This window comes from Nuphar pumila, chromosome 5 (genome assembly GCF_984573655.1).
Source record: "Nuphar pumila chromosome 5, dmNupPumi1.hap1.1, whole genome shotgun sequence".
NCBI lineage: Eukaryota > Viridiplantae > Streptophyta > Magnoliopsida > Nymphaeales > Nymphaeaceae > Nuphar > Nuphar pumila.
In genome coordinates this window covers 127,180,514-127,241,461 of record NC_143253.1, presented here as the reverse complement: position 1 = coordinate 127,241,461, position 60,948 = coordinate 127,180,514, and the positions used below count along the sequence as shown (strand labels likewise).

General features: G+C 37.8%; 1 protein-coding gene across 2 annotated transcripts; it reads right to left on the bottom strand.

Annotated features, from left to right (window-relative positions):
* Positions 1–706: 706 nt before the first annotated feature.
* LOC149838610 (homeobox protein knotted-1-like 2) lies at positions 707–14,924 on the bottom strand. Of its 2 annotated transcripts, none has more exons than XM_090006701.1 (6): positions 13,884–14,924; positions 2,602–2,722; positions 1,986–2,179; positions 1,631–1,762; positions 1,418–1,554; positions 707–1,337 (listed from the first exon to the last, which is right to left on the bottom strand). In XM_090006701.1, exons 1-6 carry the CDS (start codon positions 14,613–14,615, stop codon positions 1,301–1,303), a joined length of 1,353 nt encoding a protein of 450 aa, XP_089862827.1. In that variant the 5' UTR covers positions 14,616–14,924; the 3' UTR covers positions 707–1,300. The 2 variants fall into 2 exon arrangements, with proteins under 2 accessions (XP_089862827.1, XP_089862828.1); XM_090006702.1 differs by having other exon boundaries at positions 707–1,329; positions 13,884–14,923.
* Between the last annotated feature and the right edge of the window lie 46,024 nt (positions 14,925–60,948).

The window sequence follows — 60,948 nt, the reverse complement described above, 5'->3', positions numbered from 1 at the left end:
AACAGTGACCCAACATTTCATGGATGATGAACCACAGTAGCTGTAATCGCCAGCCATATCAAAATCCAAATTGTACAAAACCACTCTGTCAGCATGAGATTATACAGAGACAGGCTTCTCTAAGACTCCAACTTCTGGCCTTTATCCGCATATCCAAAGCATGTGGGCTGTTCTTCATGAGTTCACATTGAAGCTGTCAGTTGCAGTAAATGATCTTGTGCACAATCAAAGTGATCCCAATCAGAACTAGACTCTCTCTCTCTCTCACGTTAAAAATGGCAAAATCCCGTTCTTCAAAAACTCGCGAGAATTTGAAAATCTTCATAAATCTCATGTTTATAAGAAAATATTAATAAAAATTATTTAAAAATAAAAATACACGGTTTTTTCATGATAAATAGCAGTCTAAAACATAAATATTGCATTTAGATCACGGTATTTATGTTTTTTCATAAATCTCGTGGTATTTTGAAAATCTTGCGAGAAATTGCCGTTTTAAACTTTCAGGCAATTTCTCCCGAGATTTTCATAAATCTAGCGATATTTGTCACTATGGTGTGCACAAATACACAAACCATGCACCATGGTATCTTCTCTTCACAAAAGAGGTATAAAGAGAAATTGCACATGATATGTTGCATCTGCTAACAACCAGAGGAGATACAAATGGGTAAGATACTAAGATGACTGAAATGTGGAGTAAAGGTAGTAGAGCACAGAGAGCCATTTTTATATAAAAATCAAATGTAAGAAAAACAAAAGTACTGTCATTATAAACTATGGAAACGGCAGGACAGACCTAGCTTCCACTATTCTGTAAACGATAATGCCTACACCATGACTTTGTGACAAATATACAGTAACATACAAGGATGAATCTAATATGCTGTTTCACATTGCAAACAATGCATACTAAGATATTATTGTTACACTCTACACACACAAGCAAGATTTTCTTGGATATATAGAGGAAGTGCAACTTGTAACTAAATCCTGACGTTGAGCTATAATAATTGAATATAATACAGGCTTTTTAGCTCGTCATATTTTAAAATTGGTGCCTGCATACCAATCAAGCTGTATCCCTTCCCATCAACTGCTTGCTTTAGTACACAGATGCCTTCTTGTGACAAGTTTGGCTGATGAAATGATTGATGTTGAAACCATGGGAAGCCGATTGTCCAAGTAGAAGCCATGCAAACCATTATATAGACTTATCTGAACCACGTCCTTAACCAGACTTACATGGAAAAAAGTGCCCTCTTTCAGAGGTCTCTGAATTCAAACGTGTGCCTATTATCTACACGAACTGCTCGGCATCATCATCACCTGCATGGCTTCACTCTCAAAATTAAATTGGCATAAAAGCACAAAATATATACCATCTCTAACATTTCACAAGTTTTGTACAACATACCTCTTGCGCTTGTTCTTTAAAACCGAAGATGATGAAGCGTTACTATGCCAATTTCTCTTCCGCTGGTTTATAAACCAGTTGTTTATCTGCTTCAACTGTAGTCCTGTCTCCTGCACCAATCTTGCCTTTTCATCCTCCTGAAACAAAGCCAAGTGGTATGTGAGGCACTTTATGAACTGACACCAGTGAGAGATCAGAACTCAAAACACTTACAGTTGGATATGGCCACTTGGAATGGGACTGCCACCAATCCTTTAAGAGTGAGGTTGTGTCACCAGGGAGCTTTCCTGCCCGCCTCTTACGCAATATCTCCTCCCTTATGTCACTAATCTTTTCCTTATAACCCTGTGCAAATTAGACCTCATAAATTCAGCATTCGATAGAACACATAAAACAACACTCTACCAGTCACTTTCAACAATTAAACAATCTAAATATTTTAAGCAGAAAAGTTGGTTAGCAGTAAGCTTTATCTTTGTAACCCTGGACTAAGCAGTTTAAGCTGGGAAAAAAATTGCAACTAATGATTGAAAATTGAGAAAATTCAAATCAGTGTGAATGGTTCCACCTGTTTTAGTTCATGCTTTAACTCTTGCCTAACACGCTCCATCAATGACCTTTCACTCTCAGTTGGGATAAGGGGGCCAAATCCCATGCTATCCGGACCATCCAAGCTTTCATTAAAGAAGTCGGTATCACTATCTGCCTGGTCATCATCATCGTCAGACATAGTTGCACCTGTGCCTTCACCTGGAGACACACCTGTTTCATGCCAGCATCCATTAAGACATTTTATCTCCATTCCCAGTATAACAACTGACTTCACTCGGCCATCAGAAAGTACATACAAAGGCACATTTCTTTTTTTGATCTGAATGACAATACTGTCATGTTTTTCCATTTGTCTTATTTTACAGACTAAAGAAAAGAAGGTGAAGAAAATATTTTACCATTTTCAAAGCTTTATGAACTAATTAGGCTCCTAACCATTAGTAACATTTTAAGAAGCCATCCATAAGCAACAAATGCATTCCTTGCTAGTATTGCTATATATATCAAAAGCTAGGTGCAATAATACCCAATCGTGACAATAATTTAAGCAAAAAGAGCTAAATAAAGAATGGTTAGACTATATTTCTTTCACAAGCACTCAAATTTTATTTGCAGAAAAAATCAAAGATCACCTGTTAGACTTTGCAATGACTGTTCCAGTTCCCAACAAGCCATTACTGCTTCCATTGCATGAACACGAACATGTTGTTGAAGTTGCTCTTTGAATAAATAAAGCAACAAAACATAATGCGACTGAGCACCAAGTAAAATACAGGTTTAGACTAGTGCGCCAAACATAACTGACAACAAAAATGATAACTAAAGGAAAGAGAAGCTAAAAGATCAGTGAAAGTCTGTAACAGCAGACATCATATTTAAAAAATGAAGCAGGCAAAATTCAACTGAAAAGAGTGGGTATCAATATCAGAACATATTAAGTATTAGGATTGAGGTGAGGGATCACAGAACAACAGGAAATCATTCCCCAAGCCTTTAATAGCATAATTCATGAAACATGATTAAGAACCATAAATGTTTCAAGATATGTGGACTAGCAGTGGAAAGGTTACAGAATAAATAGCCAATCAAAGGCCCTCTAGAGCAGCCTTTCCTTTAAAAAGATGCTTAGATGAAATCATATTCTCTCTAACTGTGACATGTTAATTCATTCAGAGAAACACTTTAACTTCATCCATTATATATACACCTTCAATGTAAATGCCCAAGCCAAAACCTGTATATTCTATGGATTATTTATTTGTTCACAGAAAACATTTATTAGATTGAACCTACACTCATTAGATGATTCTCTTACTTATTCTAGTTAAATCTGAACCAAATCTTTCATGTGTTTCAGGAATGTCACTTGGAAAAAGTAGAATTATGGATCCAATTATTTTATATGGGTCACCTGTACATGACCACTAATCAAGCCCAGGCCTTCGTGAACCATGCAATTAAGATCCATGGTTTGCTTACATCTATGATGATAAAAACTCTCTCTATATCTATATCTATATCTATATCTATATCTATATCTATATATCTATATATCTATCTCTCTCTCTCTCTCTCTCTCTCTCTATATATATATATATATATATATATATATATATATATATATATATATTTGTGTGTGTGTGTGTTCTACTGTCGGTGAAAGTAACAGCAAAAGATCAATTCAGCTATTATGGGAAATAAAAAAGGCCAAAAAATGTTAAATCGGTCAATAAGTAACGAAAAATAGAGATGGGTTGTATTTAATTCATTAATTATGATTGAATATGTATGTGTATAGATGTGTGTGTTCATGTTCAGCTGCTTGGCAAATTATTAGGAATAGATAATCTATTAAGAAAAATAAAAGGGTTTGGCCAAAAATATGTAATAGTAAATAAGTAGTCAAGAAAATCCTATAATAACTTGGTGACAAATTGGATGTATCACATTAACGTTGGTTGAATATCATCATAAAATTTCTAAAAGATACGTACTTCCGACAACAATTCCACACTTTGAAGTTTTCTACAGATAACTTTTGAATACTAAAGTTATGTTGAGAAAAATTTTGAAGTACAAAGACTTCAATACAAATTTTGGAATATAGGGGCCTTTCATGTAGTTCTGGATCCAAGGATTTAAGAAAATAAATATCAAATTTGAAACTTTCTTGGAAACTGAAGTATAATTTGGGAAATTTCCAATGAGAAGGACAAAAATTTCGAGTAATCCTAAAGCAAACCTTGCATTTTTGCTATGAGAAGCATTATTTCCAAAAAAATCCTGACTGATGCATGGATGTGATATGAGAAATATCCAGCGATAGTACTGTAATGAGATATTGCGGAAATATAAAGAGTGCATACAAGCACATACAACAATGAATAAAAGAGAAAATATCACAAGTCCACGAAGGGACAATACAAGCACAAGCCTTTAAGAAGGCAACAATATACAAAGCCTCTTATTGAAAAGAGAGAGGAGCTCTCAAAGATGAAAATACACAAGGGGATCACCCCTATTTATACAAGAGAAGGAGGAGGAAAAAGGAGGGCCAAAGGGCCTCAAAAGGAGAGCCAAAAGGGGGCTCCCATAGAGTCGTTGGGAGCCCCCAACGGTCACATTTGTGACCGTTGGGGGGCTCCAACGACTTCTATGTTGGAGCCCCTTTTGGTCCTCAAAAATAATAAAAAAAAGAAATAAAAAAATAAATAATAAAAATTACATTTGATCAAAAAGGAAAAAATAGTTGTTTTCTAAAACAACTGTGAAATTACAAAAATACCCCTATCGGGTATTGATGTAATAAACAGAATATATATATATATATATATATATATATATATATGTATATATATATATATATATAATAGGTACATTTTAACACCCCCCTCAAATTTTACGGGGGAAGGACGGAAAGTTTGCCGAGAAGAAACATGAACCGAGGAGCTGGAAGAGCTTTAGTGAAGAAGTCTGCCAACTGATATTCTGAAGTGACATATGGCAGAGCAATAGTTCCTCGTAAAAATTCGTCACGAGCATAGTGGCAATCCATTTCGATATGCTTCGTACGTTCATGAAAAGTATGATTGCTTGCGATATAGATGGCACTCTTATTGTCGCAACACAGCTTGGAGGCTTCAGTAATATCAACTCCCATATCTTTAAGCAAACTGCGAAGCCATACAAGTTCCATTGTTGTGGTTGCCATTGCCCGGTACTCAGCTTCAGTGGATGATAGTGAAACTTTCTGCTGCTTCTTGCATCGCCAGGCAATCAATGAGTCCCCTAAAAAGACACAAAAACCAGTAGTTGAGACTCGATCATTGGGATTATCTCCCCAATCTGCATCAGTATAAGCAAGAAGATTCAAAGGGGAAGAGGAGGATAGAAATAGCCCTTTATTGATGGTATTCCGAATGTAGCGAATGATTCAGAGAACCGCACTCATATGCACGATTGTAGGAGCATGCTGAAATTGACTGACTGAGTGAACCGCATGAGTGATATCTGGTCTGGTGATGGTTAAATATGTAAGAGACCCAATGAGTTGTCGGTACGGTGTAGGATCTTCCAGAAGAACCCCATCTTCTATCCGTAACTTGGCATTAATAACCTCGGGAGTCTCTACCTTCTTATCATCAGAAATCCCAGACTTAGAACATATATCTGCAGCAAGCTTCATCTGTGACAAAATATATCCTCTAGGAGAATATGCAACCTCAATTCCAAGAAAATATCTGAGAAAACCTAAATCAGACATATCAAAATTATCTTTTAACATATTTTTAACATTAATAATACTACTTTGATCATTTCCAGTGATAATCATATCATCAACATAAAGCAACAAAATTACGATACTAGAACCTGCATTTTTAACAAAAAGAGCAGTGTCAGTATAACAAGAATGAAATCCTAATTTTATCATGATATCACTAAAACGATCATACCAAGCCTTAGGAGCATGTTTAAGACCATATAATGCCTTTAAAAGCCGAAGTGTTTGACCTTGCTTAATATTTATTCCGGGTGGTGGATCCATATAAACTTCTTCACTTAAACTTCCATTTAAAAAAGCTTTTTTTACGTCAAGTTGATAAATAGGCCATTTTTTGGTTGATGCGACAGCTATTAAGGTTCTGACACTTGTCATACGAGCTACGGGGGCGAATGTTTCTTCGTAATCAATACCATATTCTTGGGAGTATCCCTTAGCAACCAATCTTGCTTTATATCGTTCCAACGAGCCATCGCTTTTAGTTTTAACTTTGAAGACCCAACGACAACCAATAGGTTTTTTGTGTGAGGGTAGATCAACTACTTCCCAAGTATTGGCCTTTTTTAAAGCATTTAGTTCAACTTGCATTGCTTCAACCCAATGAGGTATAGATTTAGCTTGATTATAGTGGGTTGGTTCAAAATAAGAGTGTAGAGTTATCAAACATGCCCGATAGTTGGGAGTTAAAGAGTCATAGGAGACAAACCTATTTGGGGGTATTGATATTCTAGAAGAATGCCTAACTTGTGGTTCCTCAATGGATTCGGAAATTTGAGAGTATTTTTCGAGGGCACTAATAGGTTTTTCTTGATTTCTTCTTGAGTAAACATTTATATTGGCATTGCTATCATGAACATTTGTATTTGAATTATTATCATATGAGAGTGTTATGTCAAGAGGGGATACCTCGTGAGTGTCATCTATGTTTTCAAGAGAATCTTCTTGTATGTCATCAATAAGATCATATAAGAATACATAATTAATTTCATTTGTCTCTTCTATTTTATCAAAACCGTTTTCTTCTTCGAGAAATGTTACATCTTTTGAAACATATAGTTTATCATTCTTAAAATCATAACATCTATACCCTTTTTGATTTTCACCATATCCAAAAAATACACATTCAATTGCTTTGGAGATAACTTATCCCTTTTATGTAGTAGGACAAAACATTTGCAACCAAAAATACGAAGTCGATTAAAATCGGGTGAAAACTTAAAGAGTTTCTCATAGGGAGAAGCATTTTTTAACTTAGAAGAGGGCATTCTATTGATTAGATAGGTTGAGGTAAGAACGGCTTCCGCCCAAAATTTTTTTGGAATATTTCTAGACACAAGCAATGTTCTAGCGGTTTCTATAATGTGCCTATGTTTCCTTTCCGCTAGGCCATTTTGTTGAGGAGTCCTAAGACATGACTTTTGATGACAAATGCCATTTTGGCTTAAATAGTTTTGGAATTCGTGAGATAAGTATTCACCACCGGAATCGGATCTTAAAATAGATATGTTACTTTGAAATTGATTTTGAACCTTTTTATGAAAGTCTTTAAAGAAAGTAAATACTTCCGACTTATGACTAAGGAAATAAATCCAAACATACCGAGTAAAGTCATCAACAAACGTAACATAATATGAATAACCCCCTTTAGACATAACCGGAGAAGGACCCCAAACATCCGAATGCACCAATTCAAAAGGCCTTGATGAGAAAAAAGATCTAGTTGGAAAAGGAATAGACTTCATTTTTCCAAAAATGCAATCTTTGCAATTAATTTCTTTTTCCTTACAAAATTTGTTTCCAAAAGGAAAGAGATACATTTTGGAATAACTTGGATGACCAAGTCTTTTATGCCAAGTTTCCATATTTTTTTCTTGGACATAAGAACAAAAAAAGTTTGTAGGGAGATCAAGATGGTCCATATAATAGAGGTCTCCCTTTCTATGGCCTTGCCCAATCCGCTTCCCGGACCGAAGATCCTCCTGCACAAAGCAACCATTAGATGAGAAAGATATTTCACATCCATGGTCGGCAATTTGAGAAACCGAAAAAAGGTTTAAATTTAATTTGGGAACAACTCTTACTTTTGGAACACAAAAATTTTGAGAATCTTTAAAAGAGCCAATACTTGAAATTTTCAAAAAAGTTCCATCGGCCGTTGAGACACAAGAGTCCTTTGAATTGATGCAAACATCACTAAGTGCATTCTCATGAGGGGTCATATGAAAAGAAGCTCCGGAATCAAGGATCCAAGAATACGTACCGGGTGATGATGTCGAAGCAATGGCCGCACCCGATGTGGAGGAAGAAACTTTAAGCATTTGTTGGAGAGCCATAGATATTTGTCCAAGAGTTTCTTTAATGTCATTGTTTTTGCCTTCATCTTCTTTGGAGGTGGTTTCTTCAAGAGAGGCTACTTTAGGCTTGAAGGCTCCCATAAGCTTTGGACAAACGGGTCTAATGTGACCCGGCTCATTGCAATAATGACAAACAATCATTTTTCTTCCTCCATTGTAGTTCCCTTGTTTCCCAAAATGAGGAGGCTTATAGGTTCTAACATTGTTACCCGGTTTGGATACGGCAAGGACTTCATCAACATGCTTACTCATGCCAAGCCTTGTCTCCTCTTGAGTGATTTCGGCAATAGCATCCTCAATAGGAGGAAAAATAGATCTATGGAGAAGTGAGGATCTCACTTGCTCAAATTCGGGGCGTAGCCCAAAAAGAAATTGAAACAATCGCTCTTGTTCCATTTGTTTTTGTCTTAAATCAACATCTTCCATAGAAACCCACTTTGGCTCTAAAAGAGTCAATTCATCCCATAGTGGGTTAAGGGCACTATAGTAGTCTTGAATGCTAGAATCACCTTGCTTGGTGGTTCTAACTTTTTCTTGCAAGTATGCTCTTGCAAGATCCTTTTGGGTATACATACCCCTCATAAAGGACCAAGCCTCATTGGCTCGACGAAATTTAGCTATATTAGCACATACCTTAAGCTCCACATTGTTCATAAACCACGCAAGGATTTTTGCGTGATTGCTTTCCCAATCTTCTACTTCCTTTTGATGATTTTCAATGGCCTTGAGACGAGCATCTCCCTCAAGAGCTTTTTCTTGATCTTCTTCCATTTTTGTGAGCATAAGCTTCGGTTCCGAAACGGTCCCCATGACATAACCCCAAAGCTTCTTCCCTTTGAGATTATTCTCCATTGCCAATGCCCACATCATATAGTTCTTTCCATTGAGTTTGAAAGAAAGATCAATCTTTGTCTCCATGATGTTGCCAAGAAGTGAGAAGATGTCCACCAAAATAAGAGATACACGAACCACACCTTTCCTTCAAGAATCGAGTGGCTTTGATACCATGTAATGAGATATTGCGGAAATATAAAGAGTGCATACAAGCATATACAACAATGAATAAAAGAGAAAATATCACAAGTCCACGAAGGGACAATACAAGCACAAGCCTTTAAGAAGGCAACAATATACAAAGCCTCTTATTGAAAAGAGAGAGGAGCTCTCAAAGATGAAAATACACAAGGGGATCACCCCTATTTATACAAGAGAAGGAGGAGGAAAAAGGAGGGCCAAAGGGCCTCAAAAGGAGAGCCAAAAGGGGGCTCCCATAGAGTCGTTGGGAGCCCCCAACGGTCACATTTGTGACCGTTGGGAGGCTCCAACGACTTCTATGTTGGAGCCCCTTTTGGTCCTCAAAAATAATAAAAAAAAGAAATAAAAAAATAAATAATAAAAATTACATTTGATCAAAAAGGAAAAAATAGTTGTTTTCTAAAACAACTGTGAAATTATAAAAATACCCCTATCGGGTATTGATGTAATAAACAGAATATATATATATATATATATATATATATATATATATATATATATAATAGGTACATTTTAACAAGTACAACTAGGTTTCCAAATAATATATGTAGGTTCATTCATTGCCTGTCAGGCAATCATCAGTGAGGGTCTATGTCACAGGGACTCGACAAACTGGGTGCCGCACCCGCGTCGACGCAATGCGACGTGGGTGCGGCACCCGGTGCGGTCAACGGAACCCTGGGTGTGGTTAACGCACCCAAGGTTATTTGTGTCCAATTTTTGGACAAAAAAAAATGCTCCCGAGTCCCGACTTTTCTTTCGGCGAATGCAGAGAGAGAGAGAGAGAGAGAGAGAGAGAGAGGACGCGGCAGAGGGCCGTCGGCCTTCCGGCGAACGCAGAGAAAAAGGGGGAGAGCACGGCAGGGAGCCGCCGGCCCTTCTGCAAACAAAAGAATGAGACAAAGAAGAAGAGAAGAAGGAGATGCGTGTCTGAGAGAGAGCCGTCGTCAGCGTTGGGGTTCAGTCGCACGTCGAGAGCGAGAAAGAGTGCACAATTGAGAGGGAGAGGAGGAGCGAAGGAGTGAGGGCTTCCCCCTCACCCTTGCGTGATTTAAAGGGCACGAAAGGACACAAATCGGGAAACCCCAAAGGGGTTTCCCTTAATAGCATAGGGGGGGGGGATGAAGGCCTGCGGCTGCACGAGCGTTAAAAAGTTTTTTTAAAGGGAAAACCCTTAGGGTTTTACCTGGACTCGGTTCCGGTCCAGGTCCGGGTCCAATTTTTTTTTTTGCAAAATCGTGGGTTGAGACAGCTTAAGCCCTCAGAGAGATGAGACAGCTGACCCTGGGTGTGTTGACCGCACCCAGGGTCATTTATGTTCAACTTTTGGACTATATATATATATATATATATATATATATATATATATATATATATATATATATATATTGCCGCACCCCCGCACCCAAGTTTTTTGAAAGTGCCGCACCCCTGCACCCAAGTTTTTTGAAAGTGCCGCAGCCCCGCACCCGCACCCATGTGACATAGGTGAGGGTCCTACACGCGGCCAAAGTCTTCTCATAGGTTGACATTATCGGGCTATTTCCTTTGCATAATCAGGTGATGCTAAATTCTTCTATGACAATCACGGCCTTCTTTGGCAGTCGTGAAGCAGACTGGGCTTTCTTAAACCATGCAAAGGAATTCATCATCAATAATGCAGTTTGAAGAGCACCACTCATCCCGTCACCTCTAAAAAACTTCAAGCAGTAGCTAGGCAATCCCACAAGTCACTGTAGTAGAGGTTCAATTGTCTTTGCACAGGAAGCTCGATCATGGTTCATGCAAGTGAACTTCCAACATGCTATGGTTTATCTACCATTTTCATCGTGCAGTAATATCTTCAAAATATTCGGTTCTAGCTCCCAAAATTTATTTCAGATGTTCAGCGAACAGCTTGTGCCCATGTAGGATCCTGATAGCTGTCTGTCATTGGAACATGTTGCAAGCAATTTCCTGTGATGAGCTATAGGGAATTATGTTCTAGACCCATCATTTGTTCCCAAGGCATGAATAGGGCATTGATTAATTTGCAATGGTGAGTGCAAGTTCACAAGTTCATTGCAAAGTCATGCTCTTGAAGTAGTTAAATGTAATAGGCATAAATAGGTCATCAGGACTGTAATGCAGATTATGCTTATTTTGGACAACCTATATTTGATTAAAAACAAGCTAATCCACACAACACAATTTATAAAATATAAATGTGGATAGTAGATGTAACATAGCATTCATCTCCAATCCATTCCATGGTTTATTTTCCAGGTTGACATCACAAACTTGAAATACATCAACACACTTAAAACTGCTTCAGATAATAATTTGCAACATAATAGAGCATGCTGTACAATCTATTTTGTAGATTTCATTGACATGAAAGATATCAGCACACGAGGCCCATGAAAAGTCCTACATCTTTTTACAACATTAATGAATTGTCTCCATATAAAATGAAATAAGAATTATCAGAATCAAATAGAAACTATTCTTGATGACAGTTAGGACATGCTAGATATGTGCTGGGTCCACATCACGAGAATAGTGAGTGAGATGGACAGAGAGAATTTATTTTTTCTACAAGTAAAATAATGAGTCCACATTTTGCTTCAGAGACAATCAAAACCATAAGTACCTATGCAAGTATTTTATGATATCTAAAAGCAGAAGTCATTAAATAAGGAATCATGTAAAGAGAGGAATAATAACTTATGAGTGACCAACAACGATTAATTGAAGATACTAGCATCACATAGTAGATAGATTATAGAAGCCAACGATTTTTTTTTGAGTAGAATTGAAAATTAAGGAAAAGGAATCACTTTGAAAGAATCCACGCAACACACTGAAACATGAATGAACAAATAATTCAAAACATTTTGAATAACATTCAGACGCTTAATTGTTTGAGATATAGTTGAATGGAAAATTATATGTGCACCTGCTCAGATGATAACAAAAGTTATTATTATGGATATACCAACCACAAATATCATTTGCGAAAGTAAAAATTCATGGAGGTCAGTTATACCAGAATAACGTGTAAATAAATTTGTGATCAGTAAACGCCTATGAGCAAAAAGCAGACAAGTATATTTCCCTCATGCATGTGTAAATGTACCCTAGTAGATTATTGCTTCCCTCTAAGTGCACATGCTACCTTGCTTAAGACAGCATGTACAGCCTTAATACCCAAAAACTGATTTTGCCCCCAAAATATTGTAATCTGAACTTTTGCCTAGAGAGAAACCACAAACATATGAAGATGTGGAGACATGATATGAGAGCATATTTCTCATGGATCATCTTTTACTTGAAACTTAAAAACCACAAGCCTGTTTTCTAAGAATTCGGACCTGAATCCCACTACCTGATGGTGTAACTGGGCCTTGACTCCCACTAGCTGATAGTGTAGATTAGGCAAAAATCTGTTTTGAACAAAGATTGAAGCAGGTGATTGACATGAATATAACATTTTGGATACTAAGCTAACACGCCAAATGGAAATATCTTTGGGTGTAATAGTTCCTAGGAAGCAAACCCAAGCCTCAGCAAATGGAAGCTGAAGCCTTTGGCTAACTCAAGAAATGAAAAACGTAGCAATAACTATGACTAGATAAGTTGTAGACACAGGATATGCCAGGAAGCAGCACTTTTGCGTACTGCATAGATGTAGACTATAAAGAGTAAATACCATAAAAGATTCAGAAAGAAAATACGAGCTAGTGTTAAATGGGATCTAACATTGGCGTGCAAACATGATGACAAAAATTGGATATTATGATCCATATAATGGGTAGTCTCTTCTCCTTTATTTAATGGGAGCCATACCCTAACCCCCACCACTCCCACCTCCTATCTTGAACTTCTCACAGTTCTGGCAAGCGTGAGCATTACGTCCACCCTCCTTTCAACATCTGCATGCAATCATTGATGAACACAATGGCATCCAAACGAAGAGGTCACTATGTTCTTATCCAATAAATACCCTTCCTTTCTTACTCCACGATTAACCACAAAACCAATCTGATGCAGATCTTTATATTTCTAAGCTCACCAACCTTCAAAGTTCACATAGAAAGAGTCGAGAAATGCATGCCGCTGATTAATAGAAGCTTCCTCTTTCCGACCATGGTGTCGCTAGTTACCTCGGCTTGAATCACTTTTTCGCCACAACACAGTTTCAGAACACAACAATCAGGCCATCATTTTCCTCAACCTAAGCATATGCTTTCATTACACTAACCTGAACCACACGACCCTACAATGGTTAACCAAAGAAACACCCTTTCACCAAACAAGCTGAATTGCGGTCTTTCCCCAAATGCGTCAGAAGCTCTACAACCAGACATCATCTTCGACCAATTCATCCCCACCCTTTTAAAACCTTTCGAAAACCCACCTTGCCACGCACACCATCGAAACATAAAAAGACAACCTCAATTCTGCAGAAAACAACGACCACCATCTACACCACATCCCCAGAAACACGAAAACGAATAGCACACCAAAAATCGAGCCGACAAACAAAAAAATTCAATCCAAAAACGGAAGAAACTCGAAACCATCTCATCCAATTGTCACTTAAAGGCATCAAAAGATCTGCCCTTTGTGTCGAAATCAAAACAAGAAACACCGACCACCAGCACCAGAATTACGCAATACCAACTAAAGAAAATACTCACAAGGAACAGAAACAGAGCAGAACAAAAGAGGAAGAGGAAAAGAAGAAGATGGTGGTACCGACCATGAACTGGTCGAGATCCTTATCGTCGCCGGGCATGATCTGATGGCCGAGCACCGAGTACTTGGAGACGACCTGCTGCGACTGAGCGAGCTGCGCGTCGATCCTGGGCAGCTGGTCCACGGGCGTGGCGATGCGGAGGCAGGCGATGTGGGCCGAGAGCAGCTGCTCATATAAAGGATGCGAGAGGATCTCCGCCTTGCACCTCACGTTCTGCCACTCATCCCCACCTGCCGTCTGCTGCTGCTGCTCCCCGCTGTCGACGAGCTCCCCGCTGGTGGCCGCCTGGTTGGCGGCCGCGTTCACGTCGACGGAGCCGTGCGAAATCCCCGCCATCATCGAGTCGCTCGACCCCGGCACCTCATCCCCGACGTCGCTGGCGTTCCGGGGGAGCCACTGCCCGGCCGCCGCAGCGGAATTCGGGGCGCGGTCGGTTGCGGTCTGCAAGTGGAGGAAGCTGCAGCGGACGCAGCTGGAGCCCGGGGCGCAGCCGCACCACTTCCTGGCGCCCTGCTGTGGTTGCCGCTGGTCGTCGGGGTCGACGAAATGTGGCTGTGGGCGGAGGATGGCGCTGCTGAGCCATGTTGGCTGCTGCTGCTGCTGCTGCTGCTGCTGCTGCTGAGCCTTGGATTCCTTGGCACCGGGCTCCGGCGCAATCAAGTCCGCTCCCAAATGATGCTCCGAGAAATGCGACATCGCCATCTCCTGCTGCGACGACAGGTTGTGGAACGCCATCAGCTCACCAACCTCACTTGTAATCTTCTCTTCTTCTCATCATCTTCGTCAGCAGAAAGGAAGAATAAGAAGAAGACAGAGAAGACGATTCGTTTTTTTTTTTTTTTGGTTTGTGTAAGAACACGTTGGAGAAGGAAGAAACCGCTTCGCAGATGAGACGTGAAACCGCTTACCGGAAGAAGGAAGGGGAGGTATTCCTTTTTCTCTAAAACGATGCCGCCAAGTTTAAAGAGTGGGATGAACGCGGGTTAGGAGGGGGAGGGATCGGACGGGTGAGGGTGCGGTTGGTGGGGAGGTCACGGACGGCGGGGATGGTCGGACAGCGCATAGAGCTCCGGTTTCGATCATCTTGGAGACTTGTGCGGTTTAGTTGGTTGGTTGCACTGCTCAATAGGTGGGACGAGACAGCGACGAGCCAAGGGAGGACAGCGACAGGCGACCCGTCCGGGGGACACGCGGCGGACAATGACAGTCCTGGACCACATGCGGGCCCCGCAGGCGAGCACGCCTAATTTGAAAAACCAAACGAAGGGAACCACGTGCTTGGAGGAGTGGGGCCCGCATCTTTTCTTGTGGGCCATCTCCCCGTTTAACCTGGTGCTGGCTGGAGAGAGAAAAGTATTGTCCCGATTTTCCAGTTCGGGCCCAGCGCCGCATGATCAAACACGCCACTAGTGGTCCCCACGCCGGGAAGGGAGAGTGGTCCCCTTCTTCCTGCCAGCTGGCGCACTGCTCCACGCAGTGGTCCCGCACCTGGCTAACGTCAGTGCTGAAAAAGATCCGCTGCCGTCAGAAACGCCGGCCTTCACTTTAAATGACTGAAACAACCCTGCCTTCATTTTATCGTTCTACGTGATCGTCGAGGGTACTTTGGTAGATTGGCAGGCAAGCGGAGCGGAATCCGTCCACGGTCCACCGCTGTCTTTCTTTTCGAGAGCGGACCACTCTCTTTCTTTTCTTTAACCCTTCTATCATTCACCTGGAGGTGGGCATCGGGCCGGCCCGCTAATGGACGGGGCCGATCTGGTCATTGACAGGACGGGTTAATGTGAAGCGAACCGGGTCCGACCCGGCCTGTCCTAGCTCAATCTTAAAATGCATGACTGAAATTATGAGTTAATGGGAGAAAACAAGTTCCCATGCAAATAATTCTTAATTACTATAACTAATTAGGTAAATAACAATAATTAACAAATAGCAAGTTTGCGTGCAACTAATTAAGTAAATAATAATAGTTATCAAAGTTACTATGTAATATTTAATTTTTAAAATTTTTATATTATTAAAAAATTAATAAATAACTCAAGCCTATCATGTCGGCCCGAGCTTGACCCACGTATATAACAAGCTCAGGCTTAAAATCATGGCCCAAACACTGCCTATGGTCGGCCGGGTCAGCTTGGCTTATCGAGATGTCGGATAGGTTGCCCACCCCTACGTTCACCTAATTGAAAAAAAGGATCCGGATACATTTACACATATTGTTAGGGATGTCAATGGGTCGGGTTTGGTTAACACCCAAGTGAAACTAAACTCAAACCAGATTTGAGATGATGGTAACACGAATCTAATCAAACCACCTAAGAGAAACCATACCTGAATCATATAAGGATTTTATAGATCTTAATCTAAACTCAGATTGGGCCAGGGTTTGGTATAAAATTTCACAAACCATACCCGGATGCAAGTATTAATCGGACCCTTTAGGTCCGACCCAGTTTCCAACCAGGTCTTATTATTTATCACCAAACCTGACCCTATAGGGTTTGGTACGAGTGAGGTCTGGGTCAAACCTAACCGGTGCTAGACACAAAAAATAACGCTTTAAACAATATTCGATATTTTTGCTGATTTTATTGCGATTTACAAATTTACCATGTTATTGTTTCCAGTCCAGGTCTAATTTATGTCAACTTTGTAGGACTCGGGTATGGTTTTGCCTAATAATAGGTCCAGTTGAACCCAAACCCAGACCCGAGACCAGAAATTCAGAGTCCATAATTTACACGTTCGAAGTCCGGACTCGAAAAGATCCGTCCTGTGCGATGGGGCGTGCTGAAACGTGGCGGCAGAGTATGGAGGGACGAATGATTGGTGGATGAACCCTCAGTTAGAGGTCTCGCGAAGGATCCGCTACCGTCGTGCAGGCTGACGTGGACGACTAACTGGCTGGCCAATCAGCTTTCGCTTCGTGTCCACGTATCTCACGCTGAAAGGTATGGAACCGGTGGGGCCCGCCTTCCCCCCTTAACTACGAGTCCAACAAAAAAAAAATAATGCTTTAACCCTCCTCCATGACATCATCGAATCGCTGAATCCGTTTCGGATTCAAAGCTCTCCGATACAATGTGACTCGGGGGTTATTGAGGGCACAAGGGTGCGACTCGTCCGGTTCTGGTCATTCTTGTCCCGGTTCGTGTTTTGCTTAATCTTGTTTTAGTTAATGGGTTTGGTGGTTTGGTTGGTAATAATTAAAGAAATTGGCGGAAAGCCGGTAAGAAACCCTAGAGAGATTCGGTGAGGGTACAGTGATTAGTTGATGATTTCTTAATAGGGTTCGCTGCCTAACTACTTGGATCGAATAATTGAGAGAAAGGTTGATTAGATGCCAAGTCAATGGATTGATTTTCCAACTAAAATTGCGGTCAGAAATTGGGTCATGCTTTCATGGGTGGGGTTGGTTATATTCAAAGTAAATAATGTTTGGTGAATTGCTTAGTGAATAACATTTGAATAGGAAAGAATAGAGGTCGTTTTTGCATTTATACTGTTGGTTGATACTCAAACAGTCACGTGAAAGCTTGGTTCTTGTGAAACTTTCATGGTTAGTTCCTCCTTTTGTTTTTGAAAATTTAGAAATATATATATTTTAAATTTTAATATAAGAATAATCGTATATATTTTCTTTGGGATATCTCAACGAGTTTTGATTTCAATTTTCTTATTTTTTTGTGAAGACTAAAATCAAATCTAAATATGAAGATTTAAATGTTCATGTAACTGAATTTCCGTCCTTTATCATTTTAAACTTTATTCGATGTAATAAACATTAAAGGACAACGGTGAAAAGAAAGGTCTTCATGTTGCAACTTTGAATTTGTTCCACGATAGAAGCAGTAAACGGAGGCCCTCTCATATTGCATTTTTCAACCGTTGCTGACCAAACATTAATAACAAAAAGATTTTCTGAATATTTTTATTCCTATTAAAAATAGTACCATTAATAATACTACCAACTCTTTTGTCTACTCAATGACCTTTCAACCATTTGTCATCAAACAATTGCTGTTTGGACATGACACATCAATGGCAGACCATACAATTTCTAACTAGTATTGCGGTATGAGAGAGAGAGAGAGAGAGAGAGAGAGAGAGAGAGGCATGGCTAAGAAGAGAAAAGGAGGGGGAAGGAGAAGGAGAAGGTGAGGAAGAAAGAGAAGGGACTTGATGCTATTGAAGAGGGTGGTTTGTTGCCAGAAGGTGCATTCACAACTATCGAACGACGGATGACAAGCATTTTTTTGTAGCTTCTTGGTGTATCCTTTCGGCCGAGCTCCTAATCAGGCTAAAAATCGGCCTCAAAGATGACCGTTGTCAAGGTTAGGGAAGATGGATGATGAAAGTGAGCAAAATTTCAGTTGTGCCTGATTGGGTGAAATTTTGGAGAAGGGTAAGGATAGGGTTTTTTTATTGGATGATAGATGCTGATGGTGATCTCCGGCAATTCGGGTTGGGCCCGATGGGCTACAGTGGCAGTTGGCGAACTTGAGGAGGCGGTGGTGCTGATGGTGAGATGGATGGTGGTGGTGGTGCACTACAAGAAAAATGCTAATTAGCAATGGACATTTGCGACAGACAAAATCCGTCGCCAATTGGTGATGAAATATCGAGAGAAAGATATTCCTTGCTAAAATATCGTTTATTTATGATTTTAGCGATAAAAAATATTCTGTCGATAATCCGTCGCTACGTTGCGACAGATTAGCGATAGATTTTATTTTATCACCATATCCGTTGCAACTTAGCTACAGATCAACGACATAACTATTGTGTCGCTAAGTTGTCACCAAATAGTGATCACTTAGCGATGAAATTTGGCCGTCGCGAATCCAGCACTAATTTTTCCTTAAATCCCTAATTTTTTCCCTTTCTTTCTCTTTTCTGTTTTGTCTCTGCCGCGTTTCCCCAGCCCGCCTCCCATCTACCCCCGACTCACCTCCCGTCGCCCCCCAGCCCGCCTCCCGTCGCCCACCTCTCATCTCCCCCGACCCGCCTCCCCTCGATCGTAGCCCGACGCTCCCCCGTTGCTCGATGCCCGACACTCAGGTAACCCCTGACTCCCCTATCTCTTTTCGCCGACCTCCCCCTTCGCCGACGCCTGATGCTCAGGCTGGCCATTACTCGCCCAACTCCCATTTTTTTTGTCAAGGAGGGGTCGAGCCTCCTCCCAGTCTTATGGGAGTCGCGGGAGGGGCTCAACCCCCTCCTTTTTTTTTGCCTTTTTTCAGGATGCTGGGGAGGGGCTCGACCCCCTCCCCTTTTTTTTCTGCCAAGGAGGGCCGAGCTCCCTCCCTGTCTTACGGGATGCCCAGAGGGGCTTTCCCCCCCCCCCCCCCCCCTTTTTTTTCGCCAGGGAGGGGCCGAGCCCCCTCAATATTTTTTTTTGCCCCCTATCTTACGGGATGAGAGGAAGGGGCCGAGCCCCCTCCCTTTTTTTTCGCTAGGGAGGAGTTGAGCCCCCTCCTTGTTTTGTTTTGTATATATGTGTTTCGCATGTACGTTGCTGAGCTGATTGCACGATGCTTAGTGTTAAGCATCACATGTGACAAAAAATGCAATGCAAAAATAAATAAGAAAAAAATGCAAAGGCAAAATCAATTCAAATCGGGTAAATACCCGTGGTGAGTAAGTGATGCAAGCACATCACATGTTATTTAATTTATTAGATGCAACACTTTTTTGTTCACATATTCACTTAGTTGTTGATATCTTGGACTGCTTTGATGAAATTTGAAGATGATGTTGGGCATGATTTTAATGTATGAGAATAAAAGTGTTCTCATTTTTGGAGTACAAATTCCATGCTAGGCATGATAGTAGTTAGCGAGATATTAAAGTGTGTTTGTTGTAAGTACATGTTTGATATTGTTTTAATATGAATTATTTGAATGTATTGCAATGTTTGATGTGTCTGTATCCATGCTCACATGAACTTATTTTTCATTTGATTATGCATTCTATGTGAAATTGTATTATGATTTTTTTGTTCAAATGAATGTATCATTTTATATAATGTGATTTCAAATTTTTAAATATCCTCGTGATGTGTATAAATATGATGTGATGATGTTATACATGAAAATCTACGTATTACTTTAAACAAAAAATTGCTCACAAACAATCACCAAACAAAAATTAATAGATAAATTAGATAATTATTTTATCATAGCATTATTAAGATTCTCTTTTAACTGGTGATGATAATATCTGTAATATTATAGGATAAAATGACTGTAAACCGTGAATGAATGTACAGTAGGATAGTTGATAATGAGGTGTCACATGGATATATGGATGGTGTTGACAATTTTATTGAATTTGCAATGACAAGTATGAGTATAGTGGATCCCACTGATCGAATCAGATGCCCCTGTAGGATGTGTAACAATAATCGATTTGTAGAACCTCATGGCGTTAGATATCACCTATACAGGAAGAGTTTTGTTAGTAGTTATCAGAATTAGACGCTCCATGGTGAAGAATTTAGAATAATTTTGATGCACGGGTAAATATGGTGCATGATAATCCATATGTAGATTTGATATTTGATGTTGTAGGACCATAAATGGTTTCTCCTATAGGACATAGTGATGCACCGACCAGGGTAAAGGAAGAATAAACAAACGATGCATCTAGTACATTTTATAACTTACTTAAAGATGCTGATGAGCCACTGTGTAATGGTTGTGAGAGTCACACTATTTTGTCTGCAGTTCTTCAACTACTGAATTTGAAGTTAGAGTATAATTTGAGCTAATCATATTTTGATCGTCTGTGCTCTATTATGAAGAGTATGTTGCCCAAAGATGAGAAATTGCCACAAAATCTCTACCGTGCAAAAATTATGGTCAATGCTCTAGGTATGGGGTATCAAAAGATAGATGCTTGTCCAAATCATTGCATGTTGTATTTTAAAAATCAAGAAAATTGCAGATCATGTCCATCATGTGGACACCTCAGTTCAAGCCAAAGACAAAGGGAAATAGTAACACAAGGTCAAAAGAAGTGTCATATAAGTTACTCCACTACTTCCCTCTCACCCCTAGATTGCAACACCTTTATATGTCTTCGAGAACGGCTAAACAAATGATATGACATGCAAATAAAGTTTGACATGATGAAGACAAGATCACACATCCTGTAGACGCAGAAGCTTGGAGACACTTTGATCGTACTTATCAGAACTTTGCTTTAGAAGTGAGAAATGTTAGGCTAGGTTTATGTACAGATGGATTTAATCCATTTGGGGGTAGATCAACCTCATACTCTTGTTGGTCGATATTTGTCACCACATACAACATTCCTCTAAGCTTGTGTATGAAGCGTCAAAATCTTTTCTTGTCTCTATTGATCCCTGGTCTGACGTCTTCAAACCAAAATCTTGATGTATATTTAAGGTCATTGATTGATGAACTGAAAATACTGTGGGATGTCGGTGTTCTCACGTACGATGCCCACAAAAAATAAAACTTCAATATAAAGGCTGCTGTTTTATGGACAATCAGTGACTTCTTTGCATATGGTATGTTATCTGGTTGGAGCACACATGGGAGGTTGGCATGTCCGTACTGCATGGAGGATACAAAATCGTTTAGATTAACACATGGAAGGAAGCTGTGCTGGTTTGATTGTCACCGTCAATTTCTACCCAGCGATCATCCATTCTGATGACAAAAGACCGTGTTTCGAGCAGGAACAACTGAAATGAAAGGTTCACCCATAAGGTTGTCTGGCATAAAGATTTTAAGAAGATTGTGATACTTTCCATATGGACAAACAGATGCCCGTAGTGCAAAACCCTTTATTGGATTCAGAAAGGATCACATTTGGACAAAGAAATCTATATTTTGAGAACTACTATATTGGCCGACCTTATTGATACGACATAATTTGGATGTCATGCATATGGAGAAAAATTTCTTTGATAATGTGTTCAATACGGTAATGAATATGAAAGGGAAAACAAATGATAATCCGAAGGCTCGTATGAATTTAAAAGTAATATGTAAAATAGCAGAATTAAAACTGAAAGATTACGTACAATGGCAAAGTGCTGAAACCAAAGACAAGGTACATGCTTAGGCCAGATCAAGTAAAGCAAGTATGTCAATGGTTGAGACAATTGAGATTTTCAGATGGATACGTCTCTAACATTGCTCGGGCTGTGAAGATAGATGACAAACTATTATATGGGTTGAAGAACCATGATTGTCATGTCATTATGCAACAGTTGATACCTCTAGCATTCCATGATATGTTGGACAAACCTATATGAGGAGTATTGTCCGAGTTGAGTAGATTTTTTAGAACATTGTGCACATCAGAAGTCGTAGTATCAGAGGTAAATAATCTTAAGGAATTTATCGTAACTACTATTTGTCAACTAGAAAAGATTTTTTTACCAGCATTTTTGATATTATGGAACATGTGATCATACATTTGCCATATGAACTTAGGGTTGGTGGACCTGTGCAATATCGGTGGATGTACTCATTTGAAAGGTATATGTTAATTTTTTTTTTCAATGCTATTGAGAAATTTATTGTAATCCGAGATGTATATTGTTGACAAATGCATGTTTGACCTCAAAAAAAAAGTTTGGAATATAGAAAGAGTAGATGGCTCTATTTGTGAGGCATACACTTTAGAAGAGATTTCAAATTTCTCATCTATGTACTTTGAAGCTCACAATCCAACACGCTACACATGCCCACCTCGTAATGATGATGAAAAATAATTAACTGTAACTGACAAATTGTCTATATTTCAACCACTTGGGCATGCATTTGATAGTTGTCGGTCAAGACTCTTGGAAGATCGAGAGCAAGATGCCGCACAAATCTATATCCTTTTCAATTGCTCACCAATCGACCCATACATTGAGTAAGTATACTTAGTATGTAACACTAAGTTCTATACGTGCGTACATGGTTAGGTAAAAGTTTTTATTAAGTGCAGACCATTTGATCTGGAGTTACGAAGAAAACTTTCACATCTCACTGATGCAGAAGTACAGAAAGAACGTAAAAATAAGTTTGGGACATGGTTAAAGAGTTGGTAAGGACGGTTATATACATTCTTTCCTTGTAAACAACAATAAGATACTTAATTGGTCATGATCACAGTTATTGTTTATGCTTGTAGGTCCGCCATGGTGATGTTAAAGATCAAGGAATATGTGATTTACAAAATGGTTTGTCCAAAGTTGTGCAATGTTACAATGTGTATATTGTAAATGGTTATCGATTTTATACAAAAGACTACAGTGTCAACAAGTCAACAATGAATAGTGGCATGTGCGTCAAGGGTAGCAGCTACGGTGAAAATGAACTTGAATACTATGGTGTTATAGAAGAAATAATGGAGTTCACTTAGACACAAATAATAGCTTAACTTTGTTCAAGTGTCATTAGTTTGATCTCATAGCAACAAGAGTCGACAAAACCTCAGGCATTATGGAGGTGAATCATTACTCAAGGGTTGAAACATATGAACCTTTCATATTAGCCTCACAAGCTCAACAAGTTTACTATATTTCATATCCGACTACAAGGAAGTCAGATAGAAATGAATGGTGAGCAGTTTGTAAGGTGAAGTCTAAACTATACCCCGAGTATGATCAGTTACAAGAAGTCAAGATTGTCGAAGAGGGTGATTACTATCAATCAGATGATATGTATGACTTCTCTTATGGTCACGATGTCACACATCATATGCATGTCATATCACCATTGTCTGGTGGCACATGCATGAAAGAATGTGATCCAAATGATATACCAAGTGGATGGACGCTAAATGAAGAAGAAGAAGATGATGACGAAGATGAGAAGGAGAAAGAAGAAGAGTCTGAAAGTCGAACAAGTGATGAGGAATCATTCTCGAGCTAGTGAAATACATCTTATAATACATACCTGTATTTGATATGAATGATTAGATTGATTTGAATGTATTAAAATGTATTATAATGATTTGAATGTTTTGAAGGTATTGCAATGTTTTGAATATATTGTAACTCTTCGATAGGTAGAGTTATGAATTAAATGTATTGTAACGTGTTAGAATGATTTGAATGAAATAGTAGATATTTGAATGTCTTGTATAAAGTTTTTTTTCAATTTGATTATGTATTCATCAAGATATAAAGTTGTGTAACTGATCTAATGTATCAAAATGTATTGCATGATATTTTTTATTTGTTAGAATATGGTTCATGGAGGTCACAATCGTCGTGCACCCAGTGGTAACCAGTCTGAGCCTTCATCTTCACGAGCTGCTTCAACAGGTATATTATTTAAATAATTGTATACTTGATTAGTTTAAATATGCATTCTGTGAATTTCTAACTTATTGTTCTGTAGGTGTTGTTTCGCCTACACATGACCCACCTACAACGGATGCAGGGTCTTTTTAGTGTGACCCACGATGAGTAATTCAAATAGTGTATATCAATAGTCGATCGTAATTATTTCATTATCACTTGTCCAATACTTAACTTATAAAAAATGTAAATTGACAGTCGATTGTTAATGTGTATCAATTCATGTTATTGCGAGGTTTGAGCAACAGGAAATAATACGAGAAATTATGAAGTCATTACTGCATCATCTTCTAGGACCAGTAGCGCAATAAAAAGAGTACCCGAGAGAGGTGTTGGACAGTTTAATGTCCTCATTCATGGTATGCAATCATTTATCATAACAAGAAGTGTTTCATATTTATGTGTGCTAACTTTCTGAAAGTGTTTGTAAGTTTCCCATCTCTTTGCGACTGCAAATGAGGAGAAAGACGCGAGGGTAATGTGGCAGAAGGTGACTGTCAATCGATTTGCCGATATGCTGGACAATATGAAGATTGCAACAAAAAAATCAACTGGTGGGATAGATAATCCACTGCAATGGAAGGGCCATGGGCCTTCTTCTACCAGGAGAGATTATTGAAATGACATGTGCGACAAATGGGCGAGCAATGAATTTTGAAACTGCTCAGCAAAGGCTGCACAAAATTGAGCGAAGATGCTCGATGCCTATCTACACACGGGTGAAGACTAAACTATACCCCGTGTATGATCAATTACAAGAAGACAAGATTGTTGAAGAGGGTGATTACTATCAATCAGATGATATGTATGACTTCTCTTATGATCATGATGTCGCACATCGTATGCATGTCATATCACCATTGTCCGATGGCTATATACACACAGGTGGATCTAGGACTTTTGGGAGCCACCACAAGAGAATGGTAACTCATGAATATATATATTGTTAAGTTTATAAATATTTCAGCATACTTATTAATTAAATTTTTTATCATTTAACATTGTAGGAAGCAGAAAAATGAGACATTGTGCCTTACAAGGATGTGTTTGTTGAAACACATAAATGTAAGAGCACAAGAGATTTTGTATCAGAGAAGGTGAGAGCGACATTGATATGTATTTATTGTATTAATAAACATTGTAATATACAAGTTGCTTTAAATTACGTTATCATAAATATTGTAATTCTAAATTATTAATTCATATTCTAATCATTACTTTGTAGGAGTCATACGAGCAACAAATTGTACAACGATATGACAATGACTCCACTCAGCATCCGCCTTTTAATTCTGCAGCATGGGTGACTGCAACTGATGAACCCAAAAAGGGCCGTGTGTTTGGGTTTGGGAGTAATATGAACACCACACCTGTCGTTGCCTCCTGCAGCCACAACTCTCAGAGTTCTCCGGCCAGCATCAACTCCCAACGTTCGAATGACCCTTCTATGTCTTGGGATGGTGTCTGTCAGCGTCTTGAGGAAAGGATGCATAACTTTTTAAATGAAGTCATTCTCAACATTGTCCGTAATAAGTTGTGCAACTTTTTTCAAAACATGGGAACTTCGTCTGCATTCAACATGAGCTCTGGTGCCCGTTAGGTATAAAGATTCATGTCATTTGTTTCATGCCGTTAGATTTCAAGGTAGCATATGCATGATTGAATACATATATGCATGATTGCCTCTCTATGTTTTTTTTTTGACATCTTATAACACATATATGCATGATTGATTCACTATAAAATTCTGTTGACACCCTTATAACACATATACGCATGATTGAATCACTATAAAAGTTTTTTGACACCCTTATAACACATATACGCATGATTGAATCACTATGAAAGTTTTTCTACAACCTTATAACACATATATGCATGATTTAATCACTATAAATTTTTTTGAAAAACCTTAGAACACATACAAGCATGCTTTCATCACTATGACAACCTTAGAACACATATGAGCATGATATTAGCATATATGAAAGTTTTTTAATGCCTTAGAACACATATGAGCCTGATATTAGCATATATGAAAGTTTTTTAATGCCTTATAACACATATATGCATGATTTAATAACTATAATTTTTTTTAACTGCTTTAGAACATGATAGGCATATTTGAATCACATATAAAGTTTTTTGACTGCCTTAGAACACATATAAGCATGATTTCATCACTATGTTAGTTTTTTTACTGTCTTGCAACACATACATGCATGATTGTGATACATAACACATTTATTTGACAGCCTTATATACTATATATGCATGCATGAATCACTGTGAAATTCTTTGACAAACTTAAAACACATATCTGCATGATTGAGTCACTATACATTTTTTCCCCAGTCTTAGAACACATATTTGAATTCTGTTAATGTTCTTCAGTTTATTGCTATTCTCTGTGTTATTTGGCCATTTACTTTGTTGCATTAGATTAGGTGCATTGCATATAATTTATTTCATTAAATTTTGTTTTTAAATACTAACATTTTTTTTCTCTTATAGGATACTGGAGATGATCAACGTAGAGGAACTGATGGAGGCATGGAGGAAGGCGCAGATCGACAAAATGAAGAGGATGATGCCCAGAATCTTGACGAGGATTAGATTCATTTGTTTAATTTCTTTAACATACTTGTAACTAATTATAACTTGGCAAGGACTGTATTTGATTGTTAAAGTAATTTGCCTAATTTAGAACATGTGTTAAATTTGTTCCACCTGTATATGTATTTTTTTATGTGTGTTTTCTTTTTTATAAGTAGGTTATATGAATTGTATAACGAGAATTTTTCTCGAGTTTTAAAAAAATAAAAATAAAATAAGTTTTTTTTTTTAAAATTAGCAACGAATTGGCGATGGATATTATCCGTCGCTACTCCGTTGCCAATTTGAGGCAATCATCAATTTACGACGGAATTTAAGCCGTTGCTAATGGCTGTTGACAATTTGACGACGACCATTAGTGGCGGATACATATCTCTCGTTAAATAGTAGCGACTGATTAGCGACGGATTAAATTCCGTCGCATAACCAATTTAAGTCTCTATTTAGCGATAGATTAACGATAGGCATGATCCACCGCCAATCCGACGCTACCTAGCGATAGATAAATTCTGCCGCAATTTAGCGACTAGGGTTATGCGACAGATGCCATCCCTCGCTAATTCATCACAAAGGCCGTCACTAACATATATAGCGACGGATAGCGTCCGCCACTAATACACATATTTCTCGTAGTGGTGGTGGTACGAGGGGGGGTGGTAGTGGTGGTGAGATGGGTGGTGAGGAGTGAATCTCACCATTTTTTCTTGGTAGGAAACATTCTTCAACATCCCCGAAAGAATATTTCCTATAAAAAACTATACTTTTTAGAAAAAAAAAGTACCATATGGATTTTTCATCTCTTGTCACTTATCCTACGTCTTTCTCACTTCCAAACGTACCCTATGAGAAATCCTGCCTACCGGTCAGGATAGTTTCTCTTAGCTTCGAAAGGAAATGCATACTCCGGTATTGAACTTGAGAGATGTTATTAAACTTGAATGCCTTGAGCCAACCCGCCTAATCAGGTTCGCGGCCACCCTTGTGGCCAACCTACCTCCTTCCTTGTTCCTTATTGAGGTCAAAAGGGCCAACTAATTATAGAACCATCGCTTTATTTACTACCAACTGCCCAAACCAAAATTTTATTTGAGACAGTAACGTCATCTCAACAAAACTCATTTTCTTGCAACAGGACCAGTGACATAACCATACCCTTTTCTTAATGACTGAAATTTTGTTGACCCAGTCAGGCCAAGTATGGAAAATGTGGAAAACTTTTTCCTTATAATTTTATTTTGAAGTGGGAATTACAGATGTTACCTCGCAGTTGCAGTCATTGCAGGACAACATCAGGAAGCTTCTGCCATATTCTGTCACAAGTGTTCCTGTCAATGCTCTAAGTCAGAGCATAGGCTTAAGTTTTAGGGTATCACCATGGTTCCTAGTCTGGAGACTTGTAGATTTTGATGGTGAAAGTGCTTCAAATTTTCCGACAAGTCGCGTCCTTCTTTTAACCGGAAATATTTTTTTCCTTCTTTGAAAGCATTATAATAACCGTAACAGTTGCTTTCTAGTGTTTGTTTTTTTTCACAAAGGAGCCCCTTTTCGTATCAAAGGCAGGCTTTCTCCCACGGGGCTGAAAAGGACGCTCATGTGAGAAAATGGTGCGGGCCCCCGCATATTTGATGTGGTTGGGCCTGTTTTTTTACCCAAATTGGATCGCCACCTCCCACTGAAAGGCACGAGTTTCTCCGTCATGCCGGCTTTTTCAGAGGAAAGGTGCATCCCACAGGCCTTTGCCAAACGCACGGCTCGGGCTGGATGTGTGTGGGACAGTTCCCCAGTGAGATGTGCAGTGGGGATTGAAATATTGAATATAATGACAGTTCATTGATTATATTATATACAATGGCATGATCTCTTCCTCTCCCTCTTGATCTGCTCTTGGGCCCTATTGAAATTAGACGAAGCAAGCGGTGGAGACTCATTTGGAAGACATGGTTGCTTACTACTCGGTGGTTTGTTTGGATGGCACGCAATGATGCTATTTTCTCGGTCATCCTTAATCATCTTGTTCATAAAATCCTGGTTAACGTATATGCGATTTTACGTATGCATCTTAGAGACCTTTGCTTTCATCTGAACAACGTTCACTCAACGGTGGTTTCTTCTAATCCAACGGAGTAATTTCTTTTTTTTTAGCTTTTGTTTTTTTTATATTTTAGTTTTGTTTTCTATTTTGTTCGGTTCATGGGTACAACATTTTGTTGATCTTCATGAGTATTAATGTTGATCTTCTTTCGGCTCTTCCTCTCCCTCTCTCTCTGTGCGTGTACATGTAAGCACGTGTGAATAACATTCAAGCACAATTGAGCGTTGGTATACCTACTATATTAAATATGGCGGATCCACCACCGACGTGGTATCCCAAGTAGTAAGCGGAGTCCTGTGCTAAGCTAAAGGCCCAGGTTCGAATCCCTCTGCCACATGGGGCTTAAGAGATATCAGATAAGGGTCTGCCTAACCCCAGCTTGCCTTCGATCCAAACCACTTCAAATCAACGCCACAAACTGGGCATAGATCATGAATCTTGAACAATTAAATGAATTATTTCTTAAAAAAAACCTGAATTAACTTAGTTGGATGTTGCGATCTACATTCATGTCCGCCTATTTGCTGTGTTCAAAATCAAAGGGATATGGGTTGTCATGTTCAGCTTTAATGATTTAATGTTATTTGGGTTCTTGTTAATGTGCAGCCTGGAATGCCATTTTGGATTTATCCTGGTTCCAATATTAATGCTGGAACCAAACTCCCTTATCAAAATCCCAAGTTCCAAGATAGATATACTATGGCCAGTCAGGGTTCGATTCTCGTGGGCGTTATCCCGTTGCTTAAACCGAAGCCGGTGGCTCCTTGGGGTCAAGGGGTGCGCCTGGGTTTACACCCTCTGCGGTTGTTTTTCAGTTCCTCTATGAAAATAAGATAGTTTGACACTTCATTCTGCCATCATCTTGTACTGCTGACGTTTGGAAGCAGGAAAAAATCTCAGTAAAATTAAAAAAAAATTGCTTATCTTTTCTTTAAGAAAATTTCTGTTTGTAACATGAGAAAACTGGATTGAAAAAATGTTTAGACTGCTTTGGTTAGGATGAGGGCTGCCCTCAAAACTAAAGTTTTTTTTTTTTTTTTGAAAAAAATTCTCCATCTCTTAAGATGGAGATAATTTTCCTTCAAATCAGGGCAAGATAGACAAATTTTCCATTCAAAGTTTTGCTATTACTTGGAACAATAGAAAAGTTGTTACTTTCCCTTTTAGACTTGTATTTTTTCCTAGCATTTTCCTGTTTCTAAACGCGCCCACGAACTCCAAACTAATGACTAAATGACTAATGGACGAATAGTTAGCTCTAGATCTTCCAGTCAAAAAACAACCTCGATGGGCATGTTTGAAAACAGAAAAATGCTAGGAAAAGTGCAAGTAGGAAAGAAAAAGTGACAACTTTTTCATTCATTGCAAACAATGGCAATTTTTTTTTTATTTTAACCTAGTTTTGACAAGAATTTTCTCCATCTTTGAGATGGAGATTTCTTTTTCTCTAATTTATTTTAGTTTTGAAGGCAGTCGTCACTCTAATCACAACATTATAATATGGATTCCCATGGGCGTCATTCATCTGCACAAGCCAATGAGTAGCATAGGCCCTTGGGGCAGAGGTCCTATCATAGGAGTTTTACACAGCCGGCACAATGACTGTAGGTATGGCAGGCTGAGCCAGCGCGACCAGGTCTTCATGCCGGGTACGGTTTCTTAGGGTTATAAATTAAAAAAAAAAATAGTGATGTATAGAAAGAGGGGATGCCATTCAGGTCTATAGGATCTATCTAGTTTCATTTTTATTATTTGGACACTTATATTAATATACAAATTGGGTATTTGGATTTGTAATTTCAAATCCAGATTAGAATTATTGTAGAGGCTTTGATTAGAGATGAATGTTTGATTATTGAAGAATTTCTTTTAATTTCAGTTAAATTTTAATTTTATGTATATTCCTAATATAGCTTAGCCTAGCGTAATCATAGCTTAGCTTTTCTATTCCACTTGGGAGCTTCCCTACATTATTAAGTTATGTCCACTGTTTTCCTCATTCTACAACAATATGTCATTCTCAGAAAGAATAATGTAGGTGAAACATGTCTACCAAAGGCAAACAGAAGCTGATGAAAATATTTCTTGCTCCACATAACCCTATCCATAATAATGACACTTTCAAATGATGTTTAAACTACAAAGGCTTGGCACCTAAGTTTTTAGCATAATTAAAAAGTGCACATATATTTTGAACTTTAATAAACAAAAAAACTGAGAATAGTTTTCACATTAAATTTATGTCAGAATCTCAAATTTATCACATTTTTTCCCTTCTCTGTCAAACTTTGAACTCATTTCCATGCGAAAGGAGGAACCCTGTAACCCCTTTTAGGTCGAACAGTTGGACGCTTGTAAAGCGGTAGATTTTCGGCAAATTGGCACAAAAATGGGAATTAGTGGCGGTCACTGACTGCCACTAAAGACCTTTTTTGGGCAAGAAAAACATGCTGTTGATCAGGTGCATGATCAACGGCTCGCGGAGCGTCCAATGAGTGTCGAACGGCTTGGTTGTTACACCCAACTCCTCTTCCATAAGTTAAACCAATTTGTTGTGGCATTGGGGCTTTGATGATCGAAATATCAATAAATTTTATGGATACATAAAAAACAATAAAATATAAAACTGAGGGTAAAAGAGATCAGATAAAAACTCACCTAATTCATAAGCCTCTTAAAACCAGTTGAGATACAAGACCCTAAAGTTGGACGATGTAAAATGGTAATTTCTTCCTACTAATACAAAATAGGTAGCTGCAGTTAATTAGAAAAAAAAATTTTGTTTAGTTTTGATACACCTAAACAAAAATTTGGTGCCTTTCTAAAAATATCTTAAATAGGTTTATTTTTAATTTACACCAAAAAATTAGGTGCCATTTTTGAAAATGTCCTAAAAGCAAAACATAAAAAATCTTGAGGACCAAGAAAGTTGGGGAAGCGGGGTCCATTCACAATTTTGATCGAAAGGAATCGACTCGCGACTTGGTGGACAAGGGAGACTTCAAGGGTTTTACCAACCAGAGGCCTGCCACACACATGTGCGCGCACGCACACACACACACACACAACTATGAAGACGGTAAGATTCAAGCTAAACCACAAAAGTATTGAATCTATGCATTCATACTAGAAACACCTAGTCCACAGCTAGTGTGGACCTCACCTGGTCTAGGGGATTCAATTTAGGGAGCACTCTAATACATGGTGCACCAAACTACATCGAGTGCTTCCAGTCGCTCCACTAGGGGTGTCAAAGGATATTGAGTTGGATAGCCGACTAAATCCAAGTTTGTTTAGTCAGATCCAGTAAAGCAGGTTCTATTTGATTGATAATGGGATTTGAGTTCACTATGCAGTTTTTACTACAAATCCAAATCTGAACTGGGTCTGAATGTCACAAATAATCTGTCCTGATTATACATAAAAGATGCCAATTGGCTGATTGGATCCATATTTTGTAATTCCTTTTCCCATTCGACTCTGAATCCAAATTTGAATATGATTAACCAATGGGGGATCCTCTTGTCTGTCAGGAGCAGTTAGTGCACGTCACCTTGTGCTGGGACATTGCAAATTCGAACCCCAAATGGTATGGTTGTATAACTGGTAGGGGTCCGCCTAACCCCAGCTTTCTCTGTCGAAAAATGAAAGAAAAAAAAAAGTTGAATATGATTAGACAAGATCTGATTAGGCAGGATTAAGGCCTAGATCAGAACCGAGTCTGATCCATTTACATCCCCTATACACCGTCCCGGATGCCCAACTTCATGCACTAGTCTCATACCATACATAATGGACTACCAGAAAATCCAATGTCCAATTAACACAATAGATGACTCAACATGAGTTCACACGCCTACCAACCCTTAGCAATTATATGTTAAGCATATGTGAAGATGATCCAGTGATTAGGAGGACTGCTTCTGAACTCCGCAATAATTGGGACCCTAGCCCAATTCGGAAACTATAAAACTATGAAAAATAAGAAATTAACAGAAAATGCAAGAAAAATAACTGAAAATCATTCATCAAGCTCCCTTATTATGCCTCTCTAAAATGAGTATATATAGTAAACAATGAAAAACCATAGAAATCTTCATTCTAATATGGATTTAAAGTAGATCTGAAACTCAACTAAGATATGAAAAAGATCCAAAAATTAATATCCAACTCAAAAAATCCAAATAATAAAGATGGATCCAAATAGACCTAATAGTGTCTCACTCTCGCTCCTATGTCGGAAGATAAAGAAGAAACCCTTTCAAATTGGTGAAGTGGACATGGAATTCAAAGGCCTACAATGTTGATTAACTGCTACTAGTTTGGCTGATAATCGGATTAAATCGGTTGACATCCAATTGGGCAGGAGTGAGTAGGGGTGCAACTGCATGGATCCTCTACCAAATAAGGATCCACATCCCATGTGTGAGCACATCATAAGAAGAAAAGAACATTATATGAAATAAATTATCTACATAGCCATTTAGGTAGACTAAAATGCAAGAGGGTAAGTGATGCAGGGAACCAAGGTCATTCCTGAATGCTGCAATTTGATACACATGGGCACCTATGAAATAAACTATCTACAAAGGCTATAAATAAATAAAATTAACCGAAAAATTAACTAAGAAAACAGGAAACAGCTGGAAATGGAACGAAATCAATAATTAACTTATAATTCAATCTTCAAAATGTCATTTATTTTATATATGGAAATTCTAATTGTGACAAACTCCAAATTCTGATAAACCTTCTTACTAAGACAAACTTATCCTTGCCTATCGAAGAAAACAACAAACTTATCCTAATTATAGATATAAATCAGACACAATGATCCAATACGTGAATACAAAAATGATCCACATAAAAGAACCCCAAAAAATAAGATAAAGTGAAACCAACCAGAATATATGGATCCGTGTCCTGCTAAGTAGCCCTAGTAGAATTCATTATCAGAACCAAGCTTGGTTGCTGCTGAAAGACAGATAAATAATACTGAACCAGACCAAGCCAAATCTTGAACCGTATTTTACATGTAAAAGTGATCTCTCAAGTCGTCATTAGAACCAGCCATTAGCCAAATTTTATCTGTATAAGAGTTGGTAGAGAGAAGAAGATATGACCCACCTAGGTCAGGCACCTTTTTTTGTTATTTTCATAACAGAACTGGGGGAATTAGGGTCCCCTCCCTTTTACAAACAGTCTTTAGCCAACCCAAACATGTACCAGTGAGGTTCGAACTTGCAACGTCCCATCACATGGTGACTTGCACAAACTGCTCCTATCTGATGGCCAGAGCTACCATTGGTTAGGTCAGCCACCTTTCTGGTCCTATATACTCCCATAGGATGCACAAGGCCCGTGTGTGTGTGAGCCACCTTTGGGATAGCCAAAGCCACAATTTAACTTCTCACTCGGACTCGTCTAACTGAGATAATGTGGATTCATGCAAATGTACTATGATGTAGGTGACATTCTTATATCATATGGTGATCCCACAATCAGTGTGGACAACATACAGAATTCATATCGACAGTTCCATGTGGCCCAACCAGTGCCATTTAGACAGAACAACATGATTTTTGTTTATGAGGAAGTTCCCCATCAAAGAGGGTAATCTCCAGATGCGGTCACCGACACCCAAGCCCTTAAGGAGCCCACCAGTGAAAGGCAGGTCCTGCACTCGAATGGAACAACATGATTCTTTTTTTTGACAGAGAAAGCTGGGGTTGGGTAGACCCTCATCAGTTATACAACTAATACCATCGGGATTCGAACTTGCAACGTCCCAACACAAAGTGACGTGCACTAACTGCTCCTTCCAAACAAGCGGAGCCCCCGTAGGTAGAACAATATGATTCTTAGAGATGCAAATGAGACTTGGGATTATTGTGGTCTGTTGGGCTTATCAAAATTCTGTTAATAGAGAGTTAACCAAGATTAGAGAGATGAAACAAGGATTAAGCTAAAGATATTTGCCACCCTTCAGATCTTGGTGTGTAAACCTGCTGCGCACAAATTAACCCTAACCCTCGTGGCCCATGGGAAAACATGGGGCCCCACCAGGGCCTCTTCGAAGGCCACGTGTGCCAAACATATATCCCATGTTCCATGTTTGTTTTACGTCCCATGGGAAAGACAGTCATTTCCTATGAAAATGGCCGCGTGAAACAAATGGATCGTAAAAGACATTTTGCAGTTGATTATGAGGCAAGTTTGTTTTGGTCACTTGTGAGAAAGTAGAAACCGAGAGAGTAAAAGCTGAGAAAGTAGATCATAAGGTCAACCTTGTTATCTACTTTCACAAGTTTCAAGGCAAAAGTAGGCAAAATCAATCACAATTACTTTTTTATGTTCCATTAACCTGTGATTGTGATTTACAATTATAATAACAAAAAATCACAGGGCATTGCAAGCATGCCTAGAACTGGATTTCCAAAGAACACTCGATACTGTCCACAATTTCTCCCCAAGTTCTAACTCTCGCCATGAGAGTGATGTAATTGATTTTATTATCAAATTATATTATCTATCTCATTCTAAAAAAAAAAAAAACAAGATATTAGTGCAACCTGGTTTTCATCTAATGGAAGAGAAAGTTCTTTTAACTTGCTAGAGTTACTCAATGTTTCATAATGTGACAAACTCAACGTAAATGTAAAGTGGGAAAAAGAGTAATATAAGGGAAAAAATAGATACCATTATATTGATTAAACAGAATTGAGGCATGAGCATGATTATCACTTAACCTAGAAATATGGCATCCAACATAGAGCTGATGGACAGTAGACTGCTCTGTATCCTATCTACAGTAGTGAGTAACCATTTTCTTATTTTTCATCATTATTGTCATTGTACCAACAAGTTGTTGATTCTATTACAAGCAATGGGATCCAATGGAAATTGGTATATATAAGCAATTTTGCAAAGTACCACAGTTCTCCAGCAATAACAAAGAACCGTTTGATTGCACTGGTTAACTTTTGTCATAGTTGGAAGTGAGAAAATAGTATGAAAAGTGAAAGTATGAAAGAAAAAAACTATAAGTTTTCCAACTGTTTTAAACGAGAAAATTTTTTGAAAGAAAAGTTTTACTAAAAAGTATGATTTTTGATAGAAAAAATTCACCCACCTGAGCGGGTTGGGGAGAAGATGCCAAGCACGATGTATGTGGCCTAAAAAAATAGTATTCAGAGTATAACAGTCAATAGGGAGGAAATAGTCTGTTCATGTGATGGGCTATTGTTTGTCAAAACCCAACATGGGTAGTAGACTGCAGCCACGAAATAAGGTATTTCATGTGATCAGGCCTTGTCTTGAGCACCAATCCTGCTCTTGTTGTAGACTTAGACTGGTTGATGCCGATGAAAGTTGAACTAGTTAGGCAAGATTTTTCGATACAACTAAACTACATCAAACAATCAGAGGGTACTTGTATGTCCCATTGTTTGCTGGTAACCTATTAATTAATAGCATCTTCTACAAAATCTCTGAAGGGCTCGGCGATTTTTTGTCTTTTAATAACAGTTTTATTGTTCATCGATTTTCGGCAGAAAATCACTAGACAGTTCAATGATTTTTGAGGAGAAAATTACATTTATGTTCAACACTATACAGAACTATTTTTTCATTTAGCGACTTTGTCAAATTCCGCAAATATCACTGAACTGGATAGTTGAGCAATTTTTATAAAAGACACTTCAAAAAAACATTCGGAGCAGGGTGATGGAGGGGATACGTATTTTGGCACTTAGTCTTGTTACTAGATCTCATCTCTTAAAACGAAGCTTTGATGTGTATCTGTGGAGCTGGATCCAAGGCTATCCATTAAGGGAAAAAAAAGAATAAACAGAAAGGGGAGAATTAGCACATTTACCAACGGGGGGTTCCATCTGTTTTGTAGGAGCAGTTTGTGCAAGTCACCATGTGACGGGACATTGCAAGTTCGAACACCACTGGTTTGGATAACTGCCTGGTTGTATAGCCACCAGCAGGGCAAGTCACCATGTCATGGGACGTTGCAAGGTCGAACCCCACTGGTTTTGATAACTGCCTGGTTGTATAGCCACCAGTAGGGCATATCTACTGGAAAGGAGTGTGTGTGTGTGTGGTTGTGGTGGTGGTGGTGGTGGGGGGGGGGGGGGGGAGAAGGCCTTAATCCCCCAGCTTGATCATTAAAAAGAAAAGAAATAGCACATTTGACGACCCATTTGGATTCAACTTAGACATTAGATCTATTCCAGATTGGTAGTAAAACCAAGTTTTTTTTTCCTTTTCCTCTATAAATAATGGTATGGAGACTCATATTTGATGGTTTGATGATTGAATTTATGATTAATTTATTTGATTTTATTGCATATTTTCTATAGATCTCTACTTTAACTTAGATTTGTGAAAGTATCAGCTGAACCACACACACAAAAAGAAAGGCAAGATTTAAATTAAGTTCGATCACTTGGATCTACGGCCAGGCAGTTAATTCTCTCTACCTCTCATGCTTTCAACGAGATAGAGAGGTCCTCTATTTATAGCTTTATTCAACGGTTTACAAGCTCAAGAGGATAGCGCAATCCTACACATTTAGGGAGTCTATCAAGTTTAGAGAAACCTTGGTCATTAGGTTTTTCCTTGAGAGTAGAAGTCTTTGTTCTCCTGAGGAGTCTTGGAATCATTACACACTCATAAGCCTTGTTCAACTTAGGAGTCTTAGAATCATTAGACGTCTCATTTAACATAGTACTTCTTGATGCATGCCTTACTCACTTGGGACTTGTCTCATTAGGACTCCTCTTAGACGACCCACCTTGATCTCTAACAAGATTAATATAGCAAAACATATATAGATCCTAACGTACTTTTTTTTATCCCACTTGCACCAACACTTTATTTTAATAAGACGTCTCGGAAGTATGAAATATAGCTTTGATTTGCAAATGGTTCTGGCTATTAGCTTTGGAAAATAAAGATGCTGTCTGGGCTAAGCTCCTAAAGGCAAGATATGAACTAGATCAGATGTTCTCTATCAATGGCCTGCTTCAACAACGATGTCTCCCGCTTCACCGTTTTGGTCTGCGTGGTCTAAACTTTTCCCTTGTTTCCTTGAGGGGCTTCATCTACTGCCACTGGTTTCAGGTGGGCTTGCGCATGGGATGGGACGTTTTCGGTGGCCTCTTGCTACTATTTCCTGACAGCCTGATGGCCCAACATATATGTAAGGCCATTAAAATAATATTAAAAAGTTATTTTTCAGTATTTTTTATATTTATTAAAAATTTGCCCATTCTTTTTTGAAAGAAATAAAAATTCATTTGCAAAAAGGCAAACCAGACGATGCGGTATGGCTGGTAGACTAGAACTGTACAGAAAACCAGATAAACAGAAGAAAATACAGCTGCAGCCAAACAGGGCAACAAGCAAAAGAGTGAAACAGAGCATAAAAGGAACAGCTATCCCTTCCGAAAATCAAAACTGCAGATGCAGGGACAAAGAGAACAGAACAGAGAGAAAATTCGGGCCAAACAACAGCAACAGTTGACCGTTGAGGCTTCTAAGTCATGGCTCGGTTGCTCCCAATCCAGTCTGTGGGGGGGGCACATAACCTCCCATCTGAGGCTGTCGTTCAGATGAACGAAGTCAGTTTACTTTTCACGAAAACGTCGGTTGTCGAGCTCGTACCAGAGCAGTTTTTATGCAGAGAATAGCCAAATCAGGATAGTATCATATCGATTTTCTGCTGATACGATACTCATCGGCTAATACTAATACTGACATTTGTTCAGATCCACTCCAATGTGTGTCGGTGGGGCATGCAACTCGCTAGTTTGGAGCTGCGGCATGTGGGGTGCTGCTGAGGAAACGACCTTTTTCATATGTGTTCTGGTCATGTTCCTTTTTTCAATCCATGTTCAACGCAGTCTAGTCGCTCCCGGGACTCACGGTAAGGCGGGAATCTTGGGTTCGAGACCTCCTCCTTTCGGTGAACACACACCTGCCCAGCAAGAGGTGGCGCCATGTTTGGCGTTGCTGGCTTTTCTCCTGTGGAAAGAGAGGAACATGAGAGAGAGCGTGTGTACAGGACAAAGATCAGTATCACAACCAAACTGAAAACACAGCAGACGAGGTCTTCATCCAGCGAACCAAAGGAAACCAGCAGAGGAGAAAACCTAACTACAGAGAAAGATCCAGATAAACCTTTACATACTGTCAAAATCCAATCCCACGATCAGGATGATACCTAATTGTTTTGGACCATCAATTTTCGGTATTTTTTAGAAATTCTGACCTTACATGCATGATCGATTTACTAGAAAATGACACATGAATCATGCATTTTGGATGAAAAAACAGTATTTGAAGCTTCAAAAATTTATGAAAATTGTAGACCATTGATTTTTGAACCTTATAAAAACCTATTTATGCACCCGAATCAAATGATTTAAGTGTCAATTTTTTAATAAATCAATCCTGATGAACACATTGATAAGATAATAATAATAAAAAAAAACAATAAAATTTGACAGTTTCAAGCAATCGGGTACCATCTAGTAGGGGATGCAGTCGGGTAGCTTTCCACTATAATATATATATATATATATATATATATATATATATATATATATATATATATATATATAGAGAGAGAGAGAGAGAGAGAGAGAGAGAGAGAGAGAGAGATGTGCTTTTCTTGCCCACCTTCTCTTCTGCTTCATTTTGCCCCCTAAAAAGTGTTGTTTTTGGGTTTTTTTTTCACGTCTAATACCATATATGTGATTTATAGTTTTTGTTTAGTGGGAATCCGGAGGATCGTGAATACCCCCAATCAACAAGGGGATTGAGATCGGTTTGTAAACAACCTGCTTCAAAGGTTTTTTTTTAAACTCACTCTTGTGTATCGATGAGTAATCCCTCCTCCAATTTAAAGAAGAGGGTTATTCAGAGTTTACCTCTCTTTGGGTAGCCATTTATCCTATTAATAGTTACGTTGTTTCACTTGGAGCTTATCTAGAATGAGGAGATCATTCTAGATAAGGCCTTGATCGAGGGCAATTTCACCTGCTAAAGGAAGAGTGGGCCCCTCCTCTCTCTTTAACAGGTGAATGTTCTCCGTGAAACATTGCCACAATTATCAACATCTCCCACTTGGCCATGCGAAACAAAAACTAGTTATAGGATTTAGCCTCTCACTATTGGAGTGTTTTCCTTGCATCAATATCCTAGAATGAGTTATATATATGAGTTTATCATCCAGACATATGTCTATATTAGACATATCTCAATCCTATATACAATCTTTGAAAACATTTTCTCTGATATACCCTTTGTTAAAGGATCAACAATCATATCAAATATAGGTAAATAACTGACTTTGATTTTATTTCTTTCAATCATATTATGAATGTAATAATATTTTGCCATTATATTTTACTTTTTGAATTATCAGCTTCACTTTTCATAAGAGAAATAGCAGCCTGATTGGCACAATAAATCTGAACTGACCCGTTGGTTATTTTCTGCTTCAAATCATTAATGAAGCATCTTATCCAAATGACAAATGTGGCAGTTGCATTGCATGCAATATATTCAGCTTCCTAAGTATGTTGAGCTACGCAACCTTATTTTTTATAAGATCAAGAAACTGCTCCTCCTCTCAGAAGAAAAACATATCCAAAGGTGAATTTACTATTATCCATGCTGCCTGCAAAGTCAACATCAGAATATCCAGTTAATTCTAAAGAATTACCTTTAAAACATAATTTCAAGTTTAGAGTCCTTTTTAAATATCGAAATATTCTTTTTACTGCTTGCTAGTGTGGCCAACCAGGATTACTCTGGTAGCGACTAACTAGACCAACAACAAAACTGATATCCAGTTTGGTGCAAAGCATATCATACATCAAGCTTCTGACAACTTGAGTATAAGGGACATTTAGTCTTTTCTGTCCATCACCTGGACTATCATTTTTAGTCAACTTGACACCTTTTACTACAGGTGTTCTAACTGACTTATAATCACTCATTTTAAATTTTTTGAGTATATGATTTAAATATCTTTCTTGACTCAAGCTTAACAGTTTGAAGCTTCTATCTTGAGTGATTTTAATTCCAAGAAAATAGGATGCTTTTCACATGTCTTTCATTTCGAATTATGAATTTAAATAGGGATTTTTTCAACCTATATACTTTATTTTCTTTGCCTTTTATTATATAACCTTCAGGTTGCTCCATAAAAATGGTTTTCTTAAGCTCACCATTAAGAAAAACGGTTTTAACATTCATTTGATGTAGATCTATGTCGTAGTGAGCTACTATTGCAAAAATTATCTTTATCGAGGCAAATTTTGCAACCGACGAATATGTGTCAACATAATCTAATCATTCTTTCTGAGAAAAACCCTTAGCAACTAATCTTGCTTTAAATTTGTTAATGCTACCATCATATTTGAATTTCTTCTTTAATATCCATTTACAACAAATGGCTTTCCTTTCTTTAGGTAAATTAGTTAATTCTCAAACTTAGTTTTTTTTAATGAACTCAATTTTCTTATCCATGGCTTTTACCCAGTCTATTGATTCACGTGAGTTTATTGCCTCACCATATGACATGTCATCTTTCATGTCATTCATATCTAAATCATAATACAGTTCCTCCAATAGATAGACATAATAGTCATCTAAGTAAGACAGAGGAGCTCTAGACCTTTTGTGTTCAACCTGAGACTATTGAGAAGAAGAAGAAAAATGAGTGATTTCAGAAGGTTTGCCGTTACTTATAAGTTCTTGTCTGTCATCAAAATCATACTGTAGATCAAGAGGATCATCTTCATTTATTTATGGAATAACTTCTTTCATGTTTTGATCTTCCAATAAGATAACATATCTACTTTCGATTAAACCCTTATCTGGGTGATATAATCTATAGCCTTTAGATCATTTGAGATATCCGATAAAAATATACCTTATAGATATGATATCTAGTTTATCCCTTGATCACTTTATACCTTTTATATGAGCTAAAGAACCCCATCTATGATGGTGACTTAGACTAGGTTTTCTTCCTATCCATGACTCATAAAGGGTTATGACAATATCTTTACATGAAACTCTATTTAGGACATATGTTGTCGTATATAAAGCTTCTCTCCAAAATACTTTGCGTAATGAAGCGTTAGATAACATACATCTAACCATATCAAGAAGAGTTCTATTAAATCTTTCAATCATACCATTTTGTTGAGGTATGCCTGGAGTAGTAGTTTGCGGTCTGATCCCATTGACTTTGCAAAATTCATTTGAGGTATATTCTCTTCTTCGATCAGACCGTAAAACCCTAATCTTCCTACCAAGTTGATTTTCGACTTCTTGACGATATTTTATAAATTTATCTAATGCTTTAGATTTATAAGTTATACGATAAACATAATTGTATCTAGAAAAATTATCAATAAATGATATTAAATACTGCATTTTATTATGAGTTGGAGTCTTGAAGGGACCACATATGTCTGTGTGAATGATTTCTAATAATTCAGATGCTCTAATGATATTTTGTGAGAATGATTTTCTTGTCATTTTTACATAAATACAAAGTTCACATCTATGAAATAACGATTTATCAAAGTCATGTATTAGCTGTAATTCAGTAAGTTTTTTCATCTTTTTTAAGTTAATGTGACAAAGTCTTTAGTGTCATACATTTACATTCACATTAAAGACAATATCAATATAACCAAAAGTCAAAATAATTTTATTAATGTCCGAGTCACAAAATTTGAACAATCCCTGGTTCTGATCAAAGACCCCATCAAACAGGACACAACCATATTTTTCTATAGTGACCTTCCTTGTTAAAAAAAGAACTTCAAAACCCTTGGCAACCAAGGTCGAGACAAATACTAGATTACGTCTCATAGATAGTACAAACAGGACATTGGACAACAAAACATTATTTTTAGAGGTTTCAATATGATAAGTTTCAACACCCATAACATCAGAGTAGGTGTTGTTGCCCATGTATATTCGATGTTCACCAGGTTTATAGTCGATCATATCCATCATTTCATCCATTATCATAGCAATATGTCGCATTGCCTCAGAGTCCACCCACCAACTGGAAAGAGCTTAGTCCGCATAAGAGCATTTCAATATCACACATATAATATCTTACCTCTCCTTTTGCTGATTGCATTCATTGTTTCTGCTAGAGTTATTATGTGTTTAGCTCTTGCAATCTCTCTTGAAGTGTCGAGGTTTTTCACACTTGAAACACTTCACTTGTGAAGCGGCTTGCAAAATGTTAGACCACTTTTCTTATCAGATTTACCATTTCTTTTAAAGTATTTCTCCTTGAATTGTGGCTGTCTAGAAGGGTTATAGTCCCGAGAAGGTCCATCCTTAGCAAAGTATAATCGCTCTTTCAGTCTTGTTGCTTGTGTTGTTGCTCAATTTTCAGTTGAACAGAAAGTTCTTTCAAGGTTAGGTTTTTTGAATTCAACCTAAGAGCAGTTTGTACCATCTTTCAAGAGAATGGTAAACTATGCAGAATGGTGGATATTTGCATCCGGTCAGGAATTACATTCCCAACACTTGTCAGGTCCTTGGTCATAACCAGCATTTTGTTGACATAGTCAACAACATTGTCATTTTCTTGCATATGACATGAATTATATTATTCAAAATAAGTTGAATGTGTGTTTATGTGGTTGTGTCATATTTCTTGGATATGGCTTCAAACATTGACTTTGCTGTAGGATAATCTTCAAAAACCTTAATGAGATCATCATCCATATATGTTAACATGATGGTTCTGGCCAACATGTTGTTCCTTTTGTATTTGGTATATGAGGTTCTAACCTCGTTAGAAGCAATAAGACCAAGGTCACTCATCTCCGTAGTAAGGGCATTCTTGATGCCCTCCAGAGTAAAAACAAGAGGAATCTGCCTCTTTCAAATGTGAAAATGTATGCCATTGAGTTTATCAATTTTAGCTAATTCAGTAGCACAAACTCTATTTGTCATTTTTCTGTTGTTGATTATTTAAATATGGTATAACATGATAAGTTTAAGTCCAACAATCAATAAGCAAAATAACAAAAGAATATTAGTCATAAATGCATAAAAGAACATGTTCATAATATAAAGAAAATTCATGATCAATATCACTATTTCATGTAACAAAAAAAAAATGTGGTAATCAAGCTCTTTAATTTAAATTAAAATTGAGCTAATTTTCACACTCTGATCACTTTTTTGTAATTTCATAAAAAGTCAGAGGACAGTTCTGTAAGAGTAATACCTAAAAGTAGGACTTAAAAGGAAACAAAGGGTTTTCTGTAAAAAATCAAGAAAACTGACCCTGTTTTGATTTTTTTTTTGAGATTAGGTCATTTTCTAGAATTTTCAGCAAAAATGAGGACTTCTGCTATAATTAAGGGACACAGAAGTAGTAAACAACAAAGACTATGATACTACTGTAATTTTATAGCTGAAAGATATAATCGACAATTAAACTAAAAGCAAGGGCATTAAGGTAAATCCACTGTAATAGGATAGAACCATCTTTAAAGTAAATATACAGGGTCAAAAAAGTAATTCAGTCGGTTAGGGACATGACCAAACTTTCCAAAAAGATCGAGGGCAAAAATGTATTTTGACTTGAGAAACATTATATAAACCGGTCTTTTTTCGAAAACAGAAGAAGCTTCTCAATGAAGCTTCTGATTTTTTTAACAGTGAAAAAAAAACACTAGTAGATCACCGAAAAAAGAGGCTGATCTATGCCAGATCTTTACCAAAAAAAATGTCGAAAAAAGGAAAGGGACAGATCGGTCAGTCAGCTGGAACAAGGTTAGTTTTCCTATTATTATTTTAAGAACAGGGGTCGCCTGATTCTGGTGACCCACTGTATTTCTCTTTTTCCCCTTTGTTTTCAGTTGTTGTGATCTGCCGATGAGGTTGCCAGCGAAAAAAAATCCCCTTTTCAATGACGACAGACGCAGGCCCCAGTTTGAGGTCTCTGTTCTACTTTAAAACAACTCTCTTTTTTTTATTTTGATGTTTTTTTATAATTTATCGAGGTGCAGGATGCCGATGACCTTTTTTTTTTTAAATGAAGACCCTCTCTGTTTTTGTTTCTCCCTCTCGAGGTCGCCTGAGACCCTCCGAAAACTTATGCAGATCCCAGATGGGATCTGCTTTCTTTTGTTGTTGAGATCGACTGATACCGGCGATGGAGACCCCGACCTCTTTTGCTTTATTACAAGGGTCAGAGAATCAAACCCTACTTTAAAATTGTTTATATATATTTTTTTAATCTAAGATAAAAAAACAAAAAAAACTTGTTCTCCCCCTTTTATTTTATTTTTTCAAAAACAACAAAAGCTTCTTCATGAAGCTTATGGTCATTTTCTTTCACTTGAGGTCGCCTGAGACCCACTAAAAAAAGAAAAACTGTTGCAGACCTTCTAGAAAGCAGAGAACAGAGAGGTCAGAGAAATGACTCACCTCTCTGAGAATTTTGCAAACAAGAACAGGGGTCACCAAAATTCGGTGACCTGCCTGATATCTCAAAAATAATAACACTAACCTATTTTTTTTATCTGATTTTCCCGGTGACGTTTGCTCGGTGATTCAGAGTCGGTCTTGCGCACATCACTGAAGCTGGCTCTGATACCACTGTAAGATGGTGAATACCGAATTAACAAGTGGATTGAGATCGATTTGTAAACGGCCTACTTCAAAGAAGGTTTTTTTAACTCACTCTTGTGTATCAGTGAGTAACCCCTCCTCCAATTTAAAGAAGAGGGTTGCTAGGAGTTTACCTCCAATTTAGCAACCTTGCCAGCAACAATTATGTTGTTTCACCTAGAGCTTATCTAGAATGATGAGATCATTCTAGATAAGGCCCTGATCTAGGCTAGTTTCATCCATTAAAGAAAGAGTGAGCCCTCCGCTCTCTTTAACTGGTGAATGTTTTCCGTGAAACATGGCCACAACTATCAACATAACCGGCTTTTTGACCATAGGAATTTGACCTGTATACCATTTTTTTTGGTGATACAAAACCAATGGCTATAAAGGTATCAATTTTTCCTATTTCATAAAATCATGTTTTTTCATCGAAAAACATAATTCAAGAGTGATTCTCACTAAATCGAGCATGTTAAACATGTCTAATGGTCTAGATCTATCATAAAACACTTCAATATTATGGGGGCAGAACAAAGAATGGGGCCTAATATGTTCATTTCTCATATATATATATATATATAAAGAGAGAGAGAGAGAGAGAAAGAGTGCTAAATAAAACATGCTAAATGGGTTTTTCAGGTATTTTTTTTCCTAGTTCTAACCTTATAAATGTGTTGGGTATGATCGATTTACGAGGAATCTATACTTGGATAATGTTTCAATAAAAAAATTGATATTTGGAGTTTTTAAAATTTACAAAGATTTTGTACTGTTGATTTTTGAAACGTTACAAAACCCACCCATGTGTCAAAATGAAACACTTCAAGAGTTACATAAATTATTGTCACAATTTAAACAGAAAACAAAATACCTGAAAACCTCATTTACCATATTTCATTTAGAACTGACCCATTATATATATATATATATATATATATATATATATATATATATATATATATAGAGAGAGAGAGAGAGAGAGAGAGAGAGAGAGATTATGCGTGCATAAGTTTTGACCTATCTATAAATACCTTTCTATACTTTCAGATTTTACGAATAGGCACTTGATCAGTTAAGCAAATAATTCGCAAACAACTACTTGGCTGAACCCCGAAGCATTAACCTTGGTCAGCTTAGGACAGAGAACGATTCTACCCTCCTCTCTTTTACCCTCCATGGCTCAACTTTTTCTTATTTTTTGATAGGCAAGTTGGGGTTAGGCAGGCCCTCACCAGTTATGCAATCGTACCAGTGGGATTTGAACCTGCAACTTTCCACAATAAGGTGACCTGCACTAGCAGCTCCTACCAGATAAACAATCAATGAGAAGAGTTGGGCCAACCATTTAGGAGAGAGAGTATATTATAATTTTTATTAACAATTTGTTTCTTGAAAAAAAGCTCTTGTTTGAAAACAAAAATAACTACTTGCTGTACTTTGTTAGCACAAATTGCTTTTTCTTTAGGGGCACTTTTGGAAGTGATAAAGATGTAAAAAAGTGATGCAAATGAAAAAATCATACGGATTTTTGAATCCTTTCAAACAAGAAACTTTTTAGCTGAGAGAGTTTTTCTAAAAAGTTTTGATAAAAAACATTCCTCCATTCGAGAGGTGGAGGAATGTTTCCTACTAAGGCAAAATTTAATTTTACACTCTCCACCACCTATCTCACCACCATCCACCATCTCACCGTCACCACCCCCATCTATTTCACCACCACCCTCCTCCTCTCTCTCATTTTTTCATATTTTGTCATTACGTTTTTCTCATATTGTATTTGAAAAATTTCTCATGTCCAAGACTCTATTAGGTAAAACTTTCTTTTCCAATGAGAATTTCTCTCTTCAAATCGTGCCCTAGAATCTAGATGTCTACAAAGATATTTGACCATCAAAAGATGGGGCCAAAAAAATAAAAGACACTTGTGAACTTTGTGCATAGGCTGGGCCAGATTCCACATTTTAGTGTTGAAATTGGAGCCCACTGTTAGCTGACATAGTGCACATGGTTGGGACTTTTATTTGGATGCTAGGTTAATTATTGTAGCAAAGTTAGGGAAATATGGCTACAATGCAATCTTTTGTCTGGTGGAGCACACTAGACAATATCATCATGCGCGTGCATGTATCTGGTCTGCATGCAACTTAGTATTGGGATGTGAACGGGTCGGATTTGGGTCCCACTTGGGTTGGACATAGTCACATGTTGGTTAATCAAACTTAGAGTCCGATTTGGACCCGGATAAAGATAGCCCATACCTAATTTAGATCGGATGTGCATATATACCATATTAGGTATCTTTATATTAAAGATAATTTACATATATGCACCACATAAGATATAGTAATTTTCGTTTAGCTGCCTTAATTAGGTTTCAAATGCCTAACCTTTTAAGAGATTGCTCATGTTAATTTATAAACACCTGACTTGTATTATCTATGAAATTACTTATTTATCCTTAAGTGTATCTACAAAAGAGTGTTATAAAATCTATGTTCCATAATTTAGAGAAAAATGGTTAAAATTGTCATTTCCAACAGTTAGCGCGCTATAGTTAAGTGAATAAGAGAGCAACTCAAGTGGCCATTTGAACACTTTTTTAAAAGGTTAGGAGTTTATCTTAAATATTTGAAACTAGAGATCACTAAACCTAAATTTGCCATATGTTTGGTGTCTATTTGTAAATAATCCCTATATTAACATAGAAAAGCTTTCAGGTATGGTCGGATGTTCGTTGCTTTCTGAATCGGATGCTGATGTAAGAATGTTCAAATTGAATCCAAGTCCGATTAAACAAGATATAATTAGAGATGTTAATCGGATTTTATCCAACATCAGACTTCATTTAATCCGATTTGGTAAGCCCAAACCATATCCGATTATATTCGAATGCGGATATAGGTTTGATTTTTTGCTACCGATTCCGACAAATATTCAGGATTTGATGGATATCTAAATCCCTTGATATGAACATTTCACCATCGGATGCTGAGTCTTAATTTGAATTCGTTTAGCCAACATCGGATTAATAGGATATATTATTGGCCAAATCCAAATCCAAATCCGAACTGTTTACATCCTATGGTTTTCTTTAAAGAATCCAAATAAAATAGATTTAAATTTGGTTGAACGTCAGACCGAAACTCAACAGGGACATGATTGGGCTGAATCTGCTGCGGCCTAAACCCAGTTAGAACAAGCGTGGCCTGGCTCAGAATAGTTAATGGGGCCAAGCTTAGATTGGGTCAAAACAAATTTTGACCTGTCTTGGCTCGAGCTCAACTCTAAGTAGGGTGGGGAAACAAGCCGAGCCACTCGTAGCTTGGCACGTGTTCGGCTCGTAAAGACTTCAGGGCTTGAAACATGTTTGGCTCATAAAGAGTTTGTCAAACTCGTAAAATAGGCACTACAAAAAAACAGTTGATTAGCGACGTAATTTAGCGACGGAGTTATATTGTCGCTACTTAGCGACGGATTAACGAGAGAAATGAATCCGTCGTTATATTTGTAGAATTTTACGAAACTAGCGACAGATTACATTCCCTCGCAAAATCCGTCGCTACGGATTGTGCGAGAGAATATTTTGTCGCAATAAATACGGCAGTTAGCAACGGAATTGCGACGGCTAAAATTCCGTCGCAAAATAGCGACGGCCTAGGCGACAGAATATTTTCTGTCGCCTTTTTCATTTTTTGAATTACGATGGCTTAGCGACGGAATTAATCCGTCGCTAAATGTCGCATTACCCCTAATCCCAACCCTCTTTTTCCTTTCTCCTTTCGCTGCTCCCGCCCGCCGCCCTCTTCCTTCGGCCGCCCTATACATCCCGTCGACCTCTCTGCCGGCCCCCACCGTTCGCCGGAGGTCGATCTCCGTCAACCTTCCGCCGTCGCCGCCGCCGCTGCCCGGAGCAACCGCAGGTACACCGTTAAATGGATTGGGGGTCGACCCCCTGCGTTTTCCGGCAGGGGGTCGACTCCGCCAGGCGGTCGACCCCCTGCCGTGTCCGGCCGGGGGTCAACCCTGGTAGGGGGTCGACCCCCTGCCGTGTCCGGCCGGGGGGGGGGGGGGGGGGTCGACCCCCCGCCATGTCCGGCCGGGGGTCGACCCCCCGTCGTGTCCGGCAGGGGGTCAACCCCTTTTGATGTCCGCCAGGGGGTCAACCCCCTGTCGTGTCCGGCCGGGGTCGACCCCCTGCCGTGTCCGGCCGGGGGTCGACCCCCTGGTTTCTTGCTCTTCTTTTTCTTTTTTCAGAAATTAGGGTTTTTATTTTATTTTCATTGTTTAGTTTTCTTTGATTTTCATTGATTAGGATTTTTTATTTTGATTTTCATTTATTAGGCAATTGAATCAAATTTCTTAAATTAAGGCTATTTGTAGTTAATTTAATTATGGTTTTTTATTTGATTTTGTTTTATTAGGGCTTTGAATCAAAATTTAAAAATTAAGGCATTTTATAGTTAATTTGATTAGGGTTTTCTTGGATTTGATTAGAGCTTTTAGAACCATCAAACAAGCCTTAAGAACCATAAATAAGAGTCTAAATAGATGTTTTTATTTTATTTGAATAAATTACAAAAGCCTGTGCACTCTGTTTGCAAAAACTAGCTCAACTTTTAGATTATTACATTGTAGTGCCTGCTTATCCATGATAAAATTCAATAGCCACTTGGTGTATAGAATTACTCCTTTTCCTTCATTATTAATATCCACTCTTACGTTCTTTTGTTATTGGAATAAGAGATAAATATTTTAACCTTTTTTTTTTCTAACCATATATGGCCAACCAATTAGTTTATAAACAGGCATGTTCTTTTTATAAATCATTTGTTTAGAGTGAGTTTTTTTTCATGGTGACTTCATTTTAAAACATCATTTTTTTTTGCAGATTTCTCAACAGAACTCGCTTGTGCCCCGCCACCCGTGGTAAGTAAGTGACAAAAACAATGCAAATCGGGTAAATACCCGTGGTGAGTAAGTGATGCAAGCGCATCACATGCTATTTAATTTATTGAATGTAACACTTTATTGTTCACACACTCACTTAGTTGTTGATATCTAGGACTGCTTTGTTGGAGTTTGGAGATCATGCTGAGCATGATTTTAATGTATGAATATGGAAGTGTTCTTATTTTTGGAGTACGGAGTCCATGCTATGCATGGTAGTAGTTAGTGGGATATTGAAGTGTGTTTGCTGCAGGTACATGTTTGACATTTGTTTGATATGAATTATTTCGATGTATTGCAATGTTTGATGTGATTGTATCCATGCTTACATGTAGTTACTTTCAATTTGATTATGTCTTCCATGTGAAATTGTATACTGAAAGCATGCTTCAAATGAATGTACCGTGTCATGAATAGTTTGCACATGAAAATATTAAATTATCAATGCATGCATCATAATTCTTGTGATTGTTTGACATCATATATTGCATGATAAATTTGATATTTTCTTCATCATAGCATTCTGATGGTTCTCTTTTAACTGGTTAGGATATTATTCGTAACATCATACGACAGAATGACTGCAAACCGTGAATGGATGTACCGTAGGATAGTGGACAATGAGTTATCGCATGAATATATGGATGGTGTCGACAGTTTTATTGAATTTGCAACGGCAAGTGTCAGTACGGTAGATCCCACAGGTCGGATTAGGTATCCCTGCAAGATTTGTAAGAATAATCGATTTGTAGAACCTCATGGCGTTAGACATCACCTATACAGGAAGGGTTTTGTGAGTGATTATCAGAACTGGACGTTTCATGGAGAAGAATTTAGAAACGATTTTGATGCACGGGTGAATGTGGTGCACGATAATCCATATACGAATTTGATATTTGATGTTGCAGGAACAGAACTGGGTTCTGCTATGAGTTCTAGTGATGTAAGAACTGCCGTAGATGAAGAATCACCAAACGATGCAGCTAGTAGATTTTATGATTTACTTAGAGATGCTGATGAGCCACTTTGGAACGGTTGTGAGAGTCACACTATCTTGTCTGCAGTTCTTCAACTAATGAATTTGAAGTCCGAGTATAATTTGAGTCAATCATGTTTTGACCGTTTGTGCATGATTGTGAAGAGTATGTTGCCTAAAGATGAGAAATTGCCACAAAATTTCTATCGTGCGAAAGTTATGGTCAACGCTCTAGGTATGGATTACAAAAAGATTGATGCTTGTCCAAATCACTGCATGTTGTATTTCAAGGAGCAGGAAAATGACATATCATGCCCGTCATGTGGGCATCCTCGGTTCAAGCCAAAGACAAGAGGTAATGGTAGCACGAGATCAAAGGAAGTTTCATACAAGTCGCTCCGCTACTTTCCTATCACTCCTAGATTGCAGCGATTGTATATGTCTTCAAGGACAGCTAAACACATGAGATGGCATGCAAATAAAGTTCGACACGATGAAAACAAGATCACGCATCCTGTTGATGCTGAAGCTTGGAAGCACTTTGATCGTACTCATTAGAACTTCACAATGGAAGTGCGAAATGTTAGACTCGGTCTATGTACAGATGGATTTAATCCATTTGGGGGTAGATCAACTTCATACTCATGCTGGCCAATATTTGTAACTCCATACAACCTTCCACCAAGCTTGTGTATGAAACGTCCAAATCTTTTCTTGTCTCTGTTGATCCCTGGTCCGACCTCACCTGGCCAAAATCTTGATGTATATCTAAGGCCATTGATTGATGAATTAAAAGTACTGTGGGATGACGGTGTTACCACGTATGATGCCCACAAAAAACAAAATTTCAACATGAAGGCCGTTGTTCTATGGACAATCAGTGACTTCCCTGCATATGGTATGTTATCTGGTTGGAGCACACATGGGAGGTTGGCTTGTCCGTACTGCATGGAGGATTCCAAAGCTTTTAGATTGAGGCATGGAAGAAAGCCTTGCTGGTTTGAATGCCATCGTCGATTTCTACCCAGCGATCATCCGTTCCGACGTCAAAAGAATGCATTTACAGCAGGCACAACCGAAACGGAAGGTCCATCTTCAAGATTGTCTGGCATAGATTTTAAGAAGATTGCGATACTTTCCAGATGTATTAACAGATGCCCGCAGTCCTACACCCTTCCGTGGTTTTGGGAAGGATCACAATTGGACGAAAAAATCTATTTTTTGGGAACTACCGTATTGGCCGACCCTATTGATACGACATAATTTGGATGTGATGCATGTAGAGAAAAATGTGTTTGATAATGTGTTCAATACAGTAATGAATATTAAAGGAAAAATGAAGGATAATCCGAAGGCCCGTATGGATTTAAAATTAATATGTAAAAGACCAAAATTGGAACTCAAAGAGTATAATGGCAAAGTACTGAAACCAAAGGCAAAGTACGTGCTCGGACCTGATCAAATAAAACATGTATGTCAATGGTTGAGACAACTGAGATTTCCAGATGGATATGTCTAACATTGCTCGGACTGTGAAGATTGACGATGGACAGTTATATGGGTTGAAGAGCCATGATTGTCATATCTTTATGCAACGATTGATACCCCTAGCATTCCATGATATGTTAGACAAACCTATATGGGGGGTATTGTCTGTGTTGAGCGGATTTTTCAGAACATTGTGCGCATCAGAGGTCGTTGTATCAGATGTAAAGAATCTCGATGACTCTGTCATCACCACTATTTGTCTGTTAGAAAAGATATTTTCGCCAGCATTTTTCGATGTTATGGAACATTTGATCATACATCTGCCATATGAACTAAGGGTTGGTGGCCCTGTGCAATATCAATGGATGTACCCATTTGAAAGGTATATGTTTTTTTATATTTGTCTCTTTAATGACAGATATTTAAAATTTGAAATGTATATTCTTATCAGATGCATGTTCGACCTAAAAAAAAAGGTTCGTAATAAAGCAAGAGTAGAAGGCTCTATTTGTGAGGCGTACACTTTAGAAGAGATTTCAAATTTCTCATCTATGTACTTCGAACCTCATATTCCAACATGTTACACATGCCCGCCCCGTAACGATGATGGAGAACAAGTAACTGTAGCTGACAAGCTGTCGATATTTCAACCACTTGGGCATGCATTTGGTAGTTGTCGATCAAGGCTATTGACAGCTCGAGAGCAAGATGCAACACACATCTATATTCTTTTTAATTGCTCAGCGATCGACCCATACATCGAGTAAATATATGTATATGCAACTCAATTATAAATCCGTTTATGTTCTATATGTGGATACATGACTCGGTAATATAAGTATTTGTGGTTTGCAGACGATTTGATCTAGAGTTGCAAAATGAAGTTTCACATCTCACTGATGCAGAAGTACAAAAAGAACGTGAAACTAAGTTTGTGGAGTGGTTGAAACAGTTGGTAAAGAAGCTAACATAAATTTTGTACTTATAAACAACACTAAGTTACTTAATTGATCGTGATCACAATCATTTTTATGTTTGTGTGTAGGTTCAGAATGGTGATGTTAAAGATCAAGGAATATGTGATTTAGAAAATGGTCCGACAAAAGTTGTGCAATGCTACAACGGGTATATCGTAAATGGTTATTGATTCCATACAAAAGACTACGGTATAAACAAATCAACGATAAATAGTGGCGTGTGTGTCAAGGGTAGCAGCTACGGTGAAAATGAACATGATTACTACGGTGTTATAGAGGAAATAATGGAGTTGACTTACTTAGGCATGAATAACAGGGTTACGATATTCAAGTGTCATTGGTTTGATCCAACTGCAACAAGACTCGACAAAGCTTCAGGCATTGTGGAGGTGAATCATAAATCCAGTTTTGGAACATATGAACCATTCATGTTAGCCTCGCAAGCTCAACAAGTTTATTATACTTCATATCCGAGTATAAAAAAGTCAGAAATGAATGGTGGGCAGTTTGCAAGGTGAAATCCAAACTATACCCCGAGTATGATCAGTTACAGGAAGATGAGTTAGCTGAAGACAGTGATTACTATCAATCAGATGATGTCTGTGACTTCGCTTATGGTCACGATGTTGCGCATGATATGCATATCATATCTCCATTGGCCGATGAAACATTCATAGAGGAATGTGATCCAAATGATGTACCAAGTGGATGGGCAAACAATGAAGAAGAAGAAGAAGAAGAAGAAGAAGAAAGTCAAATTAGTGACGAGGAAGAATTCTCAAGCTAGTGAGCAAAATCTTATACTACAAACCTCTATTTAAATGCATTGTAATACTTGATGTGAGTTGTATTGCAATACTTGGTGTGAATGATTAAAAAATTTATTTGAATGTATTGTAATACTTGATACGAATGATTCGAATGCATTGTAATACTTGATGTGAATGATTTCAATTATCTGAATGTATTATAATTTATGCAATTAACGAATGATTTGAATTAGTGCAATACTTGATGTCAATGATTTGAATTATTTGAATGCATTGCAATGCTTGATGTGAATGACTTGAATGCATTGTAATACTTGATGTGAATTATTTGAATGTATTGTATGACATATGTTATTTGTTAGAATATGGTTCGTGGAGGTTATAGTGGTCGCTCATCCAGTAGTAGTCAGGCTCAACCTTCTTCTTCACGGGCTCCTGTGATAGGTATATCATATAACTAATTAGATGCTTGATTAGTTCAAATGCATATTCTGAGAATTTCTAATGTATTTTTTTACAGATGATGTTGCGCCTGTACACGACCCACCTACACCAGTTGATCACACAAGTCAACAGCCAACACAGGAAACAGGGTCTTCTCAGGCTGGCACAAGAAGACTCATTCGAATAGTGTATATCGATAATCGACCGTAAGTATTTTGTTTTCAATTATTGCATATCTTTTAAATATTTTACATTGATATTTACTATGTAACAATTCATGTGCAGCACGAGGTTTGAGCCACAAGAAGTAGTACGGGAGATTAGGAATTCACTTCTTCAACATCTACCAGGACCAGTTGCTAAATGGAAAGAGTACCCAAAGGAGGTGTTAGACAGATTGTGGTCCTCATTCATGGTATATAGTTGTTCCTCATAGTTAATGTGTTTCATATTTAATTTATTTAAGCAATGTCTACTAACTTTCTGAAAATATTTGTAGGCTTCGAATCGCTTCGCAACTACGGTGGAAGAAAATGATGCAAGGAAGCTGTGGCAGAAGGTGGCTGCCAATCGATTTGCAGACATGTTGCATAATATGAAGACTGCAACAAAAAAAGCATCTGGCGTAGTAGATGATCCATTACTGTGGAAGGGCCATGGTCCTATTACTATCAGGAGAGATTACTGGGATGAAATGTGCGATAAGTGGGCGGGAGATGCATTTAAAAATCGCTCTGCGAAGGCTTCACAAAATCGATCGAAGATGCCCGAAGCCCATCTACACACAGGTGGATCTAAGACATTTGGGAGCCACCTAAAGAAAATGGTAACTCATCAATATATAATATTAATTTTATAAGTATTGTTGCAAACTTGTGTACTAAATCTTTTGTCATTTAACTTCCCAGGAAGCAGAAAAAGGAGGCAGTGTACCATATAAGGATGTGTTTGTAGAAACACATAAACGGAAGACCACGTGAGTCTTCGTATCAGAGAAGGCGAGAACGACAACGGTATGTATTAATTCTATTAATAATCATTGCAATATATATGCAAGTTATCATAATGTTATCATTAATTATTAATGAATACTTTAAACATTATTTTGTAGGAGGCATATGAGCAACAGATGGTAGAGCGATATGGCGAAGACGCTACTCAGCATCCATCATTTGATCCTACAGCATGGGTGACTGCAGCAGGTGAACCCAAAAAAGGACGCGTGTTCGGGTTTGGGAGTAATATGAACACTTCACCAGTTATTGGTTCTTCCAGTTACGTCTCACCGACTTCTTGCGCCGACATAAGCTCCAAGCAGCCGACTATTCTTTCCAGTGATGATGTACGCGAGATCATTAATGAATCACTGAATAACTACTTCCAATACACTGTCGCCCCCTTTCTCCGAAATGAGATCAAGGCCGCTGTTCAGGATAGGGGATCTTCGATTCCAGGTCCCTCTCAGGTATAATCACATATATAGTTTTTTTTACTGTCTTAAAGCACATCTGAGCATGGTAGAATCACATATAGAGTTTTTCTAGATGCCTTAGAACACATATGAACATGCTATAATCACATATTCAATGTTTTTACTGCTTTAGCACACATATGAGCATGATAGAATAACATATAAAGTTGTTTTGCCTGCCTTAGAGCACGTATGAGCATGCTATATTCACATATTCAATTTTTTGACTGCCTTAGCACACATACGAGCATGATCGAATCACATATATAGTTTTTTGCCTGCCTTAAAGCACATCTGAGCATGGTAGAATCACATATTGAGTTTTTTTAGATGCCTTAGAACACATATGAACATGCTATAATCACATATTCAATTTTTTGACTGCCTTAGCACACATATGAGCATGATAGAATCACATATATATATATATATATATATATATATATATATATATATATAAACTTTTTGTCTGCCTTAGAGCACATATGAGCATGATAGAATCACATATAAAGTTTTTTTGACTGCATTAGAACACATATGAGCATGCTATAATCACATATTCAGTTTTTTGACTGCCTAAGAACACATATGAGCATATTATAATCACATATTTAGTTTTTTGACTGCCTTAGCACACATATGAGCATGCTATAATAACATATAGAGTTTTTTTACTGCCTTAGAACACATATGAACATGTTATATATCATTTATGATAGAATCACATATAAAATTTTTGGCTTTGCCTGCCTTAGAGCACATATGAGCATGCTATATTCACATATTCAATTTTTTGACTGCCTTAGCACACATACGAGCATGATCGAATCACATATATAGTTTTTTGCCTGCCTTAAAGCACATCTGAGCATGGTAGAATCACATATAGAGTTTTTTTAGATGCCTTAGAACACATATGAATATGCTATAATCACATATTCAATTTTTTGATTGCCTTAGCACACATATGAGCATGATAGAATCACATATAGAGTTTTTTTATTGCCTTAGATCACACATGAGCACATGATAGAATCACATATAGTGTGTAATTTATTTCATTATATTTTGTTTATCAATACTGACTGTTCTTTTCTTGTGTAGGCTGCTAGCGATAATCAGGGTAGTGGAGCTGAAGGGACAGATAAAGACAATGAACAAGAAGACGCACAAAATCTTGGCGATGATTAGAGGACTATGTTGAAGAAGTTCTATTTTTTTTATTTTTCCTAATTGTAATTGTTGAATTGTAAATAATTAAACTTCTTAATTTTAAGGTGGAACGATTAATTGTTGTAGATACTTGTTATATGAATTTTTTTGTGTGGTTTGTTTTTTATTTACAGGAAATATAAATTGTACATGAAATAGAAATTGTACAGTTCTCGGTAATTAATTTTCAAATAAATTTTTTTAAAATTTTTTTCGTGTTTGCGACGGATTAGCGACGGAACCATCCGTCGCTATTAATATTAATCTAGCGACGGAATTAAATCCATCGCCAAGCCGCGGTCGCCGTTTAGTACCGACGGATTGGCGACGGAATATAGCGCTCGTTATTCCGTCGCAATTAGCGACGGACCTGGCGACGGAATAATTCTGTCGGCAGTTAGCTTCGAAATATTCGCGACGTAAGCATACTGTCGCCTCATTGTCGCTAATCCGTCGCTAACCATGTTAGCGACGGATTAGCGACGGAATGTGGTCGTCGCTAATCTACTACTTTGTTGTAGTGAGGCACAACAAGCTGAATATGAACAATAGTCACTCGGCTTGGCTCGAGACTCATGCAAGCTCATTAGGTAGTAGGAAATATATTTGACATGTATTTTCTTTTTGTAATCTATATTTCTTCCAGCTCTAAAACAATGTGTTTTTTTATAAACAAGCCAGCTCAAACTTGGCTCATTTAACTCAGACTAATTTTGAGCATGAACTCAGCTTGTCTCGCTACAAGAATGAGCCAAGCTTGAACAATTCAAGCTCGTCTCGTTCAGCTCGTTTACCAGTCCCAACTCTAAGGCTCAAGCACATGGAAACTGCTCTTGGATGTATGGACTGTGAGACCCCAACTCTAGCCTGGACGCGATAAGGACTGGGATGGGCTAACATGAGGTCGGTCCGTTCCTCTGGCCCATCGGGCTTAGTGGGCTTGACCTGTTCACTTCAATGTGCAAAGGTATGAAATACATAAAGCTGTAAGACAATATGGAGGTCCTCTACACTGCTCCACTTAACATGATTGGGTTCATTATGAAGCACTTTTTAGTATGAGAACAATCTTGATGTTCGGATCCACCTAACATAAATTGGCTTAATGTGGAACATGCAATGATATGTATCTGAACTTACAGACGCGTTGGGTATAGTTCGCACGGCAGAAAACATACAGCTGAGCAATTTTATTTTAATTGCGAAATTTCAGTGTATATTTGGTCATTGATTTTTTAAGCACTTAAAAAATCTGTTTACACATTGCAATAGCACGACCCTAAACATGTTTAATAGCAAAATGTAAATATAAAGAAGGTCAAATTGTTAAATAAAAGCATGATTTATGTTATCAAGTAAACAATGTTAAGTCCATCCACAAGGTCCGATTTACTTAAAAATGTTTTAAGTAGGTGAAATTGAAATCTCTGATACAATCTGACAATTTGCTCTCTCTCTCTCTCTCTCTCTCTCTCTCTCTCTCTATATATATATATATATATATATATATATATATATATATTAGTAATGATACTGTGCTCCCCAAACACCTACTCCCTCTTATTAGCCGTTGGATCTTTTGAGATTCAACAACTGTGATGCATTTAGAAATATAGTTGCTCTCACTTTAAATATGCATGAAATACCTTAAATGACACACACACTCTCTCTCATAATTTCTCTTGCAAAATTCTCTCTTTTTCATCTTTTTTCATGCAACTTCTTTAAATGGCACTATCTCTAACAAATAGACACCTTGGTGGCTATTGGACATGAACATGGATAATGGATGATAAGGTGGTTAGAGGTTAAAAGGACCATTTGGGCATGGGTATGGGCCATTCACTACTTATTGCAAAATAGTTAATATATATAGTCCTTTAAATCTTGAAGTCATCGACGCTGGACATGGGACGATAATTTTAAATCACCTCCATTCCACATTCATAAACTACCATCTCAATACCATTCTTCCAAACAACTATCATGGCAGCAGTTTGATCAAATTTAAACACAAATCTGCAACTCCTATATCCCAGATATGAAATCCAACCCAAGCATAGCTGAGTGATTGCAACATGTATGTGTTTGTCATGGTTCATTATAATATTTCATTCCCTAAAACGAGCAATTTATGTTGCTTATGGCTTGATCTCTCTCCTAGAAGGCACTTACAACGTCTTACTCTTATGTTAGTTAATTAGCAGGTAACAGGAGATACATGGTTATTAATATCACAGACTCCTGCTTCCAAATCTCTTTGATGATGTAATAAGATTCTCTAATGTAAATGATTTACATGCCTTTGCGCATCTTCGATGATGTAATAAGATTCTCTAACGTAACACCTCATTCATATTTTTGCATGCATCACAGCCGTTGGATCTGGAAAGATGGGTGGGAGTAGGTGCACCCATATCATAACTATGTATATTGCTATAATCAAATTGTAAATACAATCTACTCAGCAAAGTGGCAGAACCCTTTTTTTTTTTTTTCTTTTTTCTCATATCTAACTCCATAGTTGTTATCTACATGTTTTATTTAATGAAAACCAGCTTTTGGATTCTGTATATAAGGTTTTTTGGTAATTCAAAAATAACGGCTATGAAGGTATCAATTTTTCTTGACTCATCAAAACATGTTTAAAAAAAAACATGATCCAAGGGTTGATTCCTACTAAATGGACCTTGCTGAACACATCTATCAAATTTGATTGTGTCAGAAAAACTAGCATCATGAGATTCCAACTTGATTGTAGCAAATATAAATCCATATATATGGTTTATATTTGCTACGTACAATCAATTGCACTTACAATCTAGTTAGGATATCATGATATGAGTTGTTCAACATGCTCGATTTAGTAGGAATTGACTCTTAGATTATATTTTTTTATTAAAATAATGCTTTTATGAGTCAAAAAAATTAATGCATTCACAACCGTTGATTTTTGGATAGCCGAAAAAGCCGTATAAATGTCAAATTATGGCGATCCAAAAGCTGGTTCCCACTAAATAAAACATGTAGATCACATCTATTATTGTGTCTGATGT

What these genes read in the sequence shown, in the direction of transcription:
- LOC149838610 (XM_090006701.1), bottom strand. Translation starts at nt 14,615, where the DNA reads ATGGCGTTCCACAACCTGTCGTCGCAGCAGGAGATGGCGATGTCGCAT. An exon ending in AGGATCTCGACCAGTTCATG is followed by an intron (nt 2,723 to 13,883) that starts GTCGGTACCACC and finishes CTTGGTGCTCAG; the next exon opens with TCGCATTATGTTTTGTTGCT. An exon ending in TAAAGCATGAACTAAAACAG is followed by an intron (nt 1,763 to 1,985) that starts GTGGAACCATTC and finishes TAATTTGCACAG; the next exon opens with GGTTATAAGGAAAAGATTAG.